Raw genomic sequence first — 61,771 nt, 5'->3', positions numbered from 1 at the left:
TTAATCAGTTAAAGTTGATCGATCATTCGTTTCAAATATTGATGCCTAATTGCATACTTAAATTTGCTAATGGGGTGATCTACAGCTTTCAGGTACACTGGTCTGAATGCAGTAATCTAGATTTCATGCATCGTCTTTAAGCTTTGTTTTTAAACCTCTTTTTACTACTACTTTGCATTGTGTTTAGCTGTTTCGCAGTACTGGGCTGGTTAGGTGTTTATGATTCATTATATTGAGGCTATATTGAAGGAATAAATGAAGGAGTTTCGTCTAACTTGAAAGTTGAAAAGAATTATTCGTGAACGAAACTTATTCCTACCACTCCTCATATAATAGTAGAATCAGAAGGGATAAAGTTTGGTCATGTCTAATCCCTAATAATCATACAACCAAGAAAAAGTCATTTATACTCCCCTCAAAATGAAAAAGCATTTACTCTTCTTAGAACTGTTAGGGGAAATGATTTATGCACATTTTTTTTCTTCTTCTGCACACTACAGTTTATTTGTATCTTTCTTGGTTTTTCTTTATTTTACTCAATTAAAAAATAAACAAGAATATGCATAACGAAAAATCATGTCTCCGAAAATCACTTCGCAAGAAGTAAAAACGCTTTCAGATAGCCATAACTTTATCAAGGTTAGCTACCCCTTGTGCAAAATTAAAATTTGTCAATATCCCAGATTCCCAATGAAGATTATTAGGCCATCAGCCATGTTAAGGTGGTCCAAATACTGTCAATTGGAGACAAAAACATGAGCTAGTTAAGGCAATTGAGAAATAAGTATAACGTCTTTGTAGTAAATGGAGGGCATGCAGTGCACAATGGAATTTTAATTTTCTCTTATCTTTGAGCCTTTGAATCTCTTCGGTGGCTTTCAAATCCAGCGCATGCAGAAGCACTAGTCCCATTCTTCACAGGCTCACAATTACTCACTCTCACATGCACTGTTGCATGTATGGTTTCATTCCAAAAGGTTTCACGGGTCAGCTATGTATTTAGTGCTGCATGCAACTGGTAGCTGGCTCTTATAATTTTGTACATATTGGGCATGTGTGATGCACATCAATCTAATACATAATATTAACAAAATTTCAAGCCTATATGTTCTTTTTGATTGTACATATTAATTGGGCATGTTTGATGCCCCATTTTGTATCTCTCTTAATATTTCTTTGATTTGTTTAATCTAAAAATTGAATAGAAAAATAAATTATGTGGAGAAATCACTTTTCCTCTTTCATACCATTTTTCCAATCCGAGTTTGGAACGTTGAACGATAGAACTCTATCATGTAACTGCTTAAAAATGGACTTCTTCACCCATTTTGCAGAGTCTTCAAGTGTCAGACTCATTCAACATTCTCTCACATCACCTAATAAGAATTGTCTAGAAGTTCAGTGCAAAAAAATTTAAAAAGTTATGATTATTAAACTTGGATTATATATTTTCTAATATGATATCATAGCAGAGTTTTCATGTAGTTGGCTTATAATGTCTCTATATGCTCCCACATTAGGCCAAAAGACTTCAAAGTTCTTAAGTTTCGTAGTACACCGTCACATAATTCTACTAATCATGCATCATAGTTCTTGTTACATGCAAACTTAAAAACTAACCAGTCTTATTAGCATCTAGATCTGTAAAATGGGCTTGGACCTGGTCGGCCTGACCCTATGCCAAATATGTAAGTCCCTGGCCTAGCCGACGGGCCAAGAAAATTCGGGGCTATGAGCAGAATGCTCACCCCGACCAATTTATTACCTTTTAATCATTTTGTGTAAATATAAAAAATAGTATGTTGTTGAGAATTATACTTAAGACTTTATTTTTATTAGTTGTCAATGATCATTTCAACTAAGTATTTGTTTGGTTAATATAGTCGATTAAATTGTTTAAGTATTGAAAAAAAAGTTAATAATATTCAAAAAAAATAAAAGTATTTAAATTACATCAAGCCGTATCGGGTCGGGCCGAATAACTGGGCCTAAGAGTCGGGCCTAAATCATCCCATGGGCTGGCATATGGCCTAAAATGCAAGGCCGAGGCCCTACCTATTTAAATTGGGCGGGATAAAACCCGAACCTAAGACCAAATCCAATTCTGGACTAAATGCTATTTTTTAGGTTTTATTTCTCCTCCCCCCTTCCGGTCCAGGATTTAGCCTAAAAAATGGTATGGGCACCACCAGCAGGACCCCACCCACATGGACATGTCTCCCAGGATTTAATTAATCCAACGACTGAGATCGAATATAATCAAATCTAACGGTAAAAAAAAAATCTAACGGCCCAAATTTAAATCTAACGCCTAAAATAATTTAAAAAAAATTATTTAACTCAAAATTCACCCAAATTTAGTGATTTTTCAATATTTATCGGAATTTAAATATTTTTAGGTAAAAAAGTTCATAAAATTAAATTATGATAGTGTGCATAATTTTTTTTTAATTACTTTAAAAGAAAAAATTAGTCTGAATTTATTCTTTAATAATCTCAGGTTAAAAAATTTAGACCAAAAGGGCTGAAGTAGAAAAACTATTTCTAGGCTAAAAATTTTAGATTTTAACCCAAAGGTTGGAGATGATCTAAGATTGAATGAGGCCATCCGACAATCCCAAAAATGGGTCGGGACTCGGGGCGGCCCAGTGAGCCTCGGTCCTTTTTACAGGCATATTATCATCACATGGATTCACATTGGTACTTGAAACTACTTTTTGTCATATATGCATACACATGAATCGCGGTGATTCTTGGTGATTCAGAAGAATCATATGATGAACATATCATGCATGCCCCAAACTGAAAGTACTTTTCATTTCATTCAGCTACAGGGCCGGCATAAACAGATCGTTTCATAATTCACATGCAGATGCAGGCCACTTTTCGTCTATGCATGATGGAAAAGCACAAAGAGAAAGAGTAGAAGTTTGATTTGCATTTGATTTGAGGGTTAATTAAGGTATGGTGCTTATGACTTTTAACTCCTGCAATCAACATGTGCTTATGCTTTAATTTTGGGAAACTTTAACGAAAAGTTTTCGGTACTGTTCACTTTAACGAAAAATTATATTTTTACACTAAAAAGTCAATTATAGTACCATTCACTTTACCATATATTTTGTCATTATCGTTAAAACTCAAAATTTTCAAGTCCTTTTAATTAGTTTTCCTTTAATTTTGTGTCTTTTCATGTACTATATGTTTTCTAATTAGTCCATAGCTTCATCTTAGCCTATAGGCTACAGCTATATATGGTGGGATTTAGTTGGAAGTTGGAACCATGCTCTTTGAATTTGCATGTTGCTTTGAGAATAATTAACAATAATCTTAGATGTTCCTAGCTTAATTTTTGGGTTTGGATTTGCATGTTGCTTTGAGAATAATTAATAATAATCCTAGATGTTCCTAGCTTAATTTTTGGTCTGGAATATTTACCCTAGCCCAGTTTTTAATTATTCAGAAATTACCTAGGGATTAATTTTGGAAGTTGAATGCTCTCCAAATTATACATTCTCCTACCATATTGTGTTTTAAAAAACTTCGTCAAGTTGTATTTACATGCGCTTTTCTTCCTATGCTAAAGTATGAATAATGATAAAAGTGCTGAAAGTAGTAGTGGTGACTCCCATTTTACGCTCAACATTATAATAAAAAATCAAGATTCGATGCAAGTAACTTATAATTAGTGCTTCAAACTTATTTGATAAATAATCCTTTGATCAAATCATAATGCTCGTGTAGTTTTGCCAATACTACAATATCTAATTTATAATTTCAAGTTTCGTTTCCACTCAAATCCCAGCCACAAATAATCTAAATCCCACTCATCTTTTCTTATCTTTCGTTTTTGTGAACTATTTTTTTTCTCATCTTTTTATCCTCGATAGTACTGCATGTTTTAGCTAGTCTATGTCCAAAAGTCGAAGGTGTCGTTTGGAAATGCTTTTAAAATTCTTATAAACGTTTTTAGAAAAAATGTTTTTGGATTCTAAAGTACTTCCTGCAAGAATGTGCTTCTTTCAGGAAGCACTTAAGTGTTTTGTCAAGGTTCACTTGCATTTTTGCTAAGAATTGGTATCAAAAACAATTTTACCAAAAAACACTTTCAGCTATTTTAAAAATATTTCCAAACGAACCCCAAACATTTTATCTGGTAAATATATTCTTTGTTTTCCTTGGGAGATAAGACAGAGCATGTACTAATTTAAGCCGTCCCCAATATTGATTTGGACATCGAGGAATAAAAGGAATATGGACCCCAATAAAAATTACATTTTCTTGTACATTTCCTTTTCTTGCACAAACAAATGGAAATATGACTATATAAAGACAATACTGGTTTCTGTTCAACTCCCTTGAGAGGCCAAACACATCTTAAATGGTATACTCTAACCATTACTACAAAGAGGACTTACCCAACTCATTTAAAAAGCTATATGCATGAAGGCCAGCGTAAAGAAAAATAGTGTGTAATTTGCAGAAAATTCACAGTTTGACATTTAATTTGCATAAAAGATTTCTGTTGTGTTTTCAGTAAGTCACTTTAGCAAAAAAAAAATGTCCGTCCGCAATTTGCAACTATGTGTTTATATCATGGGAGAAGATTTTGTATAAGCTACACACTAAGTTAGTCATAATAAATTGGTATTGAAACTCGTGATCAACGGGAGGCAAACTTAAAACCTTCTACTTACAAAGTGAATAGAAATATCAATAGATCATAATATTAAATAGCTCTACAAATCAAATTTAGAAAGGCAAACATGCACCAAACCCTAATATTATAACTTTCTTTATCAAATGGGATTAATTTGCGTGTGAAGACTAATCCAATATATGGCCCATAATTGTGACTTTGCAACCAACAAACAATATCTAGAGGGGAGCAGTTTGAGCTTAGAAGATAACTCGAATGATGAATCAAAATCTTCCATTTTGTAGTGCACTATGATTGGTCCTTAAGCATAAAAAATTCACCGTTAGATTCCTCTACGTTACTATTATCCTCCACTGATCCTCATCAATCCAATCATTTTCTCACGACGACCTGCAGCATGATGGGCACGATGGAAATATTATAAGATGCTAATTCACGTTTCTGCATATAGAAATTAAATGCAGAGAAAATTGCAACAAAAAAAAAAAAAAAAGAGAAGAGGCCGGGGCACTTTCAAAGTTTCTTTTCTTTGGCCGAATCTTCTGTTGTACTTGAGTGGAAATAAGTTGCATTCCCTTTAACCTTACTTGAGTTTGTAGCATTTTTCGGTGAAAATTTATAGTTTTTATTGATAATGTTTAGTATAAGCGAAAATTTAATATTAATTTTCTCTTTCTGTAATTCTCTGTTAAACGATTTTGTAATTTTAACATTAATATAAACTAAGGAAAAAAATAAGACACTGAATTGATAAAAACAAGAGTTATAGTACGGACAAAAATCTGAATGCATTAATTAATAAAGGGAAAATATCACTGTTCATAAAAAAATATCACTAACTTGTAGCTATTAAAAATTTACAAGAGAGTATTTATAGGGTGGTGGAAATGACTATATTCCTATCAAATTAATTTTATGAATAATTAAATCCCTCCTAATACCCAAAACTACGTTTCTTCCTCACAAATTCAAGAGTCTAAAATTTTATTTAATTCGTGAATAAATGTGTTAGGTGAGGAGTCTAGAATTTAGATAATTTTATGACCAAGAATTAAAATATGACAATTCTAACTGAACATTTATTTATATGCACAGAAACTGATAAAACACAGTACCACCAAAGCAAGCACAAATGGAATGTTTGAGTTCTCAGCATCTCAGGATTCTCCATACCCTCCACTCAAACTCGAAGGTTGCCTGCAGATTTGCTTGACACTGAGAATTTGAGTGGTAGCCAAGAAAAGGTGGTTTCCATGTGCCGCTGATCAATTGAGATTCAGCCATGCGTAACTTCGATTCATAATTTAATTACGAGTGCCATTGAGGAAAAGAAAAAGATGGGTTTTTAGTAGTTAAAAAGTCAAACTGCTCCATAAGTATCCATGCACCAACATTGCACCAACATTGCAGCACAAAAAATTCCAACTTGTTGCAGTCGCAGGTTGCTTGAAACATGTCTCACCAGACGACGCCGTCTTATCTCAGAGCTTCGGCTGCTTCCAGAGCAAAGGAGTCGCCGACTGCTGCAAGACCGGCAAGAGCAATGTCGGTGTCCCCAGATGTGAATTCGGAGAGTTTGAGGAGTACGATGAGGGCTCTCCTGCTCACCAGCAAGCCGGAATCTGGGGAGTTTGTGTTGGGATCTCAGAAAAGCAAGGAACTTGAGGAGAATAAGGTTGTGGGTCGGATTGGAAACCGCCAGGCCGCCGAGCAGTCCTCGAGGCCGCGGCGGCTGAGGGCGGTGGAACCCAATTCCAAGAGAAATGATTCGAATGAAGACGACCCACATGGGAAAAACAGAGAATTGCAGGAAAAGCTTGAGATGAGTGAGAGTTTGATCGCCCGTTTGCGGGCTGAGGTGGTGGCGCTGAAGGCAGAGCTGGATAAGACTCAGGGTTTTAACGCGGAGCTGCAGTCGCAGAACAAAAACCTCTCTCGGAATCTCACCGCCGCTGAAGCAAAAATTGCGGCTTTTGCCACTCCTGAACAGGTAAAGCCTCTAACTTTCATGAATCTAAACTATTATAAATTGCCGGAGTTGAATGGTCAACTCTCGGTGCACAGAGAGTGCATCTGCTCTGGCCAATGTAGTTCACGTCTGCTCAAACGTCTGTAATTATTTTCCATGAAAAAAGTCTTGATTGTGTTCTTCCATCATGTTAATATTTGAATGTGGATTTTTTTTTCTTTTATAACTAATATTGATTGTGTTATTTGACAAAAAATTCGATTTCGTTGTTGGAAATTGTGTCCTTAGTATCTGTAATTTAAATTTCGTGTTCTTGTTTGTAGAGGGAGAAAAATGGAGAGCACCAGAGCCCTAAATTCAAAGACCTCCAGAAACTCATTGCCAACAAATTAAAACGGTCAGTAGTAAAGAAAGAGGCAGTCAATGAAACAAGTCCTCCTATTAAAGCACCACCTACTCCACCACCAAAATGGGCAGTTCTTAGAGTCTCCGCCATCCAATCCGGGCCACCACCACCACCTCCGCTACCACCATCACTTCGGTCCCCACACCCACCCCCACCCCCACCCCCGCCCCAGTCCTCAGTGAGAGCAACTGCCGGTACCACTCAGAAGGCTCCAGCACTTGTAGAATTATTTCACTCATTGAGGAAGCAAGAGGTGAAGAGGGATTCACTGGAGTCTCGAAACCATCATAAACCGGTGGCTACTAGTGCACATAATAGCATTGTCGGAGAAATTCAAAACCGTTCAGCACATCTCTTAGCTGTAAGATTTTGATGTCTAATTTCTTATTTTGTTCCTCGGCTCAAAGTTTGAATCGTTATCCAATGACAAATTATTTCTTTTTCCAGATAAAAGCAGATGTTCAAACAAAAGGAGAGTTCATCAATGACCTTATCCAGAAAGTGCTGGCTGCAGCATATACGGATGTAGAAGATGTCCTAAAATTTGTCGATTGGCTTGATGTTGAACTCTCATCTTTGGTAAGTTCTAATGCCGACAAAAACCTTATTTACCTCACCATCCATGAGCAGAAGTTGAAAACTTCTCGAATCAGTTGCAACTTATGTTAAGATGGTAGACTGATAGGCTTTTATCGTGATTCAGCTCATCTGGCATTATTTTTGCTTTTTAGGAGGGGTTAACATGTGATAATCTTACATCACCTTGACTTCGGAAATTTTTGAAACTGCGTACCCCTACTAGGTTGTTTACTTGTTTCGGCGAATGCTTAATTTGTTCAGTGATTAAGATACATAAATGGGTGGATAAACCTAACATTCTCGTGCCTTCTACAGGCTGATGAACGGGGTGTCTTAAAGCATTTCAAATGGCCTGAGAGGAAAGCTGATGCCATGCGAGAAGCTGCAATTGAATATCGTGAACTTAAACTGCTGGAAAGTGAGATTTATTGTTATAAGGATGACACTGACATTCCATGTGCAGCTGCCTTGAAGAAGATGGCTGCCTTATTGGACAAGTAAGAACTCTGTAATGTGTTTATTAAAAGCAAACCACTTTCTAGGCGCAGAATATTAACATTTCTCTGTCTCTCTCTCTCTCTCTCTCTCTCTCTCTCTCTCTCTCTCTCTCTCTCTCTCTCTCTCATATCTCATTGTCTAAGGTCGGAGCGAAGCATACAAAGGTTAATTAAGTTAAGAAGTTCTGTTATGCGTTCTTATCAGGAATTGAAAATCCCAACTGATTGGATGCTCGATTCTGGGATTGTCAGTAAGGTATGCTCCTTGTTTGTGCATTTTATAATATCACTGAGGTTATAAAGAAATCCTGTAGTTTAATTTGAGAAGTAGAAATATCAGCATAGCATAAACCTTTTAAGTGCCTTTATTTTTTCGATAAATCAAATTTACTGCAGAGCCATATCAGCATATATCTCTGCCGTTCCTAGTGACTAACTTTGCTGTTCTTAGTCATTGATTACGGAATATGCTTTTATTTACATTGTATTTGAGGTGAATTGATGTCATCCCAAATTGTGCAGATAAAGCGGGCTTCCATGAATCTGGCTAATATTTACATGAAGAGAGTGACGTTGGAGCTTGAATCCATTCGAAATTCAGATAGACAATCAAGTCAAGAATCTCTTTTGCTTCAGGGCATGCATTTCGCATATAGGGCTCACCAGGTAATTCTTGAGCAGTTTCTATGCTGTAAGTAGATACTGTGTGGGAAATTTGGACCCCATATGGACAGGAGCTACTATATAATCACCTAACAAGGAACCTAATGTATTCACTGGATCAAAAGTAACGGTAAACAGGTCGGATTGCAGTGAATGTGCATCTGTTTCAATTTGGGAGTAGTAGATGTATAGCTCAATACTTTCAACCCCTTTATCATGAGAAATAGTACCCCGAGTACGATGAAATCCCAAAATTCCTGTATTTTGATAAAGATCTCTATTTATTAACATATGATGCATTTCGGGGACTATTATCATCACGTGTGGCATTTCTCTAGGTGGTTTGAAACTTTGGATGAAATTGTTTGGTTCCCGCCCAATGGTGTTCCTCTTTGACTAGTTAGCTAATGCTATGTCTTGGGGCCCCTTTTATAACCACTTCATTTATGTTTTTTGGTTTTCTGTTCAAGGCCCGAGGTCTTAAGAGAAGCTGATCATGTCAACGTTGTTCTTGATCTTTTCTGAGATGTCTCTTTTTCTCATCATGTTTCCATGTATGAATGTCTGCAGTTTGCTGGAGGTCTCGACTCTGAAACATTATGTGCTTTCGAAGAAATAAGGCAGCGAGTACCCGGACACTTAGGAGGTTCCCGAGAGCTATTGGCAGGCATAGCATCTTCCTAACAAGCTACAACGAAAGATTTCTTGCTGCCACTTACAGGTTCTTAAGAAAGTTAAGGATTAAGTATTCTGTCCTTCTGTCCCCATGGATTCTTTTGAAGTTTGCAAGAACCTCATCTCCCAGCTGCAAACAGAAACCGAATAATCCGACTTGACAAGGTTTACAATCAAATTTTGTGAAGCGTTGACAAGTGAACGAAATCTCCGCCAAGAACATTGAATGACTCGGGATGCCCCTAAAACCAGCTTTTCCTACTATCGACGATTGTGATAACAGATACCGTAAAAGCTGTATACTAATTATATATTTTCAGTCTGCTTTTTGTGTATAAACATCAAACAATCTTGACATATTTAATCTGTCTTTTTTTCGTATTAAGACATCAATCGATTGTGATGAGTTTAATCTGAAGAGATATATAAATGCAGCACACGTATGAGGTGTGTTTGAACTTTGAAACATGGTTGTACTCGTACATTGCCGAAGCTGAATCATTGTTGCTGATAAGAATGTTGGTTGGTTGCAGATTGGCATTGCCCCACGTTGTTTGTCTTGTTATCACCCTTTAACTACTGTACGAGTGTACCGCGTACGTTTACTAGCACACGAATAACCTTAAAATAAGTTGTGTCATACCTAAACAACGAGTATCATTCTCGTTAGGATTTGGATCCTTGCCGGATCCCCACCCTGGGGATCCTAGAGATCAACGAACACAGATCGTTGATCAAAAATCGTGTGGCCATAATTTTTTCCTTTTTTATATTTTTCATGCAAAACGATGGTGCTTTACTTCTAAAAATATAAAAAGCATTTAATTGGGACCGCACGATTTTTTATCAACGGTCCATATTCATTGATCCCTAGGATCCCCAGGGAGGGGATCGAGCGAGGATCCAAATCCTTCTCATTATACGAAGTGTTCATGTTACGTAGCCAAAAAAAAGTTGTTTAGCATATAACTATTACAAAAGGGAATGACAATCGACTCTTTTTTTTAAGTACTCTCGTTTAACCATATTTGTTGTTTTTATTTTATATATCTATCTATTATATATAAAGCCAATGAAAAAGTGAATAGTGATTTTGGTGTCACCAAGCTTTAACGAAAATATTTGGACAAAAATGACCCCAAGACAAAAAACTTGAAAGGCATGCCAAAATAATGCATCATATAAGGCAAGGGCATTTTTGTCATTTTAAGAGTGTTTTTTTCAAAATTAACTTTTTGGTACAATTTTTTTTTCTTTTTTATAATTAGTACCTCACAATATGACACACCCCAACCTAAATCGAGGCATGTTGGACGTCACGTGATGGTGACGTAGCCATATGCGCAGTGCGGAAGTGACAGTAATATGAAGATGTGAGAAATCAAAAACCAATTAACTAATGCACACAAGACAAGTAAATAAGTGTGGGAAGAAGTGTTAGAGTGTAGATACACATAATCAGAGCGTAGCTGCCAAGGTACAGTCCAGCAGGCTAAATACTAATTACACAAGTATGAAAGAAAACCCTACATTGATGGATGTCTGTCAGAACCGCCATAGAGTCCTCGTGAGCCACCCCCACCAACACGCACTTCTATCTAGAACCTGGAGGGGCGCAAAACAGAAAACGTGAGTGGGCAAAAACAAAGCTTTTCAAAACCATTTCTCTTTCCAAAAGTAATAACCCCTTACCATAAAACCCGTATAGTTTCCCAGAAAATAAAATACATATGTATATAAAAATCACGCTCGAGAGTAGTGAAAATCAAATATATGCCATGTCAAGTGTCCCAGTATGGAAATAAGTAGCTAGGTGAAATAAATCAATGTAAAATAATATGTCAGTCGGAGTCACCTAACGTGACCTATACGGCTGAACCTATAGCTCATCAGATATACCTGCACATGAGTTAGAACTACCTATTGTAGTCTGTACGACAAGGCTAGGTGCAAATAAGTACGCTCAAGTGTTATGATCATGTGAAGGCTATGCGAATAATCGCGGGTCACCTATGAGTCGGAATCACCTAATGTGGTTTGTACGACAGAGTTATGCACCAAACTTGGATCCAAGGTGAGTGTGCGGTGCGGGAGGTGAACATCACGTGAAGGACTGTGCCCTAGCCACAGGCGGGAGCACTAGCACCGGGGTGCAGGATAATGAGCTTTAAATGCATCTACATATAACCACAAACAATGCATCCACGACCAACAATATATACTCACCTGAAGCTTACATGGGCGTCCGCATCAAGCAACAAATGCATATCTATACTAATGCATACTCTAAAGCATAATGCAGTTGACATGGCATATAAAATCGTGACTCCATTTAAAACAAATTTCTGGGTAAACATGAAGTATATATACGTATATATAGAAAACCAAAAGCCTACTCATTGGTATGTAGCTGGATCGTAAGCCACGAGTCTCGCCTGACTGCGCTCGTCCTTCGGAAACGTCTCACCTATATGCGAAACCACTATTTTAACGTTAATTTTAAGTACATAACCAAAACCGTGTAATAACTTCTTATACGTTGCTCAATTGAGGTGTTTGAATATACCATCGTGGTTTACTCAACACCACGAGCATCCCCATATTTTTAGAACAATTTTCCGATGTCCCATGCACCCTCACAAGCCTGCCACGCGTAGGCACGTGCTTGGCACACAGACAGAATTTTTAACGCTGTTAGGGAATATTCCGCTAAATAATAGAATATTCTGTTAACTTTACTTGACGCCGTTAGTATATTCCGTCAAAGTTGATGGAAAATTCCCCTTCCTTCTACGGTGGTTTGTCGGATTCCGGCGCCGATCGCCGATCGCTGCTGTGTCGCCGAAAACTGGAAAATTTTCAAATTTAAATATCTCACTCAAATCTCAACCAATTTTCACAAACTTTACATGGATTTGAAGCCCTAAACAAGTAGAACATGTTCTTACCACTTTGAAGTCCTAAAACCGATGGGAAATAGTCATTCTTTGATATTCCGGTCAAAACTGCAACTCAAGGAACTGACCTATCTTGACGTCTAAAACCTTCCAAAACTTCTCTATGGTCTATGTGAAGTTGTTTTAAGACTCCCTTAAGCCTTGAAACTCCTTGAAACGTCCATGATCACGATGGAGTAGCAGAGCACCTCGCTGGAGCTCGCGAGTTCCTAGGTTTCCGAGGTCCTTTCACAAAACTAAGGGTATGATTAGGTTCCTGACCTTGCAAGGAACTCAAAAGTGACCTCCACTAGTTCGATCCTGTGCAAGATGAAGATGGTTGGGTGTGTGTGTGTATGAACTATACGGACGAAGGAAAGATTGAGAGAAAGGGTAAGGGTATGTACGTGTGTGTGAGTGTGTACGTGTTGTCCGAATTGGGCATAGTTAAAAAGGATCTTAAGCCCAAATTGGACTGCATGTTTAGGGCTAACAATTGACTCCAAAACAAACCTAAAATTCTAATTGGACCCAAGAAAGTAGGGGGTGTGGTGATTGGTCTATTTTCTTAGCCCAATTACACAATCGTTTATTCGTAACATTTTTGTTACGAACCCAACTCGACCCTAAATCGGGTCAACACTCTCATGATATCGAGTATGATTTAATTACGTCAATGGGAAACTAATTTAAAACCATATACGTACATTCACGTCACTACGACTCGAGGGTATAATCGTCATTTTCACACATTCGAGGATAAAATATATATTAATTCGAGACGGGTCGTCACACAATAGACTAGCAATAATGTGATTCAATTTCTCTATTTTTAAACACGTTCAAAACATCTTAAAAGGCGTGTAATACTGGTTATAAGAAAGGCATTTTGCACACAGATAATAATATGATTAAATAAGTTGTCAATGTTGTAGACCTATTTGATTGAACGATCTAGGATTTAGAAAGAAGGGGCCGGCTATGGTTAGAGAGATGAGAGAGTGATTTAATTGTGAGGTGTGTTTGATTCACCCCATTGTGCCTTTATGTATAGTAGTAGAATAGGTAAAAACCTTTCCCTTTAGGATTACAATATTTAATAGGTAATCTACTCCTAATAGGAATATAAGATACATTCTCATATCTAATAGGATTTACACAGTCACATTTCTATTCTAAATATAACTGCAACTGTCACATCCCGACCTGAGGCCCACCACATCCTGGGCCCACTCCACCATCGTCGCACGATATTGTCTGCTTTGGACCTCGACCACGCCCTCACGGTTTTGTTTATGGGAATTCATACGAGAACTTCCCAGTGGGTCACCCATCATGGGAGTGCTCTCGCACACTACTCGTTTAACTTCGAAGTTTTCATGGAACCCGAAGCCAGTGAGCTCTCAAAAGGTCTCGTGCTAGGTAGGGATGGGAATATACATATAAGGATCACTCATCTGGGCGATGTGGGATCTAACAATCCACCCCCTTTAGGGGCCTGACGTCTTCATCGGTACATCACGGCCAGGTTTAGGCTCTGATACCAAATTGTCACATCTCGACTCGGGGTTCACCATATCTCGGGCCCACTTCACCACCGTAGCACGATATTGTCCGCTTTGGGCCCCTACCACGCCCTCACGATTTTGTTTCTGGGAACTCACATGAGAACTTCCTAGTGGATCACCCATCATGGGAATGCTCTCGCACTCTACTCGCTCGCTTAACTTCGGAGTTCCTACGGAACCCGAAGCCAGTAAGCTCCCAAAAGGCCTCATGCTAGGTAGGGATGGGAATATACATATAAGGATCACTCCTCTGCGCAATGTGGGATCTAACAGCAACACTTCCCCTTGTGTGCGTAAATATTCAACAAATCATCGCATCAGATCTTCAGCAAATAAGGTAGAATAATTGATGAAGTCATCGGTACAACTGGTGATCACGAGTCTCAAATTTATTTGAAGTATGCATTTGTAGTAAAACTCACAAAATCTCGCTATGGTAAAACCCATAGACTAAAGAGAAAAGTGAGAAGTATGCATAATGTCTAACACAAACGTCAAACTGGACAAAGGTAATGAATTCAAGGGAGTATGATCATTGCAGGATGGGTGCCTCATTTTAACAAACGATATTATCTACACTAAGGGGGAGGGGTGGGCTTGGCCTGACAATGTGTTAGTAACAATGTGATTCAACTAGTTGTTTATTAAATATTATTTTCTCTATTTTTAAACAAGTTCAAAACATCTTAAGAAGCGTGTAATGCCGGTTATAAAAAAGATCTTTCGCACATGGATAATAATGTGATTAAATTAATTATCAAATGATTTTGTTTTTTTTTTTAAACAAACGATATTATCTACACTAAGGGGGATGAGGTGGACTTAGCCTCACAATGGGCTAGCAATAATGTAATTCAATCAATAATATATTAAATATTATTTTTTCTATTCTAATTGTAAATTCTATAGAGACCGATTTTATTATGTGAATTCAGCTGCTTTAATTGGTTTATGAGGGGTTTCTTCTAACATGATCTAACATTACTCATTTACTTCAAATATTTAACTTTCATTTTGTCAATTTACTCATATAAATACATTTAAAACATGTAAGTTATGCATTGCACGCCGTGATTCAAAAAATATCATCTGTACGCGTGTAAGCGCGTGCAAATTCATATTAACGTGTTGTTTTATATCCAATTCAACGGTGACAAGTCAAAGATATGTACAATAAAAAATTGTATACTGTTATCATTTTAAAATCTAACGAAAAAAAAAAAAAAAAACGTGTTTAGCTATCCCTTTTTGAAAAATCTATAATAAAAATAGTGCGCAAAATTTGACACAGTAGTCAAAGCATGCTAAACCTTCTAAATTCTAGAAAGAACGATAATAGTATTTTGGATTATTATGTCAAAAGGGTAATGTTAGTGAGATTTTTGAGTGTACAAAATACATATTTACTATACTAAGTATTATAATACAAGTGGCTGGATAGTTAAAGAAATACTTCAACTACTTATATTTTGACACTTGATACACCATATCGTGTTCCTGGCACCTTGAAAAGTTATATAATGTTAGGAAAACTAACTATTTAGATCAAATTTCGTAAACCATATGTCGTGATTATTGACGATTAGATTACTATTTATGTTTTGATTAACGTATTTATATATTATTGGTGACACATCTTATTGTAAATTTGATCCAAGAATTTGGGTTTACATAATATTACTCTGTATTAAATGTGGGCTTGTATAACTAAATTGAGTTAAAAAGATATTTGTTTTTGAAAAAGTGGTATTTTCTATTTTATAGCTCAAAAGTTGAGAAAGGCAGAAATGCTTACTTGGCAGCACATGTGGCACCAGTTGGCTTCATCTCCACCCTCGGATCTATCGAAAGGTGAAGACTTAAACCTATTCGTGTGGACAACCGAAAACGGCCACAAGCTTCCAGATGCCCAGCACCCGCCATACCACGTCATCACCCGCCAATTAAAAACGTCCACGTGGCTCTAACAGTTAAAACCAAAGCCTTCTACGTCACCTCGTCTCTCTCTCTTCCTCCGTCCTTCCGTCCCTCCCTCTCGAGGAAGCTACGCAGACGCAAGCTCTGATCTTTACGATTTAAAACGACGATCTTTTAATCGATTTCACCTGCAACGCTGCAACTGTTAATTCTGTTACACGGTTCGTTGTGTGGGTCTACGGTTTCCAAAATTTCAGCATCTTGTTTAAAGAGCCATGGAGGTCTCCGGCGTCGTTTCCCGCCAAGTTCAGTGCTTTTCCGCCGCTAAAATCGACACCACCTCCCGTTCATGTACAGCGTCGTTTAACTGCGAGCTTCGCGTTCTGGGTCGTCGAGATTTTGGAGTTTCACTGAGAACCAGAAGGCCTCGCCGGCATTTGAATTCCGGGTTTAGCGACGACGGACATTTACAGTATTATCAGGCGGGTTCCATGTGCGGTGGTATGAAGGAGAAGGAGAAGGAGATCAAGAAGAAGGTGAAGTTGCTCAAGGGGTTGTCGAAGGACTTGGCGGCGTATTCTCAGATGGGTTTTGGACCGTTTGGTTCTCAAGAGGGTTTGGTCGCTCAACTTCAGGGGAAGCTGATCTCGGTATGTTTCTGTTCATTTGAATTTTATCTCTGTAATTTTATTTGAATTGGGATTTTCGTTTTTTATTTTTTTCTTCGGATTTTCATGGTAAAAATTCAATCTTTCTGCTGTGAATTATGCAATTTTATATTTTAAAGGTAGTTTTTTTTTATTTTTTTTTTAAATTTTATTTAGTTAACATAGTCTTGATCGCATTTAAATCTATAAGAGTTTGAATTTTTGTGGGAAGAATGAATCAGACGTGTTTTAATTTTTGCGAAATCGGGTTTTGTTACTAATGATTTATTGAGCTGGAGTGATTAAATGTGTAAATTTCCATAAATGCAGGAAGGTGCTGAGGAATTATTGCTAAAACAATTGGAACAGTTAAGAGCAGAGGAGAAGGAATTGAAGAAGAAGAGGAAAGAAGAGAAGGCAAGGCTTAAAGCCGAGCGGATGAAAACCATGGTTGACAATGAATCATCATCGTCTTCATCGTCTGAATCGAGTGACAGTGAGTGCGGGGAGGTGGTAGACATGAAGCGCCTGCAAAGTGAAGTCCCGACGCAACCAATTGTAGATAATTTGCAGCCATTTGCTCATCAAGAAGGGGGATTGTTGACCATACCAAGCTCGCTAGCTACTCATCAAGAGAACACAACTGTGGAAAATGGCATTGATTTTGGAAGTTCACAGATAGATCAGAAAGCAGAATGCTGTAATGGAACTATTACTAGTTGTGGCAGTAGCGGTAGTATTGGCATTAATGAGTCTTTAAGTAGCGCAGTTGTCGGAGTTTCAGCGAAGAAGATTGAGGTGTGCATGGGAAACAAGTGCAAGAATTCAGGAGGCGGAGCATTGTTGGAAGAATTCGAGAGGCAGATGGGCGGTGAAGGAGCTGTTGTAGGGTGCAAGTGTATGGGAAAATGCAAAAACGGACCTAATGTGAGGGTTTCAACCACTGTTGGCGGGATTCAATCCGAAGGAATGGATGACTCCGTTAGAAGTCCGACGAATCCTTTATACATTGGAGTTGGCCTGGAAGATGTGAGTCTCATTGTGGCTAATTTAATTGGGGAAGAAAACAAGGATTTGGACCTTGTTTCTGCAGCTTAAATTTAGCTATTTACTGATCTGCATAGAAGGGATTTGGCAATAGAATTGGTTTGTTTTTGGTGTATAATTTATGTCTTATGACTTGTAAGTTTGCATTTTTACTGTCATGTCCACAGGTCCTCTGATCTGCATAGAAGGGATTTGGCAATAGAATTGGTTAGTTTTTGGTGTATAATTTATGTCTTATGACTTGTAAGTTTGCATTTTTACTGTCATGTCCACAGGTCCTGGTTCTTTATAACTTTTTATCTTTCTACAGTATAAATGTAAATAGACAGATGGTGTATCTGCAGTCACTACTTACAAGTTAATCACCCGCCTATCTTTTTTTTACTGTATTCTTTATTCCTGACCATCAAATTGAATGAATCGAACAAAAACAACAAACGAGACCATATTGAATGAATAAAACGAAAATAACACACGAGACCAAGCTCGAGCAAGCAAGAGGAGCAAAATGGTGTGCGGTGGTTGCAAGTCCCATCTGTTTTTCAACTATTGCTTTGAAAACAAGTAATGGATGGATCGTATTTTACTAATTCCCTGATCCGTTTGGTAGTGTTGAACAACTAATGTTACTTGCTAGACACCAACCAAGAACTACGTGGGATTAGGTCTCGCTTTAACGCGGATATTAGTTGTTTTGACTATAGAAAATTTGGCTCCATTTGTCCGGCTTATATCTTTCTTTTTTTATACTCAAGAATTTGAACTCGGGACCTAACATTAAGATCAACTTTATAAAAAAAAAAAAAAAAAAAAGGATTCAAACCTTTTGGTCCTTGAGACTAGAAAATAATATTTAGTCTTTGTCCAAAAAATAAGATAATGATTTCCATGGACTAAACTATAAAACTAAGCATATGCGTTTTGTACATACCTAAACCTTGGTTAATTGAGTTTCTTGGGTCTCAAGCTTCTCAATAAAAAAAGGAATCTAAAACAAAAAAAAAGACCTAAAGCCTTAATGCCTAAATATAAAGTCCTATCCAAGAGTTGTAACTCCATCATTACTAATCAAACTAGAAAGAAGATTTGGCAAGGTACACATTATATTTCGTATTTTCTTATTCTAAAGGCCTAATTTAATTATTTATGATAATTTTAATTTAATTTGACGCTTACCAATCTTTCTAAACTCAATAGGATAGCTTTGGGGCCAAGCTTATTGCTTGTTTGGGCCGAAGCCCAAAAGCATCTCTCAGACAAAAGGAATTTCTAAGAGGCGAATTAGGGCAACGGTACAGTGATAGCACAATTTCTTCGATTCTGCTGTCTTCTCTCTTTCTTTATTATCAGAAGAGGAAGTAGGCGAAGGAGCGAGAAGAGCAGCAAAGCTCCGAGCCGCAAACGCAACCAACCAGATTCAATTGGGTACTAAAAGCTCAACTTTCCCAGATTTTTTTTCTCTCGTCTTTTGGGGGTCAATTTTGTTTCTCCTTCCGTTTTTCTACTATTTTTTTTTCTGCATTTTTCTTCGTTTCATCCTCGAGTTGTTCAAAAATGGAATCTGGGTTTTTCCTGTACGCTTTTGTTCTCTTCTGGGTCTGCTTTAGTTTTACATTTTGTGGTATTGTTTAGCAAAAAGAACTGAACTTTGAGCTTAATTGTGCTATCCAGATATGTAGAATGGTTAAAGTTTGTAGATTTATGGTTTTCTAGCACTGCCCATTGTTGTAATAATCTTGTATGTGGTGCGTGTGGTCTGATATAGGTTAGAGATATCGAAGCATGGCGGACCAGGGTGCTAAGAAGCCCAATGCCAAGGGTGGTGAGCTTCGCTTTTCTGCTTCTCAATTATTGGGTTGTTCTTTGATTTCTGTGTTTCTGTTGGCTTAGCTTTGGTATTAATATTTCCTGATTTTTAGGAGGGAAAAAGAAGGAGGTGAAGAAAGAAACCGGTCTTGGTCTTTCCAAGAAGAAGGAAGAGAATTTCGGAGAGTGGTATTCTGAGGTATCTGTCTTAATCTTGTCTGGGGTTATTCAACAATTAAGTAAGTAATGAATTGACCCATGTTTTGTTGCGTGTAGGTCGTTGTTAATAGTGAGATGATCGAATACTACGATATCTCTGGTTGTTATATTTTGAGGCCATGGACGATTGCAATATGGGAGACTATGCAAGTAAGCACATTTTTTGTATTTAATCCATTTCATTTTGTAAATGAGTTTTTTGCTTTTAGAACCAGTAACAATCACCCGGTCACAGCATTTGATAACACATTCCTTGTATAGTTCTGAAGGACTCAATTTAAATTTGACATCGTATCATGGTATTGGTATCAATTGATGTCATCTCACCCCATCAGTTGATAACTATTTTGCCTGAATTCTTTTCGACAATTTCAACCTGATGCTACCATTTCATTTTCCCTTGTTGTCTGAGTTTACTTTAGATAATCCCATTTTGCACTTACGTGATTAAGTATCGGTGGCTATCTTGTGATATATACATCCCTAATGTCAAAGTTATGAACTTTATCTACCAGTTTTTTTACGTTTGTAGATTTCTAGTCCTTCAGAAAATTTCTATGCAACTCCATCACAATTATTCACTTCAAACGCTGTTACTTTGCAGGCATTCTTTGATGCAGAAATAAAGAAAATGAAGATAAAGAATTGCTATTTCCCTTTATTTGTCTCCCCTGGTGTTCTGGAACGAGAGAAGGATCATATAGAGGGTTTTGCTCCAGAGGTGAGATATGTCATTTGTGTGACATAGTTTACTGTGTTAAATGTAAACAAGCACATACACATGCTCAGTTGGTTGTTGATTATAATTTCATATTCTAGTTTTCTTTCCCTGTTTCTCTCCTTTGCATGTCCCCTATTTTAGTGTTTAGCATGCAACCTTCCCTTTTATGTGTTTGCCTTGGTTTTTTTTTTTAAATCAGATTGTTGTATAATGATAAATTTGTAATTTGATTGTCACTTTGCGAAAATTTAAGCCTGTCTTGTTATTCCCCAATCACCACCACTGTGTTACTGTTTGTGTTTGTTTATTTATTTATTTTTTTTGAGAAGATCTTATTTGTTTAAAACTACCTCTCTTTTCATGCTTTAATTTTGATAAATAGGTTGCGTGGGTTACAAAGTCTGGAAAGTCTGACTTGGAAGTGCCAATAGCAATTCGTCCAACAAGTGAGACTGTTATGTATCCTTATTTTGCTAAGTGGATCAGAGGACACCGTGATTTGCCATTGAAGCTAAATCAGTGGTGCAATGTTGTCCGGTGGGAGTTCAGCAATCCTACACCATTTATCAGGTATTACAATGTGTCATGGTTTTGGTGTGCTTATAATACTGTCTGTAGTGTTTTTGTGGTATTGACAATAGTGCGATGAGTCAAAACCTTTTTGTTCGTTCCGTTTTGTTCTCATAGATTTCAAATTCAGTTCTTGCTTAGTGTTTGCTTGCATATTTAGTCAGGGTTTTTAATTGTCCTCTATGTCAGAGGATCATTTTCTTTGAACTCTCTCTTTTGTAAGTTTGTTCAATTTGGTTTTTCGTCATATGATCTCAGGAGTCGGGAGTTTCTTTGGCAAGAAGGCCATACAGCTTTTGCAACAAAGGCAGAGGCAGCTGAAGAGGTAAGGAGTCACTTAAATTGCTGTTTCCCCTTTCTGTGCCTATTATGTTTCTAATCACACTTATAGGATAAGAGTTGCATTTTTACTGTGCTGAGTTTGATTCTCAACCATTCTCACCTTTCCTTGGAAGATTACTTTTTTATTATACATCCTGATTTTAGGTCCTTGAGATATTGGAACTGTACCGGAGGATATACGAGGAGTATTTGGCAGTTCCAGTTGTGAAGGGAAAAAAGAGTGAGAATGAGAAATTTGCTGGTGGTCTTTATACTACTAGTGTGGAGGTACTTGATATGTTCTTTATGTATATGTATATGCATAATTTGATCTTACTTCTTATGCCTCTTCTATGGTGAGCTTGAGGATATTAATTCATGCATGCAGGCTTTTATTCCAAATACCGGCCGTGGTGTACAAGGTGCCACCTCACATTGTTTGGGTCAAAATTTTGCCAAAATGTTTGAGATTAATTTTGAAAATGAAAACAGAGAAAAGGGCATGGTTTGGCAAAACTCTTGGGCATATAGCACTCGAACGGTAGCTTTGCTTTCTTCTCTCTTCTGTGTTAAAGTTTGATTCAAAGTCCATTCTATACAAGAACGATTTTTCTTTTTTCTTGAAATCAATTATGCATACCATGCATCAAGAACGTTTTTGGTCATACCATATCAATATCTATATTTTATGCGATTTATTTTTATGTTGAAGCAAGTCTGAGACTATTGAACATTCCATATAGGTAGGTGCATTGTCCATGTTATATTGTTCAGTACCTTAGGCTGTGTTTCTCTTTCTAGTGCATAGGGTAATATGTTTTTACTGGTGCATACAGTTTAACTTAGGGACAATGCAAAATGTTTACTACTTCCACCACAAAATGCCAATCTTTTTTTTTCTATGATGTCACCCCATTGTTGCTTTTACCATCCACATAATCTTTTTTGTTTTTTACTAGTGTTCTTATCATTATTGGTATTTTGTTTAGATTGGAGTGATGGTGATGGTGCACGGAGATGACAAAGGCTTGGTATTACCACCTAAAGTAGCAGCTATTCAGGCTATTGTGGTTCCAGTGCCTTACAAGAATACTCCTATGGAAGAGATATATGATGCCTGCTCGAAAACTGTGGATACCTTGACTAAAGCTGGTATTCGTGCTGAGGCAGATATAAGTGACAACCAAACTCCTGGTTGGAAGTATTCACATTGGGAAATGAAAGGTGTTCCTCTAAGGATTGAAATCGGAGCAAAGGATCTGGAAAAAAATCAAGTGAGGCTGTTCTTCCATTTAATTCGATTTTCTATCTAGTTGCTCATATTTGCTTCTGGTCTTTTTGTCCTGTTGAGTAAGCTTGTCATTAGGCCCAGGGACCTGCTTAGCACAGATCTCATGGTTTTATTTGTGGCCCTCATTATGAAATGTAAGCTGCCAGAAGGCAGGTTGGGTAAAATACTTGGCATATCAGGTCTTGGGCAAGTCTTGTATATTCGAGTATGACATGTTAAGTATAGATGCATCTTTTCCTGGTAATATTAGGGCCTGGACCTGTCTTGTGTGTGGACAAGAAAACATTAGTTAGCCTGTTCCTTACCTTCAAGGATTAAAATGGGAGTCAATGTATGAAATGTTAGCCTGTTCCTTACCTTTATGAATTGGCAATTATTAAGATGCTTGTGTTAAAACTGTCGTTTGTAATCCTGTTTTCCTGTCAAAATCATTGGTGATTCTCTTGAAGGATTGAATAATGTTTGCTTGGTTTTAGGTACGCGTTGTCCGCCGTGACAATTCAGCAAAAGAGGACATTCCTGTGAGCAACTTGGTTGAGCAAGTACAAGACATGTTGGTGAAAATTCACGAAAATCTGTTCAATGTTGCAAAGGAAAAACGAGATGCTTCTATCAAGGTTGCAAAGACTTGGGAAGAATTTATGGAAGCTCTAAACCAAAAGAAAATGATCTTGGCTCCTTGGTGTGATGAACAGGTACTGTAATCTCTGTCGCTTATATTATGATCTAGCATCAGGCACTTAATCACTGTCACTTAATCACCGTCACTTACGATTTTGTGTTTTTATTACATGACGGGTATCAATCTCTCATATTAAGTTCTTGCCTGGTTGGGTTCTTAGATCAGCACTCAGTTTTGTTGTATGTTAAATAATTATGTTGTGATTGTGTTTGGTACTATTTATGTTTCTTTTTTACAAAACTTTTAGTTTTTCTGTGATTGTCTTTCCTTTCACCGTTTCCTTCATATTTACCAGGCAGTAGAAGAGGATGTGAAAAAACGAACAAAGGGTGAAATCGGAGCAGCCAAGTCACTGTGCACCCCATTTGAGCAGCCCGAACTTCCTGAAGGTACATTTTTAATTTGCGTACGAAACTTCACAGCATGTTTAATTTATGGCCGGCAGGTGCATTCGTTACAAAGTAGTGTCTCTAGTGTTTGGAATTTGAAAATGCAACTTCTGTGCAGGGACACTTTGTTTTGCCTCTGGAAAACCAGCGAAGAAGTGGACCTACTGGGGCAGGAGTTACTAGACAACCTTTTTTTTCAAATTATGCTGTTTATTTACCCCCACAGTGTTGGGCTAATACTTTTACATTCCTATTTGCCTTGAGGACTGAATTTTAAATTACTCAAAAATTGTTTTGTTCGACGGCGTACCGTCTCCGCCTGTAGTTAATACGATACTTGCAGTATACAGTTAGAATGTGGGCATGAGTTTCTTCTCGTTCTTTTTCGAACAATGGTGCCTTTTAGGCGTCTCAGATGTAGCCATTGCCAAACTGAATAACCTTCCACTGAATGCTTCTTTCCTGAAAAAAGCCACCCTTACCTAGGGTGATGTGACTTACGAGCACTATCCCTTGGGTGCACATGCTTGAATTTTACTTTAAGAGGTCCCGATCTCCGAAAATTCTAGTATGTTATAGTATATGGCATGCACCGAATGAATGGAGAGTACACTGGTGTATTCTATAAAAACGCTCCTATTTTTTAGAAGAGTATTTGCGGGGGGTGATCCGATGGACCTCGATGGATTGCATGCGTGTCGAAACAATCTTGTATGCAACTCCGGCAACATCTACATAACTATACGGTTACATTAACCTCACACGGTAAGATCACCATTCGCATCACTAGTTTAGCTTCAATATTGTGCTCTAAACGCACCATTTGGTAGTCTTCATTCAGTGCTTTGGGTTTTTGAACTTGGGTTGATTTCGGGGTCTTCCCTGCTGTTACAACGCTTCATGTAAGAGTCGATTGTTTTCTGCTTTGAAGGGCTGCTTCTCGGCTGGCTGAATGCAAGTTTTTGCTTTGCAGGGCTACTTCGTGGCTGGCTGGCTGCAACTTCCATGGTATTCTCATGGCCATCGAGCATCTGATTGTCCAAAAACCAGAGTTCAGTTTACTATAATAAAAAACGAAGTTTCTTTTCCCTTTTGCCCCAAGAAGGAATACAGAAGATGAATTAGAGCTCAGTAATGTGTGCATGTATGTGCAACGAATACTATATTTAAGACGCTCCCCAAGAAGTGATTGAAATTACCTGTCCGAGATTTTCCAACTTGCTCTGAACAACATCCCTGAAGATAAAGTGTTAAGAGATACAAAAATCATCAAACTATTTGGAAGGTAGACAATTGCGAAAAATCTTACCATATAATGTCATCAACTGTGTCGTTTGCTAGAAGGTAATATATATTGACTGAAGACACCTAAAAACATGAACAAAACACATCAAGGAAATGCATCAACGTTTGCTGTTTGTGTATTAACAAATTAAGAATAACAATAGGCTTAAGGTCAGCCCAACACCAATAAGCCTTGGAAACATGAACTGTCGAAGAGAACATTTTTAAATTATTGCAAGGAGTTCTTCAGAATCACGAACTTTAACTGGCCAATTCTATGAGCACGATCTTCAGCTTGAATTAGGTCGCCAGGAGTCCATGACAGTTCTGCGAAAATAACAGTGCTTGCAGCTGTCAAAGTTAACCCAACGCCTCCAGCTTTGATAGAGAGCTGCACAATGATATTTAATGACAAACATTAGACGCAAATCACAGAACAACCTGAGTTGTAGCACTCCAAAAATTTCAGTATTTTGTTTTTTAACAATTTTCCAACTACAACAGAACTCAGTAAGGCTACACAGTAAAACAAAGTAAATAAATGAAGCAAACTGCCATACCACTGCTGCCTTGATAGAATCTTTTTCTTGAAATTCTGTAACATAAGCTTGCCTCGCCACGGTAGGGATACTTCCATCAATTCGAATGCAACCCACTTTCTTTTTCTGGAAAATTGGAAGTTCTTATAAGAAATTGGTCAATCCTAGAGGAAAAATTCATGTGGCCTTACCAGAAGAAACTGATATATCGAATCAATCATGGACTGATGGTGTGCAAATACAAGAAACTTGCAGCCTGCCTGCAAGAACCATTATAGAACGTTTAAAACTCTGAAAAGGAAAACATGCAGACTAAACTAACGATAAGGAAACACAAGCACCTTAGAGAAATAAAACTAAAGAAAGAGAGCAGGATATAACATAGGGTGAAGTACCTCAACGACAGTTCCCAGGTAATCCAAAACAGCTGGGATCTTAGCCTCAGCAGAATCAGTATATACCTGGAGCACAAATGAGGTAGTTAAAGGGTTCAAAGTGGCTATCCAATTGTAAAAGAAAAACTACAATAAGAAATGGGGTGACCATTCAGCATTTTCGGTATAAGAAAGGAACTATTTTGGCCCCATTTGCCCTATACTGCGAGCGTAATGCATGAATACCTTATTAATAAGATTCTTCTCAGTAAACTTAAGTGAATCAACCTCTTCTTTGGATTGGCAGGCCTTAATTTTCCCTTTTACCACTTCCAACTATAAAAAAGGAGATAAACAGCAGCTAAGCTCTATTATAATATTCCTTATATCAATTAAACTTTATGACATAAATAATGTGAATAAACACGGTGCCACAGCAAAGAAATCATAGAACTAATAAAAGATGGGGAAAAAGGAAATTAAAAGGCTTCATATAACATAACAGCACAACAGAACATGAATAAACTTCAGCTAGTTGGAACTCCAAGAGGACAATAGCTACTTATTCTCAACTTATCAACTTCATTGAAGAGACTTAGATTACCTCCCGGAATAAAGCATTGATTTGTTTCATGTCCTTTTCAGCCAAATCCAAAAAGACCTGAGATCAGCAAGGGCGGGGAAGGAAAGATAAAGATCACTAATTGTAACAGGACTACTAAGGCCCTCCCACAAGTCACAGACACTGACCTGTTGCCTACGCTTCACAGGAAGCTCAGAAAGAACATCATTTTTTAGTCTGCGAATCATCACTGTTGCCTTCATCAAATTATGCAATTCTTCATGGTTACATGCACCTTGATACAATCCAAATGTTCCCTGAAATTGCAAACGAGTAAGGAATAAAATCTCTTATGACCTGACAGAACATCTTCAGGATAAAGAAATAGTGACTTACACCCTTGCAATATCAATTACCATATTCATGAACACTTTTGTATACATCAGGATACAAGGCTTCAAGCTGTTAAATTTGAAGAAATTAATAAACAAATGAATACATTCTAGATAAAGATACATATATGCAGTTTCTTAACTAGAGTTTTGAAATACCTGCTTAAATAGTTCAATCGGTCGGGACAAAGCAGGAGTTCCACTCAGCAATATTGCGTACTGAGCCCTCTGAAATTGTTGAAAACGAGAGGAGAGAGAGAGAGAGAGAGAGAGAGATTGAGATCAATACTTTCAATAACCCTATTGCATTATTGACCAAAATGGGCATAAATTCAAAGAGAAAAAACTCAATGCTTTCAATAAGTAGTTTTTTGAGCTTTTACTCCTTTCTATATATCTACCAGAAAAGGCCTAAAAAATCAGACTTTAGTTGATGACTTGATGCAAATTTAAATTGATAAATGTTGAAATTGTTTCCAGTATTTTCATCAACTTCAATCACTGAACCAGCCTATGAGGTTCTCACAATTGATAATACTGGAAACAATTTTTTCCAGTATTTCCAGTATTATCAACTTCATTTCTTCTTAACCATGCAATTGATAATAAAAGTAGTGAACCTTCTCAGATTCACTACTTTTATTATCAATTGCATGGTTAAGAAGAAATGACAATGGTATATCAGTGTTACGTGGTCAAGGTAGGAGGCACCAGAAAAATATCTTACTAACGTACACCTCAAAATACTTATATACAAACGGTCACTCAAAGGCAGGTTCTAGAAGAATGGAATGAGAAAAGGTTAGTAGTTGCAAAGCTAGTCATCAGTTCACAATAGAGAAAGACCTTTATGACAGGAAGGGAGGCACTTGTCCTCTTTGCTTGAGCATTTTTCAAAAAGTGTGACTCATCTGCAATCACAACCTGAACAAAAAATTAAGAACATATCAAAGGAAGCAGCATCTGAAAGAAGCGGGAAACAGAAAGAAAAAAAAAAGAAAAAGAAAAGAGAGAAGACCAGCAGGACACTATTTATCAATTTAAAAGAGGCTCAAACTGTTTCTAAAGAAAATTTTATGTAAGTGTTAAAGTCCAACATGAAAACTAGAGTGTATACCTTGATCCTAATTCCTAACATAAATATCTAAATTCCTTATAAAAAGTATCCAAGGAAAACACCAAACTCTTCTATCATTAGGTCTGTTAGAAATGTGAAGGACAAAGAACCATTGGAGAGAAAAAGGAAATAGTTTAAGATTTTCATTCACATCCTACCTTTACAAGTGTAGCACATGGTTCCATGTAATCAAGTGTACTGCAAAGACTTGTGTTTTAGCTAACCTAGAGTTGAACGGTAAATAACAAACATCTCTAAAAACTAATCAATCTATAATTATGAACTCTTTGAAAAATATCTAAAGAAATGAAAGCCGTATCAAAGTGTAGTAGTGTACTCATTCTTTCACATGTTCTCCAGCTTTAGGTCTTTTCACACCAAACCATTTTTGGCCTAATAGGCATCATCATTTATAATACTTAAATGCTTTAAAACCATCCAAAAAACAGAGGTGGAGGATGTGTAGGGCAACATACTCTGTGTTCTGACACAGCTGATGATCAAAGATAAAAGATTGTGTTATTGAATACAGAAGGTAAAATGAACATTACACTGATTGTTTTAGTCCTCACCTTAAACTCAGATGCCATCAGTAGATTCTGAATTTTAGGGACTACATCATAGGAGATGATGTTAAATAGGCCATCAAGATGAATGGTCCCTTTGGCGTTTGAGGATACAATTGTAAACCCGCTTTTGTTTGAACCACTGCATTGAGACAAAACAACCTAGTGGAAAAAGAATTCAAATACAAAGTTTATAATAACTAACAAGGCATAAGACCACAGACAAATCTGTTCAATATTCAAGCTGCATAAACAAAAAGTGACCAGAATATTTAGACAAGAATAGCGAACAACATACAAGTATATCTGATGAAGGGATGTTCATCCATGGTTGAATCATCTGCAAGAAAGAAAAAGGGTACATTACATTTGGCAAGATCAATCTTCTTACTAACAGAATTCAATACCGCACTTACAGAGGCCCATTGTAAACGCAAGGAAGATGGTGTGATTACAAGAACAGGCCAAGAGTCACGAACACAAGATGCAACAGCAATAGCCTGAAAACAAAATGTATAAGGTATCAATCTGAGGCTGAAATTGGGAATGGTTTTGCAAAGAATTTCCAATCCTATGGAAGCATAACAAATCACCCTACAACTGAACTCCACCATATTGGCACCATATTATACTAACAATTCTGGAATTGGATTTAATGAATGAATTCAACCCAAAGTTCTTCTAGTTACTCAAAAATCTGGCATCTGCAACTCACCATGAGACAGCACGCAATTTGCGATGTCCTCCAAAGATCCCACTGATATTTCTATCTAAACTTTCTCCCCTAGCTTCTACTCACCTTTTTTCTTCTATATCTCTCTGTTTCCTTGAACCTATAGCAAGATTAAATATTCTTCATTTGTCCTCCAAACTTCTGATTACCAAAGTGTCTGACATTTGCAGGTTCTAACCCATATAGTCATAGGAACTTAGGAAGCGCCCACCTATGTTATCCTATTTTAGCATTCTAAATACATAAAGTTCTACAAAGTTAAAATCCATAAGATTAAGAGCTGCTTGTCAAAGGAAAACGACCAGGAAAACTTGTATATAAGTGCAAAGAACTTTCAAATGCAGGATTGGTTGTATGGGACTGTTTTATCATTGAAGGTACAGAAAGAGTAAGCATGAAGAATTTATTGCCTGTAAAGTCTTTCCCAATCCCATTTCATCTGCAAGGAGAGCACGCCCCCCATGCTGCAAGATAAACCTGGAAAAAACAATACTGATAAAGTTTAAAATGATAACTAAGAAAACGACAATATTTTATGGGAACAAAACTATTATACATATCCACAACATTATCAGAAAACATATGGTGAATCTTCAGATTTACAATATACCTAACACCTTCTCGCTGAAATTGCAAGAGCCTTGATTCAATACAACTAGGTATCCTATCATATTGGTCTGGACAGGGAAGAGACCAAAAAAAAAAAACAATTAAAAATATGAGGCAAATGTTATAAAGAAAAAAAATGAAAGATGTATAGAACCTGTCACTCTAAAACAAAGCGAGACATAGAATACCACAATTTAGACCAATATTTACTCTTACAAGGAGCTTACCCTCAAACATATAGGAAACATATTTGTCAACTAGCTTTTTTTTTTCCTTCTAATTTACATGTTACAGATCTTATTCAATCAACCAGAGAATTAAGTAAAAGCGGAAAACTGTCTGGAAAAGAAAAAGACAACTCGTACCAACATATCAATTATGCACAAACTGAACTTCGCTAATACGAGCATAATCACCCTTTACCTCGAAGGTCTGGAACAACAGAGGTAGCAGCAATAGCGCGGTGAACTAAGGGATCTAAGTTCTCTACCTGAAACAAGTTGCAACAAAGTATCAAAAAATGAAATGAAAAAACAATCCAGATTTGGTGAACTTCAAACACAAATGGTAACAATGTATACATCAAAATGTTCCAATTTAAGCTGAACCATCATGTAACACCTAAGTAAAACTGGAAAAGGGCAAAAGTTATCACCTCAACGTTAACACCAGATGTCTCATGAAGAACTTTCTCAGCAGAAGACAAAGAAGGTATAGGGAACATCCATAACCTGCAGATTCAAAACTATTACATCTGTCTGGGGCTCCATCCCATAACATGCCCATGTTTTTAAAAAATCCATACAAGATATGAAGAAAAAGCATAAAGCATTTTGCAAGTGGCTTTGGGTAGGAAGGAGAGTTGAGTTGGATACCTTCCTTTACCGTACCATGTGGCTTTGGGGATCTTGCGAACAGCACCTACTACTGCCTGGTGTAACATGGAATCTAATTGATAAGAAAACAAAGAATTTGACAAGTGTTGTGAAGGAACATACTTTACCTAAAGGAATACCTGGTCATAAGGAAATTTTGCGGCAATGTTTCCACTAGCATGAAGAAAAAATTTAACAGTGATCTTAGGTAGCTCCTTTAGACGTTCACCTTCTTGCAAAAAGGCAACGAGATAGAGGTACGTGCCCAGAGTTAGACAGAATATAACAATGCAACCAGCGAGTAATATAATCAGTTGAGTGCAAAAGGTTCAAACTGGTATGGAATTGGAAGACTAACCATTGGCCATTGTCAAGATGGGACATTTAATTCCTGATTCGTTTTCGACATTCAAAGTGATAACTCCTTTTAAGACCACTATTCATGCTCGATAGAAGTAGCATATGTGACGAAGAAGTCAAAATAAGGTTTCATGCTACTTTTTCTTGGAAATAGTTGATTTTTAACACTTCAGTAAAAGAGAAGAGTTCAAAACTTCAAAGTACTTGTCTAATAGAAATGGGTAAGGAGGGAAAATTACCAAGGTTTACTTTACATGGGACTGATGGAGGTAATACTCTAGTCCCGGCAGACAAAGGTGCTACCTGCATTGTTGCAAAACAAACATGTAAACAGATAAAGGTGTTAAATTTCTAATTTTTACTAAAAAAAAATCCAAGAAAAACATGGCAATAATTCAAAATTCAGAAATAAAGAAAGAACACTTCCAATTAATTAGGCATCCGAAACCCTGGAAAATAAAAGAAGGAGCCATTGACGGGAAAAAACGAATTTCACCTTGTTCGGAAGAGAATTCGAAATGGGTTTCGCAGGGGAACTCTGGAAACTACAGTTGCTGTTGTAATTGTTGGGAAAAGATTGGGGCACCTGGAGGAGATCATATGAAGGATACGAAGAGGAAGAAGAAGAACACGTGGAAGCGGAGTTGACGCGTTGCTGAGCGAGTTTCTGGAACGCGTCTCTTTCCAGAGAGTCGAATTCTTCGGCGCTCAAATCCCAGTCGTCGTCGTCCAACGCCATTGTTGGACAGAAAACTGAGAGAGTTGCAGAGTGCCGAGAGAGTATTTGAATTTTTGGGGTTTCGGATTTTTTTTTTTTTTGTCGTCCTTTTTGCGACATGAACGTCTTTCAAGCGCCAAAATGAAGAAAGTAACGATGAAAAACCTGCCGCCGTTACACGCCTGATTTGGGCGCTAACCTCTTTCCGTTTGACCCCTAAACTATTATCCTAATTTAATTTGATCTCTGAACTATTTTTTTGATAAAGTTAACCTTGAACCATCTAAACTTAGCTACTTAACTCTTTACTATCATATTCGATGAAATTTTATCCGTATTGTCATCAACTACTTGACGAATTTATCCTTAGTGAATCACGTGTTAAATTATGTGCTAATATTTGACAACAAAATGAATGAAATTTTATCGAGTCTGATGAAGTTCTAATTAGTTAGTTTCAAATAGTTCACGAAATTAATTTACCTATAAAATGTCAACTTCAACTAAGATAATAGTTCAAGAATCGAACAGCAATTACCCCTTACTTTATGATATTTAAGTAACCCAACCCAACTATCAACCTTTGGGCTCTCTATTTGGGCCCATCACGAGGATGGCTCACTAGGCCCAAACTTCTTCTCTTTGATAATATTTTGTTGGGTAAAGTTTGGATGAGCGTTTTAGAAAACCCAAATGATGTCAAGTTATGAAAAATGGATCATAAACGTAACATTGATGAAATTAGAGAAACCCTTCACACTTGCTTTTGTAATGCTCAATCGCTCATGGAGGGTTTCTCTAATCTTATCCATGTTACATTTTATGGTCCATTTCTTCGTAATTTGGCATCAAGCTCTTGAGTCTCCTAAAACCCTCATCCAAACATACCATTAGGGATTTTCTTTTAATCGAGATTTTCAATTTGATTTAAGGAGAAAGAATACCAACACAATCAAGGTGCATACCAATTCTCAAGTGGAACATGAATGATCAAGTCAGGTAGGGCTTTAGGTAGTTGAGATGATACGAAGAGAATCACTCTCAAAATCACCCGTTCTTGAGCAACTAGGGCCTGAACGAGTTAGGGAAGAATACATTTTTAAACCGTCAAAAGTAAACCTGCAACAAATCACCCAAAACTTACGAAAACAAATAGCAAAGTGTCATAAATCATTTATTAAATAGGTGGGAAGAATTTACTCATCACATTGTTGATGTCATCTTAAAGGCCCGGTTCTACATAGTTAGGATCCATGTAAGTGAACCGAGGTATCAACAATGTGATCAAAATATTACAAAACATAACCGATTACAAACTTTAATTAAAAAAAAAAAAAAAGAGAACTCGAAGACCACTGAATTAATACAAAAGCGGGTATATAAACACGTTCTAGAATCCTCTATTATTTTTTACTTTACATTTGTTCCAATTTTTAGTAAAAGTTTGTAACCAGCACACTTCTTATCACTTATCAGTATGTCAGTATGTGCCAACTAAGCTTGCAATTGTGGTCATTCAATAATTCATGAAGAAATTTCCCAACTCAACTCCAACATTTTATTAACAAATCCTTAGCAGTTAGCAGCTGAGCAATCTCTGCAAGCAAAGATATGTGTCACTCTCCCTATATTCTTTGGTCAATTCCTAACCCCTACGGATCTGGAAACTGCCTTGCGGTTTCCCAAACTCTCCATCTCTCTCTCTCTCTCTATAAATCGTGGACGAAAAAAGTGCTGCCCAGTAAAGCTACTTTTACACTAAGAAGCATAAAAACGGCAACTGGTGCCACTCTCACAATTCTCCACGTAAAGCCATGCCACTCTTTCCCACCTGAAACTGCTTCCAGGTATGAAGGATGAACACTATCGAGTTTCTAAATTCTTATTACCACTCATCTTAATATACCATTACTAACTCAATATTCCACATCTTCATACTCGTTATCATGTAAATCAAACATATGGGATAACCTTATCTTGTCGAGCATGTTCGTATGTTGTTAGACTCTGAATATGAACGTGATTTGGTAAGAAGATTGAGCTTAATCATGGAATATTCCACTCGTATGATGTAGTCACATAAGGCTGAGGCTAATTGCAAAATTTTCGTTCATACCAGATAACTTCTTAGGCAAGTTCAAATCTTTGCAATATGATGATTTTATATGAAGTTTTTCAAGTTGTATATCACGGCGGTGTAACTAGGTTGATTAGGGTAGTGTTGTGAATTTTGTGTGCTTAAGTTCAAATCTTTTTTCGTAGTTTAAACTTGAATTAAAAAAATAAAAAAAAATTAAAAAAATAAATATAAAAAAAAAATGGAGACGGTTTTAAAGTTTGGTAGTGAAAATTTGTCGTATACATATTAATGAAATTGAATGGATGATTAGTTCTGAGGTTGGGGTCTAGGGATGTGAAATTCGGTCTGCTAAAATTGTATTTTAATATTATTCCATGGCAGCCTGATAAACTCTGAAAAATGGGGTTTAAGGTACTTCTGGTTGCAATTAGCCTGTGGGTTTGGTCAGGCTCTTTGTCTACTGCTACAAAATCCAGTGATGGGCTGCTGAGAATTGGTCTAAAGAAGCAGCCCTTGGACCTCACCAGATTAAATGATGCAAGACTCACCAGGTCACAAGCTCTTCAACCCAATGATCTTAAATCCAACATTGTGTATCTGAAAAATTATCTGGACACCCAGTTTTATGGAGAGATTGCTATTGGCACCCCACCACAGTACTTGGGTGTTGTCTTTGACACTGGCAGCTCCAATCTGTGGGTCCCATCTTCAAGATGCATCTTGTCTGTAAGCGTAATTTGCAGTGAATTTTTTCAAGTGTTTTGTTGTTCCTGTAGTCTTTGAGCAGTTTGTAAAGTAATGGATGTCTGCAGATTTCTTGCTATTTTCATTCTAAATACAGGGCAAGCCTTTCAAGCACTTACTCCAAAATTGGTAAATTTTTTTAACCCTTACGTTTGATCAATTCTTGATAGAATTAAACTGAAAATTGATGTGTGTGTTGTTATTTAGGAATACCCTGCAAAATTCCTTATGGGTCTGGTTCGATTTCCGGCTACTTCAGCAGAGATAATTCGAAAATTGGGAATGTTATCATCAAAGATCAAGTGGGTTGCTCTCTTTTTCCATTTTGGTTTATCTGAAGTTTTTGTTTAAATGTGTTCCTGTTCCAAGTTGTTGATGCTATTGCAATATCTGTTCCCATCCTATAGGAATTTGTTGAGATTACAAGGGAAGGATTCCTAACATTCTTAACGGCGAAGTTTGATGGAGTCCTTGGACTTGGATTTCAGGATATCTCTGTTGGTGAAGCCACACCAGTGTGGTATGGTTCTGGCATAAACTGTTTAACACTGATATATCATTAACTGGCTTTTAGTTTAGCGGTATTTCTCTTCTTGTTGGAATTTGATGCTTTTAGAAATAAGAAGAGTTTTTATGGTTAAAAGCTTGCATTAGTTATCCGGGTACAGGTTTAACATGGTGCAACAAGGTCATATGAGCCAGGAAATTTTCTCCATTTGGCTAAATCATGATTCAACATCGAAGTTGGGAGGTGAGATCGTCTTTGGTGGATTTGATTGGAGGCACTTTATTGGTGATCACACCTATGTCCCAATTTCACAAAAGGGTTACTGGCAGGTTTATTGTAGTGATAAAAAGTTGATGTTCCTCTCTAATATGTTCTTCTTGCCTAATGAAATGGCATTTGATTTGGTTTCATTGATCTCTATAGATTGAGGTTGGAGATGTTATCGTTGCAGACAATTCTACAGGTTTTACCACATTTCCACACCTATGTTTTTTTAACTATCTTTATTCCATCTTCAAAAGATTAAATTTGCTCGGCAAGTCTAGGAATTCATGGCATAACATCAAGATTTGAAATTGTCAGGACTGTGCAGGGGCGGTTGTGGTGCCATTATAGACTCAGGGACATCCTTCCTCGCTGGTCCAACTGTATCAACTCGTGCCTAATACTTCACTCGAATTAATTTACCTTCTTTTGTGATTTCTTTCTGCAGTAACAACCTGTATTCCATCATTGATTAGCTCTTCCTTTTCAGACTATTGTGGCTCAGATCAACCATGCCATTGGAGCAGACGGGCTTGCGAGCTTGGAATGTAAAAATGTCATTGCCACTTACGGAAATTTGATATGGGAATATTTAGTATCTGGGGTTTGTATTTTCTTTTCCTTTTCACCTCCTCAAAACTTCATTTGAAATTCCTCTCAAGAAATGGATTACTGCATTAATTTATAATTTACCCCACATTGTCCGCAGGTACGGCCTGATGTAGTGTGTGTGGACATGGGTCTATGTTTATACGACGGTTCTCAGAATATAAAGTTGAGACTTTTCTTTTTCTTACAATTGTTATCAGTTTTTACAACTTCGTCAAAATAACCATAACATGAGGAAAAACTTTACTTCTGCAGCAATAACATTGAGTCAGTGATTGAGAGCAAAACCGGGAGGGAGTCATCAGTCGATGAAACTCCTTTATGTACCTTGTGTGAAATGGTAGTCTACTGGGTTCAACTACAGCTTAAAAAACAAATAGCAAAGGAAAAAATATTTAGCTATGTGAATGAGGTAATTGTTCTTCAAGTCTGAGGCTGCATGACTGACAATATGCATATAGATTATTGACCAATTTCTACGAGTTCTTTTAATTCTTTTCTTTCGTTGCAAATGTTTTATGAATTATAAAGTTGTGCGAGAAGCTTCCAAATCCGGTAAAAAAGTCGTTTGTCAACTGTGATAACATTGCGTTCATGCCAGACATTTCATTTACAATTGGAAACAAATCCTTCACCCTCTCTCCAGAACAGGTATACTTAATGCTTCAAGTCTCACTTCATTCCTGAAGATTTTTTCATTGAAATTTATTTACACCGTTCGGACTTCATGTTCAGTACATACTTAAAGTTGAAGAAAAATGCTCCACTGTCTGTCTTAGTGGATTTACTGCTTTGGATGTGCCTCCTCCACAAGGTCCTCTATGGTAAGCCACTATGAACCCTCTATGTTCGACTTAACGAATTTCTGTGATTATGCTAAAACTCTGAGGGGAGAGACTACGCCTCTGATTATCCATGAGACATGACATGTCTGATTATTAAGTTCTGTACAAGAATGTAATGACGTTACTGCATTGTGCAGGGTTCTTGGAGCTCTGTTCTTGGGAGCATACCACACGGTGTTTGACTTCGGTAATCTCAGGGTAGGATTCGCAAAAGCTACGTAGTGCATAGACTTGATTTCCCACTTTATACGTAAAAGATTTATGCTAATACTAAACGATTATCATAGAAAATAAGATATTATGGATCGGTAAATGTCCCATTGGGTTATGTATTTAAGTATCCAATGCGATGCATTAGGGCCTCCTGTAACTTATATAAATAAAACGCGGGCTGTTTGCTTGGTATGAATTGCAATAAGATGCAACAATTGCCAAATTTTTTATTCTGTTGTAAATTATGTGCTGCCATCTAAGGCTAGAAGTATTTGCTTGACTGGATTTGGCATTAGAGCTTAACATAACGATCAAAATGCTTTGCATTTCGCTATAGAGGATTGAATAAGCACGGCTATTACTGTTGTAATAATTTATTCGACATGTCAAGCTTGATGGAGTAGAAGCCATTTGGAAGCACATCAACAAAGTTCAGTACGTTTGGAACTTTGTTTCCTCAAAGACCTGTTCTGCAACTATCTGCTCTTTTGATCTCCAGTTGTGCCTTTTGGTAGAAGCCGGTACCTCTCAATGCGTCGGCACTAAAATCATCAAAACCGACATCAATGGCTGCTTCTGCCTTGGCTCCATAGACCAGCCTCTGTTAGACATTAGTGTACAAATTACGCGTTATAGATTAAACCGGAAATTAAGGAAGAAACCTGGGAAGATTTTCGAGCCAGTTCAACCTTGATCCCTGAGAGATGGATGGCACCAAAGCACATGGGGCAAGGCTCGCAAGATGCATACAGTTCGCAGTCTGAAAGCTCAGTCTGCTTCAGCTTCTTACAGGCCTTGCATAGCGAAAAACATTATGAAAAGAGAAGAATTCATATGAGATAGGTCTAAACTTCCAAGAAAAACTTCCTTGCAATCAGGACGTTAAGGTGACGGTATTCTAAGCTTTAGGATACCACCACCTTGGCCTCCCGGTTGCATCTAAGTTCCTTCGTCTAACCTCTCTTATTGCTGTGACCTCAGCATGCGCGGTTGGATCTGTGTTCTTCAAGACCATGTTGTGACAGCTCACAACAACTTGATCATTTTGTACAACAACAGCACCAAAAGGGCCTCCATCTCCACATTCAACACCTTCATATGCTTCTTCAACCGCCTTTCTTAAAAACTTGTAATCTCTATCCTGCACATCTGTATGAGAAACCCATGAAAGCATAAAAGTTAGAGAAACAAAGTGATCACGAGCATCCAGAGTTTACTAGGTCGCGGGGTTTTCTTCGTCACCAAGCAAACACATAAGTTTCAAGAAACAGACTAATCCGTCAATACCAATAAGTGCATGAAAGAAAGAAGATGGCGGCCGTTCGGGCAAGGCCGGTGGCATCATCTTGGTACTAGTAACATTTTGGGTTAAGCTGTTGCGTTTGTTAGTAGAAATACATTGTGCTAAGTTGAAGTGAGAGGTTCTAACACACTTACCGTTGGCTCCCTCCATTGCGAAGTTAGGTCGATTTCGACGTTGATGGAGGTATATGATGAAGCACCGGTTCAATATATATATATATGCAGCATAAATTTTGATACTTTGTACAGAATTAAAGAACAGTACGTGACTGTGGACTGAAAGATAATAGATGCCAAATGTGAGTTGTTATTCTTCAGCCACCTTGATATGATTCTTCTTCCATCTTCATATGTTTCCACGCAAATCAGATCATAAATCAGTAGAGGAAAAAGCACACATATAAGTTATATAACTCATATAACTTCTCTCTATATCAAGCTTACTCTTTACACCCATATTGTTTTTAATTAAACTATCAATATCTCTTTAAACCCAAAACGGTTTAGGGTTTAGGGTTTGAGATCTCAAGGCCCCAATTCAATATGTAAATTCATCTTTACACACATTTGAAAAAATAAAAAACCAAAATCAAAGCATTGTCTCCTCTGATGTTCTCTCCTTCCAACAGTTGCTTTTCATAGAGTCTTCATCAACCTCTACAACCTTGCTCTCTATAAATCCCAAATTACTTTGCGTGACCATGGCAAACAAGCCGTCCCTCTAAACTACCTTCTTGCATTTATTTTGGCTTCTTTAGCACACTCGTTGGTGTGTGCAATATTTGCACCTATAAGACCATCTCCAACCCTTGGTCTAAAACCTAAAATTTTTAGCCCAGAAAATTTAGGTTTTAACCCAGAAACAGTTTTTCTGCTCCAACCCTTATGGCCTAAAATTGTAGTCCCAGATTATTAAAGAATGAAATTAGACTAATTTTTTTGGGGTGTGATATCCATACACCCCATTTTACTTCTCACACACCCTTCTAATTTTCGGCCGTCAGATCGGATGGATTGAAGAAGATCAACGGACAGAAATGAACAAGGGGTGTGTGAGAAGTAATTTGGGTTGTGTGGATAGCACACCCCATTTTTTTCTTTAAGTAACTTTTTTAAAATAAAAAATTATGTAGACTATCCTAATTTAATTTTATGAACATTTTAACCTAAAAATATTTAGATTCTGACAACTACTAAAAAATCACTAACCGACACCATAAAACTCGTTAAACACTATGAAAAATGTGAAACAAATGAAAGATTTTTTTTAATTACTTTAGCTGTTAGATTTAAATTTGAACCGTTAAATTATTTTTTTACTGTTGAATTTTATCAAATTATATTTTAACCGTTAGATTCAATGTATTTATAAATATAAAACTAAATAAAATATACATATATGGTGGGCCAACCCCACTAATCCCGGGCTAAATTTGGTTTCCATTTGAGTTTTAGGTTTTAGGCCACATTTTAGCATTGGATTGGGTTGAGTTTTGGGAGGGGAATAGAAATGGAAATTTGAGTTTTAGCCTAGGGTTGGAGAAGGTCCAAGCAATTCAAAGGAAGAGAAAAAAAGCTACTTGAGAGCAACTCCATTTGGTGAGCCTGTTCATTTGTACTGAGTACCGTCATTTTTTGTATAAGAGAAAGAAGCATGAACATAAACATAAAAATTGTATTGTTGATCACTATTTTAATAACATGATTTTTACGCATGCTACTAACTTACCACAAATTGAAAAAGAAAGAAACCAAATTCCTAAAGTAAAAGTTTTTAACACTCAACAATAGGACATTGACTGAAGCAAGTGCAAGCGTGCTTCATAGACATCAGCAGGATTTTTTTTGTTTGGGTTCATAAAATAATTGAAATCAAACCAAAAAAAAAAAAACTTGCATAAATTGATTTATACCTTAATTGAAGGATCCAAAACTTCAAAATCACCATTTATCTATCAAAAAGAGTTTGTTTTTCTTTATGAGAGTGTCTTCGGGTTTTTGCCAAACTAGAACGTAGGAGAAATATTACGTGATAGTTAGGGCTTGATTATTAGGTATGAGTTTATTGACAAATCATATTTTTATTATTAATTTCATCTTGTATTTGATGATAATTATGCAATAGGTTAATAAAGACGTTTCACGCTTAAAGTTTGAGTTGGGTGTAGAAAAAAACTACATAGATATTAACACAAATATAGATGAATTTGGAAAAATAAAATATCAAATAAAAAGTAATTGCACGTATTCAAAACTTATTAGGTCGTAGAGTATTTTTGTTAAAAAAAAAAAGAGAAAAGAGAATTGATCATAGAATCAATACCAAAATAATTAATAGCCAATCTGAGCTGAAAAATGAGTATTTTTCAAAAGAGAAAAGAGCTATTGGCAAAGTGATATGTATTTGTTTGAAGGATAAAAGTAAGATTAAATTCGAGTTTCATAAGACATATCAAAAAATAAAGGCAAAAATAAAAGTTTGGAATATTTTTTTGTCACATAAAAAGGTAGGCACAACGGCATGCCGTTTGGAAATGGACATAGAACAAACAGATTAAAGAAGCACGACGTCGTTCCATTTTTTGTTTTTGACGACAGCACGCAGAGTTCCACGGTCGAGAGATGTGGGTTCAGCCCCTTACAGTGGTCATGACGGTGAAGCCGTGGAGCTCTCCTCACGGCGGCAGCCGCACAACCGCCTTTCTTGTTTCCTAAAATCCCAATATTCCATCTGCATCGACGCAGCAACTGCCGATACTCCCAAAACCCACTTTCAATTCAAGGACTCCATCCTTCCAAGTCCCAAACGCAACCGCTGCTATCTTCTTCTTCTTCCTCCTCTGCTATTACTCCGTCCGCACAAACCGTCAAGCTCAGCGAATTCGATCCACCGCCGAGTTGGGCCATCTCTCTCCCCTCTTCGTCCTCTCCACGGTAAAACCCATTCGCCCATTTTACTACTTAACCAGTAATTGCTGCTTATTGAGTTAATGGCACTCTGACCTGCAGGATTCTGCGGCGGTCTATGAAGCATGGATACGGATACGGCAGTATGATACGACACGACGATGCGAAAAATCTATAAAAATTAAGATATGGTACGCAATGGATACGGCAAATATATATATAGCAACAAAAATATACATTTTAAAACATAATTTATTATTCAAATTCAAGTACACATGAGTTGTTAGAGAAGAAAATTTCGAAATCTAATCCTCTTTGCATCCGTGCATCATAGGCGGCGGTTTTCTCCGTCGCTATACTTTGTATTCTAACAATAAACGTAAGCCACTCACTCGCTCACTCACATCCCCTACAATTTTTTTTTATTTTTTTTTTGTGCTTTGAATTTTGAGCAATGGAATCATTTTATCAATTTGTGAGCGAATGAAGCTTATTCGGATTTCAGGCTATGAGAAGATTGGCAGCTGCAGTGGACCAACTATCCAATGTGGTGTCCCGGGAGGTGCCCGGAATGCTTTCTTCTCTCAAACTCTCCGGCGTTGAGATCAACGACTTGGCCAAGCAGCTTGCCGCTCTCAGGTAATTATTTGCATTTTCTTCCTTCCCCAATTCTCTTACATTGCTTATCAAATAAAAAACATGCTTTTGCTCGTACTATTTTGAATTTTTGGGGTTGTCAAGGGAACATATTTCCGCAACTCGGTTTGACAAGAATTCACAATTTCTTGTTGAATCAAATTATGTACATGTAGTCTTGTAGATTTTCCCATTTAATCTCAACTTGGTGTGTCTATGTATGTATACTCTTGAATCGAGTATTTGCAAATTTAATCAAATTTTCAATTTATAGGAACAATGTTAAGTTGTATGATTTATTAAGGTTTATTATATTAACACCTCACATATTGTTGAATAAACTCCATATACTTAATACACCTCACATTTGTTTTTTTTCAATTAAAAATTATCTTACTACAACACCCTACATACTTTCCCAAAATATCCTCACACCCCACATTCCTAATATACACCTTACATTTTCTACACACCCCACATTCTTCAAATCTTATAATACTCATTTTTAATTTTTATAAATTAAATTGACTTTGGAGTAAAACTCTAACATCCCGTGTGATTGATGTGGAGAAAAGAATAGTCACTTGAGAGGCACCAATTGAACGGAATGAGTTATATTGCAATAATTAATCATTGAATGGAATGAGTTATGTTGCAGTAATTCACCATTGAAAATAATGAGAACTTCCTAAGAGAGAAGCCTTTAGATAATCGGGTTTTCTGGGAATTGTAAATAAATATTAAGCTTAAATCAATCAATAATAGGCTTGGGTAGTATAGTTTCCTGGAAAATCACAAGCATATATGGAGGGGGGGGGGTGTTGGGGGGTGTGGGGTGGGTTATACAACAAAGTTTATAATTTGGCATACTTCTTGAGCGTTTCACCGGCGCCTTTCGCGTGCTCCGGCACAGGCATGTTGCTTAAAAGAGTAACTCTTGATGATGATACGATGGATTTGATGTCTGAGTTCGAAGGATCAATCTTCCATAGTTTCACATCCCAAACCTGCCCAAAAATAGCCAAACCCGAAAACAATCCTTGAATTATGTAATCCGCTTATCAATATTCGTTACAGAAAAGGAAATGATAAACTGATGAAAGATGAAAAACCAATGTGGATAATTGGGTATTGGCATTCACATTTCTTTAGTAAAAATCTCTTTCAGTAGGAAGTTATCTGGAAATAGCATGTTGGGAAGAATGAGATTGAGAATTGAAGTCCATAGATTGAGCCTATGCAGAGATATTGTTGTTGATAATGATATAACTGTTGTGTTTTAATTGGTAATGACAGTTGCTGATGAAGACTTGAGAGGATTACCTGAATGGTCCTGCCGACATTGACCGGGCAGGCTTCAGCAAAGATATGGTCGTCGAGCTTGGCGGGCTTCAAATGGCTGATGCTGAGGTGAATCCCGGCCACCCTTTGGAAACCAGAGGCCAGGCGAGCTCCCATGCTGGCCAGGGCCTCAGAGATGAGCGCTGATATCCCTCCATGTAGCACCTTGAATGGCTGGTCTCAGCAGGAAAGAATGGGTAAGTAGTTAGTCATATATGTTTTGTTTTGCTTCTGTAATTAACATCTTTCAGAAATTTGAGCAGGAAAAGATTCATGACACGAAAAGAGAAAGAAGATGATGATGATGACCTGGACGCAGTTTTCGGTGACATGGAGGCGACCAGAGACCTTGTTGGGGCTTATCTCTTCAAGCTCGAACCCGAGCGCACCTAGTGGAGCATCCAGAGTCGACGTCGTCGATGGCGGCAATAACGACGGCGCTGATGGCTGAGATTGGGACTGTGAAGCCATATCTGTACCAAACATTACTGCGAATATATTTAACTGACATACATATATATTGTGTGTATATATATATGTATGTCGCTGGATTTGGTTTGTGTATTGTTTTTAGACGATGAAACCAAAGCAATCCAAATTGCCCTTCGATTATTTAGTGGTTGGTAAGACTTTTCCACTGTGTTGAATTATCATATTAGGATCTAGAACACTATTTAATACAAATTTTGATATTATGTAGGTCCATTTTGTAACAATGATCCAAACAATCTATATTTTAGTAGATCAATAAACATAAAACTCAATCCAACGGTCACATTGTTTTGAATTTAGGTGATTTTTAATAAATATAATCTTTTTGATGTAAGCCGCAAAAGATAGACGAACGCGTATGCGTTCAAATCCTAACCCATATCGAACTGTACTGAAGCGTGCTCATGCCTATCCATATGTACTATGATCGATTTGAATATAAACAGTACATGGTAAAAATTAACCGCACGATGCACGATAAACGAATGTGATTGGAAGATCCTGAGATCCCCAGAAAGAGAATCCGATAAAGATCCTCTCTTGGTGGTGACCTATCGTTTGCTAATTTTTGGAGGGAATTAACTTAGTTGATGAACATTTCAGCAATCACTCTTGCTTACATCTAATTCCGTGTGGACACGTATTCAAGTTTTAATTAAAAAAATTAAAACTTGGACACCTGTCCATCCAGGATTGGATGTAAGCAGGAGTGGCTGCTAAAAATTCAGCAACCAAGTCTTGTTATTTCTGGAGAATCCACTGGTTGCCAAGATCCCAAGAGAAGGAGGAAGGAAGGGTAGTTTGGTCCATTCACACATCCCATTGGTGGTGAGGATAGAGAGATTTTTTAGTGTAACCGTCACACAGAATGGTACACCACATATTGCTATATAAATGTGGTATATGTGTGTTAAACAATTAATAACTTAAAAAATAAAATTTCTTATTATTTACATAAAAACACATGATGCATTACTCGTATTCCTATCACAACTAAAACTTTCTCGTGAGGTTGGGGAGAGGTAGGCGGGGGCACTGGTGATGCATCTGACGCAAGAAGAGGAGAAGTTGATTAGGACTAGGTGCCTGGTCTTTGCCACCTGTCAAGTTTGGCTCCTCATTTCAGCCGCCACCTTTTTCTTCGGCCATCAAATTTCCAGGGTAAATGCCAGAATATTTTTTATTTTTATTTTCTCCAGTAGATTAATTAGCACGTCGCTTAAATACTATTTTTCTGTTTTGGAATAAAAAGTATTATTTATATTAAGGTAGTAAGAGAGTGTCTTAAGTCATACAATGAGTCAATCATAATAATGTGGTTTGAATTTGCTTTTGATAAAAATCAAATCTAAAAAACTATAGTATTAAGTGGCGAGTTACTTAAATACTTAAATGTGTTTTTTTAATTAATAATTTTCATTTAGTGGTACATAACGTTAATTGTTATAAAAAATGAATGGTTTGAAAATGGAAGACTTAATAATTGTAAAATATAAATTTAACAAGGTGCATGATCTACCGCTTTCTTGCAACGCCATCATTGAGTGCGATCTTTAATGGACACGAAAAAACATGGAGGCAATTGGAGCCAGCTGAAGACTGTTCAGAGAGAATGACCCGAATGAGATGAAGTTCAATATCAACAAGACTTGGCTGCTAAATTTTCAGCAATCATTTCTGTTTATACCTAATTTTGGATGGATAAGTGTTCAAGTATTGATTATTTTAATCAAAATTTAGACACTTATCCACACAAAATTTGATGTAAGCAGGAGTGGCTGCTGAAATGTTGAGTAGCCAAGTTAATTCTGTCCAATGTTGTCGATGTACCATATCATGAAGAGGTGGATGTTGGTAATAAAATCTTAAAGCTATTAGATCAAGACTAAAGCACTATGAGCATTATAATCGTCGAAAAACAATTTCAAGTGACTGAAGTTGAAGAATTCATGAATCAAAATACATAGCTTTCGTTAATTGTTTTTAGTAGATAGTGGCTTGATCTCGTTTTTGTTTTACTTTATTTTTATTTTAATAATAAAAAGTAGTAGAAGTGGGACGGGCGGGGAGTTTCTTGGTATAACAATCATTTCTCCTTCGGACGAGTTGGTGCCTTGCACTTGAGTGTTGACGAAAAACCAATCTCGCACCATCCGTCTCTAAAAATTTTACAAAAAATTAAAAAAATAAAATTTAACACCGAAAAAAAAACTGTAGCACATAGTACTGAAGTCACATCTCAACATTATTATATAAGTTTTGTTTTTTTTTTTTGGTCATATTTTTTATAAGTTTTATCATATTGATAGATTGAATCTTTTGACTTTTGTACACAATAAAGTAATTATATTATTATCTAATTTTAAGGTTGCATTGCATTGCATGTATAAACTCCTCGCAACTCAATTCATGGTTAAAACACTTTATTATCAGACTTTAAACGTAATCAAGTTGATTATTACTATACTTTACATGTAACCTCAGTCAATAGATTTTTTTTTTTTTCTTCTTATAGTTTGATTCTTTAAGCGTAGCCGTTATGGGTGACCTAGTCACATAAATCTTACTAATATAATGTTTGACTATATCATTATTTTTTTTAGGGAACAATTTTGACTGCATCTTGATCCGCATAATTTTGGTCACGCCCATATCACAACGTAACATTTTTTTTTAATATATATCAACATACAAACATATCCTTAGTCAATGTGTTTTTATTTTATTTTTTTTAAAGTTAAAAATTAATTCAAATTTGCAACACAAAATATTTGACAAACATACACAGCCAGGTCCAACGCCGGACCAAACGTTGGAAAACTCAGACACTGAATTCAAATCCAGTCCCATTCAGTGTCGTGAAGGAGCCTCTTTGAATGTTTCCCACGTTTTTTTTTCTTGATCGACTAATGTTTTCTATTGGTTATGACATATAACAAATTCCGACGTGAGGTCGGTTTATTTTTCATTATTTGTGTGTTAGTAAATGTAAAATATGTCAAGAATGAAAATAATACATATATGTAACATCCCATATTGTTTAGAGGAGTGGATCTTGTAAGCCTTATATGTATATTCTCATTTCTACCTAACACGAGGTCTTTTGGGAGCTCACTGGCTTCAGGTTCTGTAGGAACTCCGAAGTTAAGTGAGTTTGCGCGGGAGCAATCCCAAGATGGGTGAGCTACTGGGAAGTTCTCGTGTCTGTTCTTATAAACAAAATCATGGGGGCCCAAAGCAGGTGGAGTTGAGCCTAGGATGTGACAGATACCTTCGTGCTTATTCTTTGTAGTCATAACACGAATTTCTTGTTATTCATTCTCTCGTTTTTTCTGTTATCTTGATTTTTTAGATATCATGTTATTCACACTTTTGGTAACATCATTGATAAGTGCAGACAATTGAAAAGAGATATTGGAGTTCTCGTGTCTGTTCCTAGAAACAAAATCGTGGGGGCCCAAAGCAGGTGGAGTTGAGCCTGAGATGTGACAGATACCTTCGTGCTTATTCTTTGTAGTCATAACACGAATTTCCTGTTATTCATTCTCTCGTTTTTTTTGTTATCTTGATTTTTTAGATATCTTTTTATTTATACTTTTGGTAACATCATTGATAAGTGCAGACAATTGAAAAGAGATATTGGGGATTGTGAATTGATTCATGTGCATAGGGAGAAAAACGTAACTGCGAATGGTTTTAAGACTCTGATGATATGATGGGGGCCTTATGACTCACCTTTTATGTAATGATATCTCTTCAAGCTAGTTTCAGGGTGTTTCACTTTCACCCCGTTTATTACCCAAAAAAAAAAAAACATGGGAAAGACGGATCACTATTTTCTACCGAAGTAGAATTGGGGGAAAATAAAGAGTTATAAAAACGAAAAAGTTTTCTCGTCGTTGGAAATAATGGAAAATAAAAGCATAAAATGAAAAGTGTCGAACCCGATATATTTGCATGCAAGAGTCCAATTAAAGTTTGCAATAGTCCAATTAAAGTTCAAATCCATTAAAATCGTGGGCCGTTTATCATTTGAGTGACTCGGCCATAGTCCAAGTTGAAGCCTAGCCCAAGCCAACTCTTGACTCCAAAGTCCAACAAACCAAATCTTCAAGGAAGGTAAATGTGAAGTTACTTAAAAATCTTTGCCTCATGTGTAACAAGTTGACACGAGTCATAGTAAATGTTTATGTTTCTTACCAGCACTACAAAAATCTAATTGTTTATTCTCAACAATTTATATTCAAAAAGAAAATTACTATTTTTTGATTATTGAATAAGATGCTTTTATTAAATATCATAATATAGTACATCGGATAGCAGAGAATTTATCTAAAATTCAAATGTGAATATCAGAAACTAAAACTGTGTCTTTGTTAAAAGGCACGTTGCTTGATTGATCATCACAAGGCATAAAATAAAAAAAGTCTCACAAATACGAATACTAAAATTTCACTTTGGTTAATTAGAGCTGTGATGTCCAGTGGCGGAGCCAAGATTTCGGGTTAAGAGGGGCCTCTCACAAATATTAAAAAAAAAAAAAAATTAAATCAATAGTAGTTACAAAATTGTTAACCAAAACATCATAGTATATATATGAAAAGTAACAATTCAAAATAACATAGCATTGATAATATTACATATCCCCAATAATTAAAATAATTGTCCTCGACGAGTTTTCATATTCCGAAACCATTGCATAGTATATGTATGTTAATTTTACAAACTAAAACAAATTAGGCAATAGTTAAGAGAAATTGCAAGACATCAATTTAATCATAATTTATAAACAAAAATTGTAAGAGAAATTTGGAGTAAAATACATACTTTGGGTTGTTGACCAATTAACTAAACTTCAACGTCTTTTCTTTGATGGAATGATGGAATAATGGAATTCTTTAATCTACAAAAAAAAAATTATTTGTTAAATTAATTTACAATTGTAGATGACAACATATATGAATTAGCAAATTGCAAAAGAAAATTGAAAGTGACAACTTTGGAGATTTGAAGTTCGTACCTTGAGGATCATGGAAATTAAAGACTGATTGAAAAGTAATACACATATATCAGCCATAACCCAGACTGGCAGACTGCAATCAGCTAGAAACTTGGAGAATAATAAAATACTAATTTTTAGTATTGGAAAAAGGAATAGAAGCATTGGAAGTTGGAATAGGTAGGCTTTAGGGTTAGACTAGATTACATAAATATCCTTAAAATATTTAAAGAGGGCCGGATCTTTTGTTTAGGAAATTGGAATGGTTTAAGTGAAAAAGTCATGGAAAAAATGATAAAAAACATAAAAAAAATAAGTAGTACTAATTTTTTTTATAAACAAAAGTAGGGTGGCCCTGGGGCTACTGTGGTCCTATGGGGCGGGGCGATGTCTAGTTTTCACTTTGTTAGAAAGATCTTGAGTTTAAAATTTCAACGACAACAGTTGTTGAGTAAGGTTATGAACAATTGTGTGCATTTTATTTAGTTGTAGTTATGTAGAGGAATGTCTTTTAGATTATATATATGTAGTGATTGTCATTCTACCACGTGGCCAAATTTGGGATATGATCGAACTAAGTACATCATCCCCTTGTTCCTAATTATATATCATATACACAAGGGGGCATAAAGTTTAAGACATAAACATATCATCCCCTTGTTCCTAATTATATATCATATACACAAGAGGGCATAAAGTTTAAGACATAAACATCCCAGATGTGAATACAACAAGAAAAGCATATAATGCTGAATTAGTGACTAATGAAGCAAACTACAGGCAACAGGAAGAGATCTTGTGTCCTAAATTTTGAATAGAAAAGCCTGAAAAAGAAGATGTGCAGACCAAACTCTGGCTCCAGTGCAGGACTCCTTTGAGATCCTTCAGAAGTTATAGACAGCTTGAATGCACTGCTTGTAGTTGTTAACGGGTTTGTGGGGGCTTTCCTAAACCCTTAACAATCAATGCTTATCCCAAAGTTCAACCAAGAAAAAGTTAATTAAAGAGAAAAGCACTGCACATTCAAAAGCTGCTTTTGAACTTTTGCTTCCATCTTTGATCTCATCTTCCTAAACTCATTCCTCTAGGTATTTTTAGCTAGGTACAAAGTATTTGGTGGAACTTTATCTAGCTACCAAATATTTAATGGCAACCAATTATGCTCTTTCAGCAATTTGGTTAACTGCATGCTGCAGTCATTTTCAACCTTTGCGCTCGATAATCCTAAAGTCTCAGCAAAGTTCAATATATTTTTGTGAAAAAACTGGTCTTAGCTCTCAGTTTTAATTTATGTTTGACTTGGGAGCACAATGTACATCTATGGTGCTATAAGTTCTTTGTATAGGATGTTAGTTTTTGTAAATCTTATGGTCGTTAATGTATTAGCAACATGTATGTTAATTATTTACATGTTATTGACGTTTTACCAATACCATATCGATAGTCTGTTCTTTAAGAAAGGAAATACGCTCCATATAAGAGAACATTTAAGATAAAACAAGATAAGATCAGACATTGTTTTGGTTTCTTGGGTCTATCATCTATTGCATGTTCTTCTGATATTATTTTTTTCACTTCAAAAAAGCACTTCATTGGCTTTATATTCCATGGGTTTGCTTTCTAAGAGATGCAATAAATTGAGAGAAGTACCCTCCAAAATCTTAGGGTCCACTTGGTATCCTATTTGAAATTTTTTATCATTTCTCAAAACATTTCTTAAGAACATTTTTTGAAAACAATTTTCTTTAAGATTCAAAAATTTGATTGGTTTGTGATTTAAAAATTTTAAATCTTACGACTTAAACTAGACAAAGAGATCTAAAAATAGGAAGTTATAAGAGAGGGAGAAAGATGAGAGAGGAGGAAATAAAGTAAGAGATGATTGAAGGAAAGAGAAAGAAGAGAGAGGATCGAAAGAGATAGAGAAGAAGATGAGTGAGAGAAAGAACCGAGAGAATGAAGAGAGCAGATTAGAGGAGAAACGAAAAAGGTAAAAAAAAAAAAAGAGGAGAGAAAGAACAAAAGAGAGATAGATTTGGAGTGAGAGCGGAGCAGGGAGATAAAAGAAATGGGTGAGTTTTGGTTTAAAAAACTTTAAAAACTCATTTTTTTTTATGTTTTTAGATAATAGACTATATTTTGGAGTTAATCTTGAGTTCAGTGTTTGAAAATCGTCCTATCAAACAAGTTTTTAAGGTCTAAAACTTGAAAATTATTTTTGAGTTTAAAAAGTTGGATTCAAATAGAGTACCAAACATGTCTTTAGTTTTCAATAGGCATTATTTTTAAAACAGTTAGAGGCATCTTTTTGGAGGGCAAAAAGAAGAGAGTTGGAAGAAAAGCCATTGATATTTTCATACCATCGCAACAACATATACCAGGGGCGGAGGGACCATAGGACCTCCTAGGCCCTGCTTTTGTTTATAAAAAAAATTAGTACTACTTATCTTTTTTTATTATTTTTATCATTTTTTTCATAACTTTTTCACTTAAATCATTCTAATTTTCTAGACAAAAAATCTGGCCTTCTTTAAATATTTTAAGGATATTTACGTAATCTAAGTCTAACCCTAAAGCCTACTTATTCCAACTTCTAACACTTCTACTCATTTTTCCAATACTAAAAATTAGTATTTTATTATTCTTCAAGTTTCTTACCGATTGCAGTCTGCTAGTCTGGGTTAGGGTTGATATCTGTATATTGTTTTTGATCAGTCTTTAATTTCCATGATTCTCAAGGGTATGAACTTCGAATCTCCAAAGTTGTCATTTTCAATTTTTTTTGCAATTTGCTAATTCATATATGTTGTCATCTACAATTGTAAATTAATTTAACAAATAATATTTTTTTGCAGATTAAAGAATTCTATTATTCCATCATTCCATCAAAGAAAAGACTTTGAAGTTTAGTTAATTGGTCAACAATCCAAAGGATGTATTTTACTCTAATTTCTCTTACAATTTTTTGTTTATAAATTATGATTAAATTCATGTCTTGCAATTTCTCTTAACTATTGCCTAATTTGTTTTAGTTTGTAAAATTAACATACATATACTATGCAATGGTTGCAAAATATGAAAATTCGTCGAGGACAATTATTTTTTATTGGGGATATGTAATATTATCAATGCTATGTTATTTTTAATTTTGGTTACTTTTCATATATATACTATGATGTTTTGGTTAACAGTTTTGTAACTACTATTGATTTAATTTTTTTTTAATATTGGTGAGAGGCCTCTCTTAACCCGAAATTCTGGCTCACATACACAAAATCTTGCTTGTTAAGAAAACAAGAGAGAAAAAACCAAGCAGAAGATGGGAAAGCAATCTTCACTCTTCTGTTTCTGCAACATATTGAAGGCCTGCTTTCAAGCGGCAGTAGAGACGATACATATTACTCCGATGATGGCACTGTTTATGTTGGACGGAGAATATGTCCCGGTGATGAGGACAGAGGAGGCTGGACGGCCGAGCCTGGCACGCAAGGCCAATGCTTTCATCAATACAACGTGTCTCATTCCTTGTACTATGTCGATGCCAAAGCTAGGTTTTACATTGACAATCTCATCTAGAGTGTGACATAGTTGTTTGAATTATACTGCTAAATCAAAATGTCGATGCCAAAGCAAGTTTTTAATTATAATCAATATGATTACAAAGTAAAGCTTTTAAAAACAAACATTTTTCTACACTAATACCAGTACTTTCTGTTAACCGCAGGATAGATCATAAGCTTCAAGTTAGCTCTTCGATCTTTCTCCTTGTTGGCTTCTTGTGCTTCAAACTTTTTGTAAACGAAAAGTTTAGCAACAAATACATAAACGCATTATAACCATTAAAAATATTATAAATTATATATATATATATATATATATATATATTAAATTAAATGGATAAATGAATATCCGTTATAACCGCGGATAATATCCATAACCAATGGATATCCGTTATAATCGCGGGTAATACCTATAACCGTCAATTTAAATTTCACGGATAAACGGTTATACTCATAACCGTAACCGTTAATTTTAAATGGGCGGGTAACCACGGTTACCCAAACATATGAGTATTTTGCCCATCCCTAATCATTTTTTTATTTTTTTTTGGGTAAAAGCCCATCCCTAGTCTTTGATTTCTCTGTTGGTAACAAGAAGAGTTGAACATGAATAGGGTACAACAAAGTTATAATTTGGCATACTTCCTGAGCGCTTCACCAGCGTCTTTCGCATGCTCTGGCACAGGCATGTTGCTTAAAAGAGTAACTCTTGATGATGATACGATGGATTTGATGTCTGAGTTTGAAGGATCAATCTTCCATAGTCTCACCTCCCAAACCTGCCCAAAAATAGCCAAACCCGAAAACAATCCTTGAATGATGTATTCCGTTGATCAATATTCGTTACAGGAAAGGAAATGATGAACTGATGAAAGATGAAAAACCAATGTGGATAATTGGGTAATGGCATTCACATTTCTTTAGTAGAATTCTATTTCAGTAGGAAGTCATCTGGAAATAGAATGTTGGGAAGAATGAATGGAGAATTTATACATTGAGACTACGCAGATAACGTTGTCGATAATGTTATAACTGTTGTGTTTTAATTGGAAATGATATAGTTGATGATGAAGACCTGAGAGGATTACCTGAATGGTTCTGCCGACGTAGACCGGGGAGGCTTCAGCAAAGATATGGTCGCCGAGCTGGGCGGGCTTCAAATGGCTGATGCTGAGGTGAATCCCGGCCACCCTTTGGAAACCAGACGCCATGTGAGCTCCCATGCTAGCCAGGGCCTCAGATATGAGTGCTGATATCCCCCCATGTAGCACCTTGAACGGCTGGTCTCAGCAGGAAAGAATGGTAAGTAGTTAGTCATATATGTTTTGTTTTGCTTCTGCAATTAACATCTTTCAGAAATTTCAGCTGGAAACGATTCATGATATGAAGAGAGAGAAGATGATGATGCTGACCTGGACGCACTTTTCGGTGACATGGAGGTGACCAGAGACCTTTTTGGGGGTTATCTCTTCAACCTCGAACCCGAATTCCCCTAGTGGAGCATCCAGAACCGACGTCGTCGAGGGCGGCAATAGCGACGGCGCCGGTGGCTGAGATTGGGGCCGAGAAGCCATATCTCTACCAAATATGAATCTGAGATTGGTCTGTATATTATTATTAGACGATGCAACCAAAGCAATTCAAATTTCCCCTTCGATTATTGAGTGGATGGTAAGACTTTTCTACCCTGTTGAATTGTTGGTGCATCTTGAGGGCAAAATATCATATGAGGTTTCAGGAACACAATTTTGACACGCATTTTGATATTTTGTAAGTTCCACTACGTAATCTATTTAAACAATCTAGATAGTTTATATTTTAGTAGATCATTCATAGATTATTTTTGTAAAAAATTAGTTAAATCCAAAACCATTGATGTTTGTTTGCAGTGAAGAAAATTAACGAATATGGTTCTACAAAGAAACATAAAATTTAATCTAATAGTCACCTTGTTTCAGATTTGAGTGATTTTTTATAGATATAATATAAAATATAGACAGTTTAATCGTTAAAATATAATTCATAGTCAACTCTACAAAAACTATGTCAAAAGTGTGTGTGTTCAAATCTTAGGATGAGGATCTCTCTTTGTGAGAATCTGAAGGATCAATTCATCGTACATCACATTGATGAGGATGGGAGAGGTAGGCGGGGTATGGGTGAGGATGTGAGAGGTAAGTGAGGTATGGGTGACTTGCTTAAATAATATACAATAGGGTTATTATACGGCGGGGTATGGGTGAGGATGTGAGAGGTAAGTGGGGTATGGGTGACTTGCTTAAATAATATACAATACGGTTATTATACAAAATGGTCACTGAGATTTGCATGATCAATAAAAATAGTCTTTGAGATTGAAAATCAATAGAAATGATCCCTGAGATTTTCCGCCATTCATGATTTTGATCATTCCGTTTTTTGGGCAATTTTCAAAGCTTTGTAACTCAATCGTTTCTTAACCAAATTCGACCTATAATATATCAAAATGAAGATAGGAAAGTGTATAATAAGATTATACCTATTTGGAAGCCCAATGGTTGCCGGAGATGGTCAGAAAATAGCCTGAAAGGTGATTGGTCCGCGGGAAAACTGGAAAACTCGCCGAAAACTGGGTAAACTGTAAACGTTCATAACTTCTTCAATACTCAAGCAAATCGAGTGATTCAAAAACAAATATAATACTTATTGATGAGATGAAGAGAATGGTACCTTTTTCGAAGGCTAACTCGCCGTGGTTTGGTCGGACAATGGCTCGAAAGTGGCTAACCGTTTTCGAGCAGTTTTCCGGCCAAACCACGATGAGTTAGCAGTAAACAAAGATACCATTCTCTTCGTCTCGTTGAGAAGTATGATTTTTGTTTTTGAATCACTTGATTTTGTTGAGTATTGAAGAAGTTATGAACGTTTAAAATTTACCCAGTTTTCGACGAGTTTTCTAGTTTTCCCTTGGACAAGTCACCTTTCAGGCTATTTTCCGACCATCTCTGGCAATCAATGGGCTTCCAAATAGTATAATCTTGTTCTACACTTTCGTATCTTCATTTTGATATATTATAGGTCGAATTTGGTTAAGAATCGATTGAGTTACGAAGCTTTGAAAATTGCCCAAAGAGTTTTTAACAGAAGGACCAAAATCATGGATGGTGGACAATCTCAAGGATCATTTTTATTGATTTTCAATCTCAAGGACCATTTCTATTAATCATGCAAATCTCAGGAATCATTTTGAATAATAACCTTATACAATATTCCACAGTGGGAAAGGTAGGCGGGGTATGGGTGACTTTAAGGGCAGAAAGACCATAGGACCACAGTAGTCCTAGGCCCACCCTGCTTTTGTTTATAAAAAAAATTAGTACTACTTATTTTTTTTTATCATTTTACCATGACTTTTTCACTTAAACCATTCCAACTTCCTAGACAAAAGATCCGGCCCTCTTTAAATATTTTAAGGATATTTATGTAATCTAGTCTAACCCTAAAGCCAACCTATTCCAATTTCCAACACTTCTACTCATTTTTCCAATACTGAAAATTAGTATTTTATTATTCTCCAAGTTTCTAGCTAATTGCAGTCTACCAATCTAGGTTAGGGTTGATATTTGTGCATTGCTTTTCGATCAGTCTTTAATTTCCATGATCCTCAAGGGTATGAACTTCGAATCTCCAAAGTTGTCATTTTCAATTTTCTTTTGCAATTTGCTAATTCATATATGTTGTCATCTACAATTGTAAATTAATTTAACAAATAATATTTTTTTTTGCAGATTAAAGAATTCCATTATTTCATTATTCCATCAAAGAAAAGACGTTGAAGTTTAGTTAATTGGTCAACAACCCAAAGTATGTATTTTACTCTAAATTTCTCTTACAATTTTTTGTTTATAAATTATGATTAAATTGATGTCTTGCAATTTCTCTTAACTATTGCCTAATTTGTTTTAGTTTGTAAAATTAACATACATATACTATGCAATGGTTTCAAAATATGAAAACTCGTGGAGGACAATTATTTTAATTATTGGGGATATGTAATATGTGACATCCCACATCGCCCAGGGGAGTGATCCTTATATGTATTCCCATCCCTACCTTGCACGAGGCCTTTTGGGAGATCACTGGCTTTGGGTTCCGTAGGAACTCCGAAGTTAAGCGAGAAGGGGGCTAGAGCAATCCCATGATGGGTGACCCACTGGGAAGTTGCTCGTGAGTTCCCAAAAACAAAACCGTGAGGGAATGGTAAGCCCAAAGCGGACAATATCATGCTACGGTGGTGGAGCGGGCCCTGGAAGGGTTCCGCCCCGGGCCGGGATGTGACATAATATTATCAATGCTATGTTATTTTGAATTTTGGTTACTTTTCATATACATACTATGATGTTTTGGTTAACAGTTTTGTAACTACTATTGATTTAATTTTTTTTTAATATTTGTGAGAGGTCCCTCTTAACCTAAAATCTTAGCTCCTCCACCGGGTGGCTTGTTTAAATAATATACAATATTCCACAGTAATGCCACAATATTTTTTTTTTGGGTCAATTTTTTGGATGGGTCAATTTTGGCTCCGTATTTCCTCCGCCACCTCGGCTCTTTTTCTTCGGCCATCAAAATTCCACAGTAATGCCACAATATTTTTATTTTTATTTTCTTTAGTAGATTAATTAGCACGTAGACTTGCTTGAATACTTATATGTGCAATAATTTTCTTTTATTATTACAAATTTTTGTTTAATTGTATAACTTTAAATGTGAAATATAGATGGTTTGTCTAAAAGAAATCCTGATCCTGCTGCTTATGGAGGAGTTTTCCGGAATTGCCATGGTTAGTTTCTTGGTAGTTTCTACCAATGGATTGGCAAATATATGAAACATGTGTGTGTATATATATATTAAAAAGTAATGCATGAAACGTGTGTGTGTGCGCGTGTGTGTATATATATATATATAATATTGAAAAGTAATGCATGAAACATGTGTATGTGTGTTGACAAATATATGAAACATATACAATATATATCGGAAGGTAAATATAAATGTAGGGGGTTCATGCATCATATGAAATGTTTTCATGCTTCATGGTCTTTGAAATATCTTCCTTTATTTTAAGTGTACCTGATTGGCAGAAAGCTACAAAAAAACCTTTGAATTTGTATAAGATCATTCTCGGAAAGTCAGAATTGCATCTCCAATGCGTTGTATCATGTTCAACACAAAAAAATTAAATTGAATCAATAGCATGTAGATCAATTCAAAATAATAAATTAATCATAAAAAGAATGATTAAAACGTAATACTCCCCTGATTGAAGATTAAACTTTCTTTAGCGCAGTGTCAAGGGCGTGTTGATAACGTGTTGGAGGCATAATTTACTAAACAATTATGGAGGCTAGAGAGAGAGGGTGTGTAGCATAGAGAGAGAAGAGAGAGATGTGTAATTGTTAGGTGTGCAATATCTTACCTCATTATGCCTTTATTTATCGTAGTAGGAAAAGTTAATTCCTTACCCTAATAGGATTACAACTCTAATAGGATAATAGCTAGTCTAAGAGATATGGTAAAATCCCATAAGGATATCCTAGATATGTTAGGATTTACACAATCACGTTCCTAATCTAATAGGGCTGTAACACCCCTTTGAGTGTGTAAATACTCAACTAAATGGTGCATCAGGTTTTCAACGATGAAGTAAGTTTAGTTGATGAAGTCGTCGGCATAATGAGCGAATACGAGTCTCAAATCAATGAAAGAATACATAAAAGGTTAAACTTACAAAACCTCGTTATGATAAAACCCAAGATAGGAAAAAAACTCATAGACTAAAGAGAAAAGTGAGAAGTTGTATTAAGTCAAAACTATACTTCTGGACGCAAGTAGAAGAACTCACAAAGGTATGATCAGCCCAGGATGGGTGCCTCGTCAAAACCTAGTTAGCTAGCAAAACCCAGTGGGAAAAATGTTCCTAATCGTAGAGAAAAAGAGTTCATTAAGATCAAGTGAGTACTATTGAATACTCCCCCTGAGTTTGACAGAACTTCTAACTGAGAATTACAAGCATTTGTATATGAATAGTTAGACATACCAATTTCTCGGACAAGCTTCTGGAAGGTTGACTTCGACAGTGAAGTCGTGTAGAGGTCGATAAGGTTGTTTGAAATCAGCTTGCATGACTTCAATCTTCCGATGCTTTGCTGATGTGGATATAGACGCAATATGTCTTGGTGTTGACTTCGTTGATGTATCATGTCTTGGTTGGGTTAATAGATGCGGTATAATCTTCATGGATCGTTGTCAGGACTCAACAATGGATGAAAATAGTAAGTACTTTGAATATACTTAACAATAACTCCTAACCATATCTCATTTGTGGCGTAGTGAAGTGAGGTGAGTCTTGGAACGTTTTGAAGATTTTGCAACTAAGGTTATATCGTGGACCTCCAAGATATTGTGATATCCCTAACAGTAAAGACATAATCATTCGGGGATTTACCTTGTGCAGGTTTGATAAGTAACCAGCGTCAGTATAATAACAAGGCAAGCATCATTTCGAGGATTAGGGGGGTCGGATCAGCTCGAGATGCGTTGGGATTAGCCCTTCAAGGTAGCGGAAAAAACGTTTTTAATACCAATTTAGTGGTTGCGTGTAGGCATGGTGCTACATCTTTACCAATAGATCAACATCGAAGGAGATGTCCTATCTAATACAATGAGCTAAGTACAACGAAGCGTAAAGTTGAACTCAGATATGAAATTTCGGATTCCATAACCTCTTCAAGGGTCTCATTTGCATATAATGTATGAAATATCACAGGTATACTCAAAGGTAACACCTTCAGGGTGTAGTTCGACTGGTAGACCAAAGTACCGTTAGAACAATACTTCAACTTCAGGTCAAGGCATAAACGAGTTTTCCCAAGATCCTTCATCTCAAATAACGTATTCAGGTGCGAGGCAGTTTTCTCCAGCTGTTCTAGAGTCTTAATGAGATTCATGTCAACGACATAAATTGTAACTCTAGCAATTCGGAATAAGACTTCATAGTTTAACACGCAAGGGCATAATTCATATTCATGACTGATCAAGTAATCACTTACACAGGTATACCACATCCATCGGCTATCAATCCGTACGTGAATGCCTCAAATGAGTTGAGAGGGTGTTCCATGGTTTGGAACTATTTGAGTCAGTCCATGTAATTCTTTGGGAACTTACATGTCAATCTCTGTATCAATATTCCCATAGAGAAAACACTAACCACATTTCATAATGGTGCAATCAATCACATGGCGTTTGAGAGAAACATTGCGTCGTAAGGCATGCATCATATTGGACTATTTCATTAATCTCATTATGCTTCATTTCCCACTTGTAACACAACAAGGTTACCTTAGGCAATGAAGGAGTCTAGAACACATTTTGGTAAGGAATTTAACCTGGATTGTGATTTTGGTTGTCTAATCAGTTCTACGTTGTCACTAATCAATGGAACATAATTCGATATCGTCATTTTTCATTTACGTCGGTAGCTACCATATAAGTGAAAATGTCATTGATGATAATCTCATTCCAATTTCATTATCTCATCTAAACTAGTATACTAGACTAAGAACTTCAAGTCTCGAGAGTAATTCGGATTAATCTCATGAGATGGAAATAATTTGAGACAACGATCAAGTATATATTCATTGTGTGTCGTCTTTTTCTTCTTATAGGGAAATAAATCATATGAACCGAGTGATATGTCATGCTTCAGGTCGAGACAGATTGATTGGCTATCCGCCGATGTACCAGATCGTCCAACAGGGGCGGCCAAACAGTTTAACAAGGGCGATACACCCTTCAGGGATGTTGACTCAGCATCTATTAAGTACGTCTATCCTTGCAGGCATGTTTGCAGCTGATATATGATCTCGTCACTTTAGCTAGATCAGAGGAATGTGTCTGGAGCAACATTCTGAAAGCTAAAATACATTGCACTTGCTTATCACGCTTGTGCGGTAGGGGGATAGAGATGAGACATAATGGGCAACGTCCATGCAAATTCATGTCGTTCTACAAGAACGTTAATGTTCTTATCTCCCCCTAATAGCAGGAAGACTATCTCATTGAAGTGACAATCCGTAAATGAGCGGTAAAGAGATCGCATGCAAGGGCTCTGAGAAAGCTAGTGTGAAGGAGAATCGTAATTGACAAAGATTCACATCTTTCTTTTGAGGACCCATATTGATACGTTGCGGCTGCGCAACTTGGCACATGGAATGCACACCTAAAACACATAAATACGAAGTGTTAGGTTCATACCTAGTAACCAACTGTAACATCGAATAGGTTAGGTGGAAATAGGCCTTAAGGCAGACCAACATAACTGCGTACAAGATTGCATAGCCCTAGGCAGAAATCAAAAGCTTGATGCATTCACCAAGGTCCAGGTGATTATTGGAATTGCACTTTATGATCACTCTGCAAGGCTATTTGGGATGAACATAGGAATTCAATGTTCAATTATAAACCCAAAAGACATGCAATACTTTATCGAAAACCGTTGATATAAACTTTCTAGCAATATCCAGTCTCCCAGACTTTATGGGATAAATAGGGTGGTGAACCCTTAAAATCGACCAGGAGGTTTAGCAGCAATGTGTGTGGACAAACATGTGATCAGTTTGTCGATTCATCAACCAAAATCATAAATATTTATATGGTTCGCATTTTGGTTGGATTAGTTCACATATATTCTCTTGAATCCACTGTGAAAAAGGGTGATTTCGTATCTTTGCGAGGGATGATGTAGAAAATCAATTTCCCTAATGAGCAGGCTTGGTAAATTATGCTTATAGGCACAAGGTCCTTACTTCGGGTAAAGAGAAGCGTTGTGGCATCATTGTTCGACCTACGTGTCCCAAAAGATCGTGCCAAAGCAAGTAAACTGCTCGAATCACCCAGCTTCAGGCCGACCATATGTGGCGTGTTCTCAGTCGGGAAACAGCCCATTGGCCCCAAAGCAAAGCTTCAAGCTCATTTTTGGAGGTGGTGCAAAGATATTTCACTTTATTTTCTTCAGTGGTTTCATTCATAATCATTGTTCCCTCAAATATCCTTAAAACTCAAAGACGTTTTTTCGGAACGGAGAGAATATAAGGTTTCTTAAATGGTAATTTAGTACCATTCATACAACAAGGAGCATGCCAATGCTCTTAATTAGGTTGGATAGACCTGAAGTCATTGCTAAATATGTGATTGAGGTGTAAAGTTAGTGTGCGTAGTATCGCATTCATCCAAACAACTAACTTTCCCACATTCGTATCTAATCACGTGTTTAATTGAATTCGGTCACATGTTTTAAGAAACATGATTCAATTAACTCATATTCGAGGACAATGTCAATAAGATTATCCGTAATGAAAAACAAACACTAAGCTTGAATCCAAGAACATGGAAAAATGTTCATAAAGTAAATGGTTTACTGAGAGGATTCGGCCAACAAGGCCATCCATGTCAAAATTTTGGTCTTTCAATGATATTCGGTGGAGCAAAATTAGTTTCACATATTGACTACGAGAATGGTACTCCTTAACGACATTA

General features: G+C 36.5%; 7 protein-coding genes, 1 long non-coding RNA gene and 1 pseudogene across 12 annotated transcripts; 5 read left to right on the top strand and 4 right to left on the bottom strand.

Annotated features, from left to right (window-relative positions):
• Positions 1-5,661: 5,661 nt before the first annotated feature.
• LOC103944794 (protein CHUP1, chloroplastic) lies at positions 5,662-9,910 on the top strand. Of its 2 annotated transcripts, XM_048571559.1 has the most exons (7): positions 5,674-6,650; positions 6,953-7,396; positions 7,483-7,614; positions 7,930-8,111; positions 8,256-8,367; positions 8,634-8,777; positions 9,345-9,910. In XM_048571559.1, the coding sequence occupies exons 1-7, from the start codon at positions 6,114-6,116 to the stop codon at positions 9,456-9,458; spliced, it is 1,665 nt and encodes a 554-aa protein (XP_048427516.1). In that variant the 5' UTR covers positions 5,674-6,113; the 3' UTR covers positions 9,459-9,910. The 2 variants fall into 2 exon arrangements, with proteins under 2 accessions (XP_048427517.1, XP_048427516.1); XM_048571560.1 differs by lacking the exon at positions 9,345-9,910 and having other exon boundaries at positions 5,662-6,650; positions 8,317-8,367; positions 8,634-8,725.
• A 6,048-nt stretch (positions 9,911-15,958) lies between these two features.
• Positions 15,959-17,926, top strand: LOC103944702 (diacylglycerol O-acyltransferase 3). Of its 2 annotated transcripts, XR_666881.3 has the most exons (3): positions 15,959-16,520; positions 16,848-17,731; positions 17,840-17,926. XR_666881.3 is itself a non-coding variant. In XM_009355164.3 (2 exons), the coding sequence occupies exons 1-2, from the start codon at positions 16,146-16,148 to the stop codon at positions 17,613-17,615; spliced, it is 1,143 nt and encodes a 380-aa protein (XP_009353439.1). In that variant the 5' UTR covers positions 15,959-16,145; the 3' UTR covers positions 17,616-17,926. The 2 variants fall into 2 exon arrangements, 1 of the variants encoding a protein (XP_009353439.1); XM_009355164.3 differs by having other exon boundaries at positions 16,848-17,926.
• Positions 17,927-18,831: 905 nt separating this feature from the next.
• On the top strand, positions 18,832-23,939 carry LOC103944703 (proline--tRNA ligase, cytoplasmic). Of its 2 annotated transcripts, none has more exons than XM_009355166.3 (13): positions 18,832-18,989; positions 19,330-19,386; positions 19,484-19,569; positions 19,647-19,739; positions 20,194-20,310; positions 20,693-20,880; positions 21,139-21,205; positions 21,367-21,489; positions 21,590-21,742; positions 22,191-22,475; positions 22,969-23,187; positions 23,470-23,563; positions 23,682-23,939. In XM_009355166.3, exons 2-13 carry the CDS (start codon positions 19,347-19,349, stop codon positions 23,744-23,746), a joined length of 1,530 nt encoding a protein of 509 aa, XP_009353441.1. In that variant the 5' UTR covers positions 18,832-18,989; positions 19,330-19,346; the 3' UTR covers positions 23,747-23,939. The 2 variants fall into 2 exon arrangements, with proteins under 2 accessions (XP_009353441.1, XP_009353443.1); XM_009355168.3 differs by having other exon boundaries at positions 18,879-18,984.
• Positions 23,940-24,164: 225 nt separating this feature from the next.
• On the bottom strand, positions 24,165-31,919 carry LOC103944706 (SWI/SNF-related matrix-associated actin-dependent regulator of chromatin subfamily A-like protein 1). The gene is made up of 24 exons (XM_048572269.1): positions 31,471-31,919; positions 31,214-31,277; positions 30,973-31,050; positions 30,755-30,843; positions 30,615-30,670; positions 30,395-30,470; positions 30,163-30,229; positions 29,741-29,807; positions 29,541-29,607; positions 28,814-28,897; positions 28,696-28,737; positions 28,404-28,559; positions 27,561-27,638; positions 26,874-26,942; positions 26,511-26,639; positions 26,365-26,421; positions 26,007-26,096; positions 25,782-25,847; positions 25,578-25,646; positions 25,408-25,512; positions 25,113-25,238; positions 24,873-24,931; positions 24,763-24,799; positions 24,165-24,594 (listed from the first exon to the last, which is right to left on the bottom strand). The coding sequence occupies exons 1-24, from the start codon at positions 31,810-31,812 to the stop codon at positions 24,397-24,399; spliced, it is 2,271 nt and encodes a 756-aa protein (XP_048428226.1). The 5' UTR covers positions 31,813-31,919; the 3' UTR covers positions 24,165-24,396.
• A 1,463-nt stretch (positions 31,920-33,382) lies between these two features.
• LOC103944705 (aspartic proteinase oryzasin-1) lies at positions 33,383-37,178 on the top strand. Its single transcript, XM_009355169.2, has 14 exons — positions 33,383-33,539; positions 34,154-34,498; positions 34,585-34,645; positions 34,724-34,818; positions 34,924-35,036; positions 35,185-35,353; positions 35,448-35,487; positions 35,607-35,671; positions 35,779-35,892; positions 35,998-36,062; positions 36,153-36,309; positions 36,429-36,548; positions 36,633-36,721; positions 36,880-37,178. Exons 2-14 carry the CDS (start codon positions 34,172-34,174, stop codon positions 36,962-36,964), a joined length of 1,500 nt encoding a protein of 499 aa, XP_009353444.2. The 5' UTR covers positions 33,383-33,539; positions 34,154-34,171; the 3' UTR covers positions 36,965-37,178.
• A 138-nt stretch (positions 37,179-37,316) lies between these two features.
• On the bottom strand, positions 37,317-38,437 carry LOC103944704 (annotated as a pseudogene).
• A 2,372-nt stretch (positions 38,438-40,809) lies between these two features.
• On the top strand, positions 40,810-43,753 carry LOC103944795. Of its 2 annotated transcripts, XR_007253658.1 has the most exons (6): positions 40,810-41,191; positions 41,267-41,355; positions 41,499-41,543; positions 41,670-41,803; positions 43,097-43,338; positions 43,405-43,753. It is a non-coding gene; the product is annotated as an uncharacterized LOC103944795 (long non-coding RNA). The 2 variants fall into 2 exon arrangements; XR_007253657.1 differs by lacking the exon at positions 41,499-41,543 and having other exon boundaries at positions 40,816-41,191.
• LOC108865307 (1,4-dihydroxy-2-naphthoyl-CoA thioesterase 1) lies at positions 42,399-43,645 on the bottom strand. Its single transcript, XM_009355170.3, has 3 exons — positions 43,451-43,645; positions 43,124-43,315; positions 42,399-42,807 (listed from the first exon to the last, which is right to left on the bottom strand). The coding sequence occupies exons 1-3, from the start codon at positions 43,625-43,627 to the stop codon at positions 42,655-42,657; spliced, it is 522 nt and encodes a 173-aa protein (XP_009353445.1). The 5' UTR covers positions 43,628-43,645; the 3' UTR covers positions 42,399-42,654.
• Positions 43,754-52,248: 8,495 nt separating the features above from the next.
• On the bottom strand, positions 52,249-53,945 carry LOC103944707 (1,4-dihydroxy-2-naphthoyl-CoA thioesterase 1). Its single transcript, XM_009355171.3, has 3 exons — positions 53,605-53,945; positions 53,281-53,472; positions 52,249-52,971 (listed from the first exon to the last, which is right to left on the bottom strand). Exons 1-3 carry the CDS (start codon positions 53,764-53,766, stop codon positions 52,819-52,821), a joined length of 507 nt encoding a protein of 168 aa, XP_009353446.1. The 5' UTR covers positions 53,767-53,945; the 3' UTR covers positions 52,249-52,818.
• Between the last annotated feature and the right edge of the window lie 7,826 nt (positions 53,946-61,771).

This window comes from the organism of the source record quoted next, unplaced genomic scaffold (assembly GCF_019419815.1).
Source record: "Pyrus x bretschneideri cultivar Hongxiangsu unplaced genomic scaffold, Pyrus_bretschneideri_v1 Contig6, whole genome shotgun sequence".
NCBI classification, from domain to species: domain Eukaryota; kingdom Viridiplantae; phylum Streptophyta; class Magnoliopsida; order Rosales; family Rosaceae; genus Pyrus; species Pyrus x bretschneideri.
This window is presented reverse-complemented; position numbering and strand designations above follow the sequence as displayed.

Excerpts from the sequence above, each read along its gene's own strand:
- LOC103944794 (XM_048571559.1), top strand. The coding sequence starts at position 6,114 with ATGTCTCACCAGACGACGCCGTCTTATCTCAGAGCTTCGGCTGCTTCC. Across the intron at positions 7,397-7,482 it reads GTTCAGCACATCTCTTAGCT|ATAAAAGCAGATGTTCAAAC; the intron begins GTAAGATTTTGA and ends TTCTTTTTCCAG. Across the intron at positions 7,615-7,929 it reads ATGTTGAACTCTCATCTTTG|GCTGATGAACGGGGTGTCTT; the intron begins GTAAGTTCTAAT and ends TGCCTTCTACAG.
- LOC103944702 (XM_009355164.3), top strand. The coding sequence starts at position 16,146 with ATGGAGGTCTCCGGCGTCGTTTCCCGCCAAGTTCAGTGCTTTTCCGCC. Across the intron at positions 16,521-16,847 it reads TTCAGGGGAAGCTGATCTCG|GAAGGTGCTGAGGAATTATT; the intron begins GTATGTTTCTGT and ends CCATAAATGCAG.
- LOC103944703 (XM_009355166.3), top strand. The coding sequence starts at position 19,347 with ATGGCGGACCAGGGTGCTAAGAAGCCCAATGCCAAGGGTG. Across the intron at positions 19,740-20,193 it reads CAATATGGGAGACTATGCAA|GCATTCTTTGATGCAGAAAT; the intron begins GTAAGCACATTT and ends GTTACTTTGCAG. Across the intron at positions 20,311-20,692 it reads TAGAGGGTTTTGCTCCAGAG|GTTGCGTGGGTTACAAAGTC; the intron begins GTGAGATATGTC and ends TTTGATAAATAG.
- LOC103944706 (XM_048572269.1), bottom strand. The coding sequence starts at position 31,812 with ATGTCGCAAAAAGGACGACAAAAAAAAAAAAAATCCGAAACCCCAAAA. Across the intron at positions 30,844-30,972 it reads CATCTTGACAATGGCCAATG|GTGAACGTCTAAAGGAGCTA; the intron begins GTTAGTCTTCCA and ends TTTTGCAAGAAG. Across the intron at positions 30,230-30,394 it reads CATCTGGTGTTAACGTTGAG|GTAGAGAACTTAGATCCCTT; the intron begins GTGATAACTTTT and ends AACTTGTTTCAG.
- LOC103944705 (XM_009355169.2), top strand. The coding sequence starts at position 34,172 with ATGGGGTTTAAGGTACTTCTGGTTGCAATTAGCCTGTGGGTTTGGTCA. Across the intron at positions 35,037-35,184 it reads GGTGAAGCCACACCAGTGTG|GTTTAACATGGTGCAACAAG; the intron begins GTATGGTTCTGG and ends ATCCGGGTACAG. Across the intron at positions 35,354-35,447 it reads CACAAAAGGGTTACTGGCAG|ATTGAGGTTGGAGATGTTAT; the intron begins GTTTATTGTAGT and ends TGATCTCTATAG.
- LOC108865307 (XM_009355170.3), bottom strand. The coding sequence starts at position 43,627 with ATGTTTGGTACAGATATGGCTTCACAGTCCCAATCTCAGCCATCAGCG. Across the intron at positions 43,316-43,450 it reads TCACCGAAAACTGCGTCCAG|CCATTCAAGGTGCTACATGG; the intron begins GTCATCATCATC and ends TGCTGAGACCAG. Across the intron at positions 42,808-43,123 it reads ATGTCGGCAGGACCATTCAG|GTTTGGGATGTGAAACTATG; the intron begins GTAATCCTCTCA and ends ATTTTTGGGCAG.
- LOC103944707 (XM_009355171.3), bottom strand. The coding sequence starts at position 53,766 with ATGGCTTCTCGGCCCCAATCTCAGCCACCGGCGCCGTCGCTATTGCCG. Across the intron at positions 53,473-53,604 it reads TCACCGAAAAGTGCGTCCAG|CCGTTCAAGGTGCTACATGG; the intron begins GTCAGCATCATC and ends TGCTGAGACCAG. Across the intron at positions 52,972-53,280 it reads ACGTCGGCAGAACCATTCAG|GTTTGGGAGGTGAGACTATG; the intron begins GTAATCCTCTCA and ends ATTTTTGGGCAG.